Raw genomic sequence first — 72,089 nt, forward strand, 5'->3', positions numbered from 1 at the left:
GGAATGAAGAACTACACAAGGAAAGGTGTAAAAAACACTCAATAGCATAAAAAGTGCATCCACGAACCAACTAGTCTAGGTACACCCAAACATACTGTCTGTGTATCTGCCACAACACAATATATTGACCGAGCAAGATGGGGCTGTGGTTAATACACTGGACTCACATTCAGGAGGACAATGGTTCAAACCCAACCTCTGGCCATCCTGATTTAGGTTTTCCATGATTTCCCTAAATCGTTTCAGGCAAATGCAGATGGTTCCTTTGAAAGGCCATCGCTGACTTCCATCCTCATCCTTCCCTATTTTGATGGGATTGATGACCAAGCTGTTTGGTCCCTTCCCCCAAACCAACTAACCAGCACAATATTGACAATGGTATTGCTTTAGTATGTGTATTACAGATTCTCTGTAATTGATATGAGACGGCTATGAATTTTACTATGTGAAGGGTACCATTCAAGAGTTGTCTTTAGATTATTGACATCTTTTGCGTGAAACCTTCCAGAGATTGATACCATAGGGAAATTCATAGTGTTGATGGCAACAGCATAGCCTTGGTCCCTGTATCAATAACAGACATTCTACAATACATATGCAAAAGATGGACAAGTAATACTGCAAGCTGTACATAAGAAATCTACATATACATCTACATCTAAACTCTGCAAACTACAGTGAGGTGCATGGCAGAGGGTATGTTCCATTGTATCAATTATTAGGGTTTCTTCCCTTTCCATTCACATATGGAGTGTGGGAAGAATGATTGTTTGAATGCCTCTGTCCATGCATTAATTATTCTAATGATATCCTCATGATCCTCATGCGAGCAATACATAGGAGGTTGTCGTATATTCCTAGAGCAATCATTTAAAGACAGCTCTTGAAGCTTTGTTTATAGATTTCCTCAGGATAGTTATTTCAGTATCTCTTTAACACTCTCCCAAGGGTTAAACAAACCTTCTGTCCATCTCATAAATCTGTCAATTGCTGTCAATAGATACTGATAGCCTTCGGATATTGGTAATGGTCCAACAATATCCAGATGCTCATGTTTGAAACGACCAGTTAACCCGTCAACTTTACCCACTGGCTTCTTCACATGGCGTCCCACTTTACATCACTGACAATCCAGACACGCCTGCACCCACTTCTGACAGTCTCTCTTAATTCCTGGCCACACGAAATGCTCAATCATTAATTTTACACTCGCCCGGGGTCCCAGATGAGCCAAACCATGTAACCCTTCGAATACTTCCCAGCGCAAACTCTCCGGCATGAAAGGTGTAGGCCATCCCTGTGAGGTATGGCAATATAACCATATTGTCTGACCTTTCAGACACAGTTTTCTTAACTTCAACCCAGTGGGCGTGCTCTGCCGAAAAACTTGCAGTTGTGCACCATCCTCTTGCTCTCTTGCCATTGTAGCATAGTTCACTGAATGCTTTATTGCCACAACTTGTGAGAAGTAATCTGCCACCATATTCTCTGCCCCATTAATATGTCGTAAATCAGTAGTGAACTAGCTGATATATTCCAGTTGCCTGAATTGTTTAGGTGACAAAGTATCCGTACGCTTGCAGAATGCGAAAGTGAGTGGCTTGTGATCTGTAAACAATGTAAATGGTCTGGCTTCCACGTAAGGCCGGAAATACCTTATGGCTTCCTAAGCAGGCAGCAGCTCTCTATCATATGAACTCCAATTCTGCTGTGGGTCTGTGAGTTTCTTGGAGAAGAATCCTAAAGGCTGCCAGTGACCAGCAGTCCACTGATGCAACGCTGCCCCAATCGCCAACAGACTTGCGTCAACAACAATAGCTAGCTTTGCATCTTTCTGTGGGTGAGCTAGTAAAACTGCTTGTTTTAGCCTTTTCTTGATCTGCTTGAAAGTGCGCTGCATGCTTGCTGTTCATTGTAGCTTCTGATTTTTCCCAGTGTTCGTGCCCACCAAAGCCTCCATGAGTGGTGCTTGTATAGCCGCAGCTCCTGGCAGATGTTTTCGGTAAAAATTTAAAACACCTAGGAATCTCTGCAACTGTTGTAAATCTAACAGGTGAGGCATTTGCTGTATAACCTCGACCTTCTCGTCCACAGGACAGATGCCAGCTGCTGGGACAGTGTAACCCAGTTAAGTCACCCGATCTTTATATAAACTGCATTTGGTGTCATTCACCACTACACCATAAGTACATAGCCTCTCAAAAACTGTCCAGAGGTGCTCTTCGTGGAGGGCTGCTGTCGCTGAGAACACCAGTATATCGTCTAAATAGGCAAAAGTGAAATCTAGCCCTCGCAGCACCTCATTGATGACACGTTGCCATGTCTGTGCAGCGTTTTTTAAACCAAATGGCATGCATAAAAACTCGAAAAGACCGAAAGGTGTAGTGACTGCTGTCTTCGGTATGTCACTGTCAGCCACCGGTATTTGGTGGTATGCTTTTTTACAGTTGACTACACTGAGACATTCAGCTCCAGCCAATTTATTTGGAAAGTCACGAATGTTGGGAACTGGTTACCGATCAGGTATCGTACAGGCATTCAACAACCTATAATTACCGTAATGTCTCCAACTTCCGTCTTTCTTACCCACTAAATCTAAAGGCGAGGCCCATGCACTATCAGATCTTCGTATCACTCCCATTTACAACATCTCTTCAGACTCAGCTTTTTTGTCTGCAAATCTGTCTGTGGCCAACTTTCTTGGTCTGAGGGAGACCGGAGGACCAGTCACGGTGTTTATGTGGTGAATTGTATGATGGGCCACCCTGGCTATTGGCAGCACTGACAGTTCTCTAAGTTGGCATATTTCTGTCACTCCAACCAAACAGTGTACCTTCTCTGTTATTATTCCTACATGACCATGCACCACCTCTTTGCCCCTTCTAAGCTGCGGTAACCAAATGTCCACCGCAATACTGAATGCATATAGAAAATCTGCTCCTAATATGTACTCTGCCACATCTGCAATGACAAAACTGAAATGACAAATAATACTAGGTCCTAAATTCACTTCTTTGACACAACTGCCATATGTCATTATGGGCTGTTTATTTGCAGCCTTGAGGCAAAACGATGTGCTGTCACTGAGGGAAGTACATTTCCCCTTTGGCCCCACGTGCTGACATCAGACACTGTGTCTATCAAATAATAACATGAAGATGTCACATCCCAAACATAAAGTCACTGAGATACTGTTAATAAAGAAACATCTGTACTTACAGTCTCCATGTTGTTTACGTGGCGAGCATGACTGCACGATAGAATGCACTCTGAGGCTCACTCCCCGAATCATTGATGTTACCAACACAACTGTTCCTTTCTGGCATCTCTGCTGTCCTTATATGTCAGCAGGACCTCCAAACCGGTATCTCTCAATGCCTCCATCTGCCTCTGCAGCCCGTCTAGCTGCCCCTTGAGTTTTTGAAGTTGTGTACCAGTAATAGCGCGCCGCTGATTATTTATCACCGCCGCTTCGTATTCTTCTGTCGTCGCCTCCACCTTTGCTATACTAAGAGAATTTGTTGGTTCAACCATCGCATGAACCCTGTTGGCGAGTTGGAGTAGTGCTTGTATATTGTATCCGTCATTCGCTGCCACAGCTGCTCTTACTGCAGACGGAAGCTGTGCTGCCCAAACAGAATGAAGTGTAGTGTTCAAAAACTCATTTTCCGTCACAATTCCAAGGCAAATGCATCCAATATTCAGAGGGAGTTTTGTCACCTACGTTCACCTCACAACACCTGGCAGATTCTTTGATCTAGCGGTTTAGTAAGTCGGCTTATTAAAAAGCCCTTCAGTGTTGTATATTGCTGCGTTTCCAGTGGCCGTCTAATTATCTCTTCAACCAGTATCGCTGCCCTGGCATTCAGACTGTTTGCCACTATCACTACTGGTCGTCAGGTACCCGATTATACATGAATGCCAGTTCTAACATGGAGAACCAAAGTTCCAGTTTATCGGACAGGAATGGTGGCGGGCGTACTTTAATGCATTGTCCCAGCGAACCCTCCTCTCGTATATGTGTTCTGGCTGCAGATTTTGTCCTGGTAATATTCTGTCCCACTGCACTGAATCCATTCCATGGTGTCGAACGTTGTTCCATAACTACCGAACCTGACCACGCAGCATGCCCTGCTGGTGTACTGATCGTGCTGTAGAGCTTCTGCCATTTGGCATATGTTGTAGTGTACCTTTGTTGTCCTTCTCCTCTGCCTCTTGCTGTATGTGTTCTTTTGACTTTGTAGCTCCATCCTATTCATATTCTTAATGTTCAACTTTATTGTGAAGCAATGAGCCAGACATTAACATAGAACATCAATTTAAAAAACAAACAAACAAACAAATAAACAAACCACAAAGCAAAGTGAAGAGTAAATGACACTAGAGTCTTTGCCGCTGCCTTGTACTGTGCACATGCAACTATTCGTCTGTGTGTTCCCATAGATTTATGCCTCTGGTCTACCAGTACATGATCAATTTGATTAATGTTTCCACAGTCAGGTGACTTCCATGTACTCTTGTGTATCTCCTTATGGGGAAACCTGATAGATCCCACTATCATATTACAGGAGGTTGGGAAGAAGATCAATCTTATTCCATTATCATTAGTGGATTCATGTTTACTATGGGCTCAAATTACGGGCCACATGAAATGCTCCATCTTCTCTTCCAAGTTGTGCATTAAAATCACCCATTACGATCTTGATGTCATCGCTTGGACACTTATCATAAGCTTTTTCAAGGGCATCATAGAAATCATCTTTTAGGTCTTCAATACACTCTTCTGTTGGTGCATGTCCATTAATTATGCTATAATTAAAGAATCTTCCTTTAATTCTAATTACTGATAGCCTTGAATTAATGGGTGTAAAATTCATCACCAAATGTTTCAGATCTTTATGAACAAGGAAACCTGTACCAAACCCATCCCTGTTATCATCACAGCTATAGAACAGAAGATTTGTATTAGATTTACTCCCCTAGTGAACCTGGCTTCACTATGCCTCTACAGCCCTCCCTGCCCTTTGTTGTGGGACACACTTCGTCTGGCTCCTCAGTTGAGATCAGTCAGGCTTGGGTGACCCTGCCATTAGCTACACTACCGCCATCACAGCTCTTGACTTCACAGAAGCACGCTAGCCCTCTTGCCTAGCACTGAAGGTGTCTACTACAAGGCAGCAAACCCTCCGCCCAGCACAGAAGGTGCCTACTACAAGGTGGTGTCCCCTGGGAGGGTATATCTATATTCAGTGTCAACAAATTTCTCTTCTTTTCAAACACTTTTCTTGCCATTGTCAGTCTGCATTTTATATCCTCTCTACTTCCATCATTAGCAATTATTCTGTTACTCAAATAGCAAAACTCATGTACTACTTTCAGTGTCTTGTTTCCTCAATATTACGTGATTTAATCAAACCACATTCTATTATCCTTGTTTTGCTTTTGTTGATGTTCATCTTATATCCTCCTTTCAAGACACTGTCAATTCTATTCAACTGCTCTTCAGTCCTTTGCTGCCTACTCCAATTTTTTCTTTCGTATCCTTTACTGCTTGCTAAATGTACAGACTGAATAACCTTTGCTACAAGTTACAACCCTGTACCCTCATTCCTTTCTCAGCCACCAATTCTCTTTCAAGTCCCCCATCTGCTGTCTGGTTACTGGGAGGAGGAGGACATCAATGTTTAACGCCCCTTCAACAATGAGAGCATTAAAGAAGGAGAACAAGCTCAGAGCTGGGAAGGGTGGAGAAGGAAATTGGCCATGCCCTTTCAAAGGAACCATTCCAGAATTTGCCCTAAGCAATTTACGAAATCATGGAAAACCTAACTCTGGATGGCCGGAAGCAGATTTGAACCGTCGTCATCTTGAATCTGTCTGATTACTACACAAGATGTAAACAGCTGTTTGCTCCCTGTATTTTACCCATGTTATCTTCAACATTTCAAAGAGAGTATCCACTCAGCATTGTCAAATGCTATAAACATAGCTTGCTTTTCCTTATCCTATCTTCTAAGACAAGCTGTAGGGTCAGTATTGCCTCACGTGTTCCGACATGTCTATGGAATCTTCTCCAAGATCTGCTTCTACCAGTTTTCCATTCTTCTATAAGGAATTCGTATTAGTATTTTACAACCATGATTTATTAAACTGGTGGTTCAGTAATATTCATCTCTGTCAGTACCTGCTTTCTTTGGAACTGATATTATAACATTTTGCTTGAAATATGAAAGTGTTTCGCCTGTCTCATACATCTTCTGCACCAGATTAAAGAATTTTGTCATTGCTGACTCTCCCAAAGCTGACAGTAGTTCTGACCAAACATCTACTCTGGAGCCTTGTTTTCACTTAGATCTTTCAGTGCTCTGTTAGATTCTTCTTGCAGTATAATGTCTTCCATCTCATCTTCATCTGTGTCCTCTTCCACTTAGATAACATTGCCATCAAGTTCATCTTCCTTGAATAGACCCTCTATATTGTCTTCCACATTTCCATTCTTTGCTTAGGACTGGTATTCCATCTGAGCTCTTCATATTCATATATCTGATTCTCTTTTCTCTAAAGACTTATTTAATTTTCCCACATATGATGTCTCGTTTTCCCCTACTAAAATATGCTTCTAGATGCTTACACTTGTTCTCTAGCCGTTCCTCCTTAGCCATTTTGCTCTTCCTGTCAATCTCATTTTTTAGACGTTTATATTTCCTTTCATCAGTTTCATTTTTATATTTTCTCATTTCATTAATTAAATTCAATATCTCCTCATTACCCAAGCATTTCTAATAGACACTGTCTTTTTACCAATTTGATCCTCTGCTGCTGTCACTATTTCATTTCTCAGAGCTACCCAGTTCATCTTCTGCTGTATTCCTTTCCTCTGATCTATTTAATAATTGCCTAATACTCCCTCTGAAACCCTAAATCTCTGGTTCTTTCAAATTATCTACATCCCATCTCCTTAATTACCAACCAATTTTCAATTTCTTTACTTTTATTCTACTGTTCATAACCAATATATTGTGGTCAAGATTCCACATCTGCCCCCAGAAATACTTCAGAATTTAAAATCTGGGTCTGAAATCACTGTCTTAGCATTATATAATCAGTCTGAAACCTTCCAATGTCTCCAGGTCTCTTCCATGGACACAACCTTTTCTCATGATTCTAAAATAAAGTGTTAGTTGCAATTAAATTATGCTCTGTGCAGAATTCTACCAAGTAGTTTCATCTTTCATTCCATATTCACCTACAATTTTTCTTTCTCTTCCTTTTCTTATTACTGAATTCCAGTCCCACATCACAGTTAAATTTTTGTCTCCCGTAACTACCTTAACAAATTGTTTTATCTGAGCATACATTTCTTCATTCTCTTCACCATCTGAGGAGCTAGTTAGCATATAAATTGGTACTACTGTGACTATGGTGGGTATTGGCTTTTGTGTCTATCTTGGCTACAATAATGCATTCACTATGCTGTTTACAATAGGTTACCTGCATTCCTATTTCCTTTTCATGATTAAATCTACCTCTGCATTACCCCTATTTGATTTTGTATTTGTAACCCTGTATTCACCTGGCCACAAGTCTCGTTCCTCCTGCCACCCAACTTCCCTAATTCTCCACTATATCTAACTTCAACTTGTCCATTTCCCTTTTTAAATTTTCTAACCTACATGTGCACTTAAGGGATCTAACATTCCATGTTCCAGTCTGTAGAAGGCTAGTTTTGTTTGTTCTGATGACATGTTCCTTCTAGCCCCCATCTGGTGATACGAATAGGGGACTATTTTTCCTCTGGAATATTTTATCCAAGAGGATGCCATCATCATTTAACCGTCAACATCTCAACCGGCCACAACCACAGTCTCCAAGGTCCCATCTCCAGCATCACCTGAAGGAGCAGAAAAAGAAGAGATGAACAATGAGACACTTTTTTCAAAGCTTCTACCGTCCACTGAAATGTCTGCTTCCACATATCCAAGAAAAAGCCATAGAAGTAGAAGACATGCTGTTCACAAAGACTGTTTTTTATGGGATCAGTGCTGCATCAAGAAACAGAGGAAAGCACAAGTCAAATCATAAGTAACATTCCCTTAACAGGGAACCGGTCAGTAAATCAAGTATCAAGCCTGATGTATTGAGAGATTCTAATTTAACACCCATAAACTGCAACTTTAAACCTGTGTTGAAAGATAAATTCTGTATATTCCACCAAAATATCATGAGCCTTAGAGGAAAATTGGAGCTTTTGGGTCTGATGTTAAATGAAAACCAACCTCATATATGGTGCTTTACAGAACACCACATAAGGTCTGCCATGCTGATGCCCCATCTGGAAGGTTATGTTTTAGCTTATACTTACTGTAGATCAAACAGAGAGAGAGGTAGATCTGTAATTTATGTCAAAGAAGTTATACCTCATAAATCACTTGACTTCAGTATGTATTGTGAAGATTTTAATTTTGAAGCATGTGGATCTGAAATTTTTGCTGATAATAAGTGTATTATAGTGGTAACAATTTATAGAGCACCTGCAGGGAAAATCTGTATTTTCGTAAAACAGCTTGAATCAGTTTTGGTAAAAATATATTCAAAGGCTAAGCAGTTAGTCATTATGGGTGACTTTAATGTAAACTTCCTTACAGGCAACACCAGTAGATGAGAATTGGAACATTTATTGGAAACCTTTAATTTAACTCCATGTTATAATGTCAAGCTGAACAAATATATTTCAAGGACGACACAATACATGTAAGTCACAGATCAAGTAAACAAAGTAAGATGTGTGTACACTTTAACAGTCAAATCCGAACTGAGTCCGAGTCTAGCGGCCGCTGGCAGGCTGGCCGCTTAGGTGGCACTGCTGCTGCATGGCTGGCAGACAGCATGTAGAGGACGCGCGTAACTGCGCGGCGGCACTTTGAAAGATCGGCGAGTCCCAACACTTTTCCCCCCTTTGAAGTTTTTTGCACATGTCTTGATAGAGATGGCCTGTAGATTGCTAACATCCATAGGTGTTGTTTGACTGGCCATAAAGTCTCGAGGAGGAGGCTTCCTGTACGGACAGAAGTGTCCCTGATGATAACTGGTCGAAATGACAGGAGACGTGGGGGTCGCATTGGCTGGAGCCCTGTGCACCAATCTGCCCGTTGCGACAAGTCCGGTTGTTATAACAGGAGACATGGGCGATGTGTCCTCATCCGTAGGATAAGGAGGCGAGTAAAGTTGTTCTGCCAGATGGTGGTCATCTGGTTCCTGTACGGTCACGTCTCCTGTTGGCGTCAGTTCTTGTGCTGGCACCGAGATGAAGGTGAGAGGACTGCATTGTGAGTAATGAGAGATTCCAGGATCCCGAGCGTCAGGTAGAGCCGAAGGTGGTGTAGCGGCATCCGGAACAGGCGTTGCCGGCACATGAGGCTGAAGCTGGTCCGAATGACGCACTGCAACACCCGTGTCCGTCTGGATTTCATACAGGCGTCGGCCACAGCGTCGTAAGATGCAGCCAGGACTCCATTTTGGCCACTTGCCATATCACCATACCCATACAAGGTCGCCAGCGGTGAACCGGCCAAGCAAAGGCACCCGCGGCCGTGAGGTGGAAGGCCGCAGAAGATGAGGTAGCGTGCGGGGCTGTCGGCCATGTAAGAGCTCAGCCGGGCTGTGGTCGCCCATGGGGGTGAAATGGTAAGAAGCCAGAAATTGGAGAAGCACATCATCAGCAACAGAAGAAGTCAGGAGTTTCCTCATCTGAGCCTTAAATGTGCGGACCAGACGTTCAGCCTCACCGTTTGACTGTGGATGGAACAGAGGGGCAGTGACGTGCATGACGCCATGACGGGCACAAAAATCTGCAAAATCAGAAGAGGCAAATTGCACATCATTATCAGTAACAAGAGTAGAGGGAAAGCCTTCCAAAGAGAAAATGCAAGCTAGAGCATTTGTGGCTGCCACGGTGGAAGGCGACGTGCAACGGACAATGAAAGGAAAGTTAGAGTAGGCGTCAGTAACGAGAAGCCAATAAGTACCTAAAAAAGGTCCCGCAAAGCCAGCATGAATACGCTCCCATGGATTCTCAGGTGAAGGCCACGGTGACAAAGATGACTTCGGGGCGGCGGCCTGTGACGCACAAGGGCCCCAGGCAATGACCATGTGTGCGATTTCAGTCGATGCCGGGCCAGTACACATGACGGCACACAGATACTTTGTGCAAGAGACACCCCAGTGCCCTTGGTGAAGGAGGCGCAAGACCGAAGCACGCAAAGACGCAGGTACAACAACACGCAGTGAAGCATTGTCGGTTGAAAGGAGGATAACACCATCCCTAGCCGTGAGGTGGTAACACAAAGCGTAGTAGTTCCGCAACATATCAGAAATCTTAGCGGACGGACGATCTGGCCAACCCTTCTGAATACAGCGTAAAACCTGGGAGAGGGTAGGATCAGAATCCGTAGCAGCCACCAGCTGGTCCCCGGTGATGGGGAACCCGTCCAAACCCGCTGCTCCGCAAGATCCGGGTGGAAACACAAAAGTTCGTCTCTATCGAATGCCAGATCAGGACCCATGGGAAGGTGAGACAGTGCATCAGCATTCACATGTTGAGCTGAGCCCGTCAGCTGGAAATGACTCTCATAACTGAAACGAGACAAGTAAAGAGCCCAACACTGGAGGTGGTGTGCAGCATTGTCGGGAAGTGACGTTGATGGATGAAACAAGGAAACAAGTGGTTTGTGATCCAAAACAAGATGAAATTTGGATCCATAGAGAAAAACACCAAATTTATGAAGAGCATAAATAATGGACAAAGCTTCTTTTTCAATTTGAGAATACTTTTGTTGGGCGTCAGTGAGCGTTTTGGAGGTATAAGCAATGGGTTGTTCAGAACCGGCAGAAAAACGGTGCGCAAGGACTGCACCGACCCCATATTGAGAGGCTTCCATTGCAAGAACAAGATGTTGGCCAGGTCGATAAGTAGCCAGCCACGGGGCCTGTTTCAGCATAGTCTTCTATTTCTGGAAAGCCGCATCGCATGACACGCACCAATGAAAAGGCACGTTTTTATGCAACAGGTGATGCAACGGCTGAGCCACAGAAGCAGCAGATGGTAAAAACCTGTGATAGTATGCTATTTTCCTCAAGAAGGCCTGCAGTTCCTTAACAGATGCAGGGCGAGGAAGGGCGTCGATTGCAGTGACAGTTTGCTGAAGCGGACGAATACCATTCCGAGAGAGTTGAAACCCCAAGTACATGATAGATGCCTGAAAAAATTGTGATTTCTGAAGATTACACTTAAGATCGGCAGTCTGTAAGACATGAAAAAGTGTGCGGAGATTCTGAAGATGTTCTTCAGTGGTGGAACCAGTGACAACAATGTCGTCCATGTAATTGATACACCCAGGGACAATGAGCAATAATTGTTCCAAGAATCGCTGAAAGAGAGCAGGGATACTGGCAACCCCGAATGGCAATCATTGGTATTGGTAGAGGCCGAAAGGCGTGTTAAGGACCAGAAACTGCCGGGAAGCAGTGTCGACAGGAAGTTGGTGATAAGCCTCTGACAGGTCAAGTTTAGAAAAATACTGGCCTCCAGCAAGTTTAGTGAACAATTCTTCAGGTCGAGGCATAGGGTAAATGTCAATGAGGCATTGAGCATTTACAGTGGCTTTGAAATCGCCACAGAGACAAATATCACCATTGGGCTTAGCAATGACAATGACAGGAGAGGACCACTCAATGGAAGTGACAGGAAGCAAGACCCACAAAGCAGTGAGACAATCCAGCTCCCGTTTCACCCGATCGCAAAGGGCCACAGGAATGGGCCGAGCCCGAAAAATCTTAGGCCGAGCAGTGGGTTTGAGTATGATGTGAGCTTCAAAGTCGTTTGCATGGCCTAACTCAGCAGAAAAAAGCAACGAAAATGTCATCGACAAGGAATCCAATTGAGCATAAGGAATAGCATCAGAGACGATATTGAAAGAGTCATCTATGGAGAACCCAAAAACGTGAAAGGCACTGAAACCAAAAAGATTCTCTGCATTACTATGGTCGACCACAAATATGGGAACAGTGCAAACGACAGATTTGTAAGATACCTCAGCATCAAATTGTCCCAAGAGAGAAATCTTCTGTTTATTGTAAGTCCGTAATTGCCTAGTGACAGGTGACAGGATTGGAGAACCCAACTGAAGATACGTCTGAGAATTGATGATAGTGGCAGCAGAACCAGTATCCACCTGCATGCAAACATCCCGACCAATTATTTGGACAGTGAGGAATAGCTTCCCTGAAAGGGAAGAAGTACAATTGACAGATAACACAGAAGCAGAATCAGCATCATGTGCATGAACATCAGGTATGCGGTTGGGTTTGCCAACTGAAGGGCACATTGCCTAACTTCTTTGTCGGGTGCCGACCAGATAATAGCACCCCATACCATGGAATCGGCGTAGGATTCTTTGTGAACTTCAGTAACAAATTGACACTTTCTACTGAGGCCATGAAGTTCAGCAGCCCAAGCGCGATAGGATTGATTTGGTTGTTTTTGACAACGATAAAAGGCAACACGAGAGGCTACCACATGCGTATGCTTTTGAAAATATTCTGACGGAAGTGAGTACATTTCAGCAAAGGACAAAGACGCAGGATCTGTCAAAGGAGCCAATTGCGACAACAACCGATACATTTGAGGTGAAATCCATGAAAGGAACAGAGACTTACGTTTGGTCGTCCGCGGCACAAAATGCCAAGAAGTGCTGTTGAAGACATTTTTTGTAATCAGACCAGTCTTCCGCTGTCTTGTTGTAAGGAGGAAAAGGAGGGAGAGATGACGACGAGAGATGCTCCGCATTGGATGCCGCGTCGAAACCACAAATCCCATTTGTGAGAAGCGTTTGTTGTTCGATGAGACCTTGCAATAGTTGCTCTAAAGTAGCCATGGAACCTGTGGGTCAATGATGAAAAAGAGAAATTCACTACCTCGTCGCCAATTGTTATAACATCAAGTTGAACAAATATATTTCAAGGACGACACAATACCTGTAGGTCACAGATCAAGTAAACAAAGTAAGACGTTTGTACACTTTAACAGTCAAATCCGAACTGAGTCCGCGTCTAGTGGCCGCTGGCTGGCTGGCTGCTTAGGTGGCACTACTGCTGCGTGGCTGGCAGACAGCGCTGCATGTAGAGGACACGTGTAACTGCACGGTGGCACTTTGAAAGATCAGCAAGTCACACCACTCCATTAGTTCAATTTCCTACCCGAGTGACAGATACCAGTGTAAGCCTTATTGACAACACCTTTATTGATAAGTTTAGCAGTAGTTTTAGTACTGTATGTCTAATTCTTAATGGTCTGTCAGACCATGATGGGCGGTTGCTAACTCTTAATGACTTATGTTCTGGCATTAAAAAATATAAACCAGTTTTTAGGTCCTTCAGAACAATCAATGTGGACACTTTTAAAAATTTCAATCAACTCTTGCAGCAGACTGACTGGAGCCCAATATAAAAAGAAAGAAATGTTAATATTTAATTCAACCTATTCACAGATGAATTCATTTTCCTCTTTGAAGCAGTATTTCACAAGAAAACTATTAAAATTAACCCCCAGAATTGCAAAATCAAACCCTGGGTTACAAAAGGGATAAAAATTTCATGTAATACAAAGAAATGGTTATATATGTCACAAAAATGTTCTGAAGATCCATCAATAAAAGAACACTACAGATTATATTGTAAAATCCTAAAAAGAATTATAAAGTGCTCCAAAACCTTACATATTAAAAGTGAAATAGACAACTCTAACAACAAAATAAAAACCATCTGGGATGTCATCAAAAGGGAGCTGGGAAAAAAAAGAGGAGAGTGTATCCAGCATAAAAATAAGACAGTGCGGTAATTTAATTAAAGAAACAAATGAAGTTGCAACAGTCTTAAAGCAGCACTTTCTAACAGCTTCTGAGAAAACTGGCTGTAGGTGTTCAGTCAACGAGGCTATGGATCTTCTGAAAGGATCTGGTCTGTGCGAAATTAATCAAATGTTCGTAGCCCCAGTTACAGTCAGTGAAGTGAAAGGATCATCACTAAAATGCAAACCAAAATGTCATCTGGCTTTGATAACATCTCCACTAAGGTACTTAAACATTGTCATAATGCCATTTGTCTAATACTTTGCCATATATTTAATGAATCCCTTCGATAAGATATTGTCCCTGATAGAATGAAGTATGCCGATGTGAAACCACTGTTCAGGAAGGGGGAAAAAACTGGTGCTTCTAACTACCGCCCTGTATCCCTTTTAACATGCTTTTCCAAAGTTCTCGAGAAACAGATGCATAGCAAAATTGTAGACCACCTGAATTTCCACAATGCTCTTAGTCAATGCCAATTTGGTTTCCAGTCAGGCCTGTCAACTGATGATGCCATATTCTCCTTTACTAATAATGTTCTAGAAGCACTGAACAATAAATTGGCTTCAGTTGGTATTTTTTGTGACTTAACCAAAGCCTTTGACTGTGTGAGCCATGAAATCCTCCTTTCAAAAGCAGCCTGTTATGGTTTAACTGACACAGTGGGAGTGGCTCAGATCATACCTGACTGACAGAAAGCAGAGGGTATTGCTGAATCATGAAGATGGCTCAATAGCTTCATCTGGCTGGGGAACAGTTAGTGTAGGCGTGCCGCAAAGTTCGGTGCTTGGCCCTTTGCTCTTTTTTATTTTTATTAATGACCTTCCTCACTGTTCTAAGGCTACCATCAAATTTACTCTTTTCGCAGCTGATACATCCCTTAACTGAAAAAAACACTTGAAAATGATATTGCATCATCTGCCATCTTGGTGTTCCATTACCTCCATAAGTGGTTCAGATGCAATGGCCTATCTTCAAATCTAAAAAAAAACAGTTCATACTTTTCCATGGGTCTCGCAAAGTTCAGGATGACATAAGTTTAAGCTATAATGAACAAGATATACATCAAGTTTATTCAACAAAAATTTTAGGCCTCCACATTGACAATAAATTAAATTGGTCTTGCCATATTTTGGACTTGAGAAAAAGACTTAGTTCAGCAGTTTATGCTCTACGTATTATAGCAACAACTGCTAATAGTGATGCTGGTAAGGCTGCTTATTTTGGCTATTTCCATTCATTGTTATCCTATGGCTTGATATTCTGGGGTAACCAACAAATGGCAAATAAAGTATTTGTAACTCAGAAAGAGCAATTCGAATTATAAGTGGAGTTACAGGAATTTTTCATGCAGGAATCTTTTTAAAACACAAAATATTAACAATAACCTCACAATATATCCTATCCCTTATGTGCTTCTCAGATAAGAACCCACACATGTACAAAACCAATACTTCTTATCATGACTATGACACAAGAACAAAACATGACTTTCATGTTGACAGAGAAAACTTGAGTCTGATACAAAAGGGAGTATACTACTCAAGCATAAAGGTGTTTAATGCACTCCCGCCTGACATAAAAAATCTTACCAGTGAAATGCCAAAATTTAAGAGTAAATTGAAGCAATATCTTCTGTAAAAAGCGTTTTACTCTCTTAATCAATTCTTTAATGTAACATTGTAACTTAGATGTAATACTTTGCTTGTAATATTTGCTATTGCCACTTTGTAACTTAAGACATCTTACACCAGTAAGGGAATTCGTGTTCAGGCAATTGGCACTATCAAATTCCTGCTAATGTATGGTTTGTGATACGGAAAATTGTAATTTATTATTTTATCGTTTTATACCTCTGTTTTACCATAGTAAATGCTTAAGCCTGTAACTACTAACATACTTGGTTTCTTATACACCAAATGCAATTTACATTTGTTAGCATATACAAGTAGGCTACGGTATTAATTTATATTGTGACTCGTTCCATATCCATGCAATTCTTTTGTATACCGGATCTACGGAACACGAATAAATAAATAAATGCAGCAGAGCTGCAAGCCCTGCGGAAAAATTACAGCTGTAGTTTCGTCTTGGATTCAGCTGTTCACAGTACCAGCACAGCACAGCCGTTTTGGTTGATGTAACAAGGCCACGTCAGGCCAGCATCCAGACTGTGCCCTTTGCAACTACTGGAGAGGCTGCCGCTCCTCGTCAGGAACCACATGTATGTTTGGCCTTCAACAGATGTCCCTCCATTGTGGCTGCATCTATGGTGCAGATACCTGTATCACTGAGCCATGCAAGCCACCCTACCAATGACAATATCCATGGTTCATGGAGGTTTGTAACAAAACACTTTCAATGAAAACAATATCTAGGGACAGGGTCTTAAAACAATGTAACAGTTTGTACATGAAATTTTGATTTCACTTTTATTTATTCAGCATTTTAGGTTTTTTACCACATGGTAAGTGGTGCAAAGACTGGCAACTTGCTTTAAATATTCAGAAATGTAAATTTGTGCACTTCACAAAATGAAAAAAGAACCATTGTATCATATGACTGTAATATCAATGAGTCACTGAGGGAATCAGCCAACTCATACAGATACATGGGTGTAATACTTAACACGGATATGAAATGGAATGACCACATAGGCTCAGTTGTGGGTAAAGCAGGTGGCAGACTTTGGTTCATTGGTAGAATACCGGGGATGTGCAATCAGTCTAAAAAGAAGACTGCTTACAAATCACTTGTGCAAACGGTCCTAGAGCATTGTTCACATGTGTGGAACCCGTACCAAATAGGACTAACAGGGGTTAGTGAACATATACAGAGAAAGGCAGCACAAATGGTTACAGGTTTGTTTGATTCATGGGAGAGTGTCACAGAGATACTGAACTGAAAGACTCAAGATATATGTAAACAATCCCAAAGAACAAAGTTTCAAGAACCTGCTTTAAATGACAACTCTAGGAATATACTACAGCCTCCTATGTACCACTCACATAGGGAGTGTCAGGATAAGATCAGAATAATTACTGTATACCCTCCACCATGCATGTCGTGGTGGTTTGCAGAGCATACATGTAGTTGTAGATGGCAATCAGTTTCCCGGAAGACTCAATATTTTTATTTACTTAAATGTATCAACTATTTTATGAAAGATATAAATGTGCTTCTAAATACGCCCATAAAATATTTCCTGTTCAACATTTTCTTCAATTTTATTTACAATTTCTCCCAACATTTTCAGTTGTACTCTTGAAATACCAACATAAGTTACATGAGGTATCAAACTGTTGAAGAAACATTTCTTATTTGCAGTAAAACATAAATGCAATTTGCATTTCACACACTTCACTCAGGCAGGCTATTCAATAGCATGATGAAACCTTAGACCATCCTTTCATATTTATAATATAAGTCCTATGCCATCCAATAAGTCCTTTCTTTCTCTTTGTGGTATGGAACTCTCAATAGAACTAGTTCTAGGTCTTCCTTGCCTCACTTTTCCTCTTGGACGACAAACCACTATTTATGACTTTCATGAACTCGTCTATGGTGGGTGTGCTTTTCAAATGCATTCCACTTGACAGTGCCTATACTCTGTCAAGAAACTATGCATTCAGATCAAGTACATGAAAATATATTCTGTGGTACAATTTTTTGAATGAATCTGTACCCCATACAGGGCTTTCACTAAGTCCATAGGACGTACACCTTTTATGAACTGATTACATTGTGTAATTGCCCTGGGGTATGCTATCTTGACAAGTTTCTTTGACTTCTTGCCATATCTTTCTGATTCAGTCATTGGATTTGCTACGATAAAAGTGCTGAGCAATGCCACAAATATTTTGTTATGCTTTTTTTACTGCAGAACAATGTATTTATTTCTCACAGAACATTGTCTTTTGTCCTTTTTAACCCTTCTAGATCTCTTCTTTTCTTGACACACTCAAACATAAATCCATTTACACAGCTGGTTTGAACAGTGAGTCTTAGTAGCACAACATTTCTACTAGCTTGTATGTCAGCAAGATGTTCATTTTGGCTACTCCCAGCAGTATGCAGTTGTGCACTGAGCAATTTTCGTCAAACATTTTATAGTCCCATTTCTTATCGTTGTTTTTTCATTCAGTGATGTCCTTTGAACAGTATAATCTGTTCATCAAGGATGTTTTTGAACGGATAGAATGTTTAACTTGTTGATAATAATGCCAAACATTTCATTTCCAAAACACATGAAAATTGGACGGTGTTTTGGCAAGGATACTTCTTTCCAACATTTCTCATATCTGCATGAAAGTTTACCCTTTATTTGGCTTTGAAGCATTCCTTAGCTGTGTGGTAAGAATGACATTTCAATGTAATACATTGCTTTTGCCTTGTTCTTCTTTGCCACTATCACCAGTAGTCTCAGAAATAGCTACACAAAAAATTCAAATATCAGGCTCAGCCCTCTCATCTTCTTAGTCATTTGCAGATACTTTCTCACTGTCAGTGTCATCCAATTCCAAATCAACACTTTCTCCAGGAATATTCATAATTTATGCAGAACCTCTATCCTCACAGAAGCACGAAGTTGGAATTGATGCTATGTCTACAATTTGAAAGTTACTGTATCTGCCCACATTGGAAAAAAGCTGTGTTCACTGCGGCATTTAATACTGCTGCTATATGGAAGCAAACCAAAAATACTGATTAATTATTTATTGTTTAGTTAAAGAAAAATGAAATCATCATCTCTTCTTCCATAAGCATTATTTCATATGCTTCACAAATGTAATTTCTTTAGACGCGATCTAACTGTCAGAAATAATTTACCCTTTCAGCTGCTTCCATATGCATTTATGTAGAGTCAATCTTCAACACATATTATTGATTTTTTGACTGTTATGTCAAAATAACAATATTATATATAGTCTATTCCCATGGAGGCAGACTGTATGCACTGCCACCGGTAACACCATGATCTACATAAATTTACAGCGTGTTGCCAAGTGGCAACATCCTACAAGCACCAATGTGAATCATCTCTCCAAATGAATATAATAAAAGGAAACAAAAAGCATACTTAAGACAAAGTCATCTGAAAACATTAACCCCAAGTATAAAAAAGTTTGACAGGTAACTAGTCAAAGTAAGCTTGAGTCACTTCTACTATTTCAGACTAGTATCTTCCAAGTTGGAGAAAATGAAGATAGAATGTTTAACCTCAACAATAAATGGCTCCCATATTCCCATGGAACACAGATGGGTTCAGAAAACTCAGAAGCAACTGAAAGGGTGATGCTGTACTTGTGTTTACAGAGAAAAAGTTCTGTTCAGGTAAGTAATAAACATTTTTGCTTGTTCGGTGCAACAGCAAGAACAAAAATGTACACGTCGTCAGTCCGATCATGCCAGAAGTCACCAAAAGAAAAATTATCATTCTATGTCTACAACATGGCTGTGTAATCATCACTGAAGCTTTCCGCAACTATTTATACAGATTCGAGCCTAACTTCTTTTTTCTTTTCTTTTGCAGACTGCTGAAAATTAACTCAGAGGCAACAATGTGTTTTCTTGTGCCCAGGATTTATTCTTAGTGCCTGTCTCAATCTCTCAGAGCTTTGGTAGCTCATACATTGTCCTGAGAACTGAATGTTCTCTGCTTCAAAACAAAAACAACTGCATAGTAGATGTTTATTTATAGCAATATGGTGTTGGGATTGTGAACACTGTAATGCTGAACTGATTACAGAAAACTGCAAGGTACTTTCAGTGTCATCAAGGTTTTCTACTCCTCCCTCTTTGATTACTACTAAAATAATATTTTATCTGTGCACTTGGCATAATTATTCTTGTATTCCATGCATAGTCACTCTAGTACCAGTTAAAAAAATAATGGCATCTATATGAAAGATAAGGAGTATGCAAACAGAGAAACAAATATGAAAACTCAACTGAGACATTTTATTGTATTTCATGCACTTATGGCATATGCCTAGCATATGTAAATTGTAATACATCTTTTTGTGTTTCTTTTAATGTAACAGATTTTAAAATAACCAGTAATAAAAATGTTTTGCCCTTTGTTTTCATTGTATCAGTAATCATGAAGTTGTTATTCTTTTTAAAAAGCTTTTGTGTCAATTTCCTTCCTGAACAGCTATGACACTATAAAAGTACAACATATTTTGGGGAAGGTTCAACAAAAACAAATTTATACTGATTCAACAACAGATATCTTTAAAAGCATTCAGTTTTCCAACACGACAATTTAAATATAACGTATGTTCAAATAAAGATGTCTCAGTTAATTTATTACAATTCAAGAGGAAAACAACAAAATGCTGTTCATTAATGACTTTAGCAATGCATTGCACCTATAAAACATTAATGGCACCAGTAACAAAAGAAAGCAGTTTTCACTACTATTATAATACAACAGACAAATCTCAGTCCAAAGAACAATAAACATCAAAAATGTACCAAAAATTATTTCTTCATTTTACACATAAAAACATCATACAGAGAGTTGGTATATTAAACAGACGTTGCTTCTCAATCTTTATCACCTTGGCCTACAGGAATTAATTTTTATTTACATTCTGCTGGGACCTTCTTGCCATCTGAAGCAACTGCATGGAGTGAAATTTACTGAAACTATGTTCAGGCATCTGGAAATATTGTGAATTTTTTGTGCTCATGATACAACAGCACAAAGCAAAGTATTTAAGAGAGAAGAAACATGTTTATTCATAACAGTGAATACATACACTAAATGAGCATTTGTACTTATCAGCAAATACTTTTCCAAATGTGATGCACACGTTGAAGTGTTAGAAAGTTCTAGAGTGACAAATTATCACATACAAAACAAGAAAATGTTGCTTATGAGTCAAAAGTTTAATAAAATGGTGCCAAAAGGTCTACATAGCACATATACATACATATAAAAAAATTCTTCTTCATATAGAGTTGGAGACTCACTGGTTGTAACAGTATAGTTTTAAAACAGTGAACTTTAATAAAAAGTACTTAATATCTTTTAACAATGCAGCTTCATCACTCAGTTTTAATTTACTGGCAAGATAAGAATACTGACTGGCTTGCAGAAAAGTAGATCTTTTCTGTTAGTGAAATAAGGGAATAAAAGAAAAGACACAGAAGTACCCATTGATAGTGCTTATAAGATTGTCTTGTTCTTATCTACAATGTAAGCCATAAAAATTTCTAAAATGGCAAGTTTGAAAATTTTGCAGAAGCTCTGCAAGAAAACTAGTTCTTCCATCAAATGTGGTGTACATCACATAATCAATTCTGGGAGTAGTTGTGTCCCAGAGGAAAGAAATATATCTGACAGTGGAGAGAAGACATCAGATATAACCTAGTTTATTTTTTGTAACTGTGGACATAAAACATCAGCAGTCTTTCTAAATTTCTTAGTTTTAGATGCATGTTCCTTTTTTTGGCAAGCCTAAAGAGGAGTGAAGAAATGGGGCACCAGTATTATTTTTAAGCTACAATGTAAAGTATCAAACAGCGCTGATGAAGTACACAAATATTACTTCAAGATCAAATCTTTTGAAGAACATTAGAATACTTAGGAGCTTGCAAAGCCTTACAAAAAAAACTGACTGCATCTTCTGTTTCAGTGAAAGCAACATATGGAAGTTTATGTAGAAACTGAAATGAGAAGTGAAAAAGAATTACATGTTTGCTTTAAGCAGAAAAAAAAAATTCCTCAACTGAAAAGAGTGTAAAAAAATGTAAACAAAAGATGTTTTGTCAAATGTGTGCAAAATATCAAAACAAATTTACAAAACGAAATTTATGCTCAGAGTCCACATTTAAAATAACTTACCATCACATAAGCTATTTGTTAACTTGTGACAAAAAACTTTTACTTTAACCAATAGACAGCAAAATATGTATTAATATGGTTGTTACAAATGGAATATTTATGCATTTTTAAATCATATTTGCATAGTTTGCAATCACTGAATACAGAATAAGGGTGAAATAAAGAGAAGATGTTTAACAATGGACAAAAAATTATCAGTCTCAAAAACATACACAATACTCTTTCCTCCAGAAGTTTCTTTTACTAACAGTATAACAAAGTGTATTCTTTGTTAGAGAGACTGTTCACTATACTATTAAAAAAATAGAAATAACAATTTGCACATAGAAAACAGTAAAGTCACATAAACATGGCAAGCTGGATGAGTATACATTGTCTTGGCAGTTTCCAAGTTTGATTATCAGAAATTGATCAGATAAAAATACATTTATTGAATACATCCATTATGCAAGTCAAATATAGAAATATAAAATGCACACAGATTTACAGTGTCCTTCAAATAATTTGGAAATGTGCATGTGTATTCTACAACAATGAATGCACTGGCAAGTTAACTACAAACCACAAACACCATTATGTCAGCTCCAGAACGCTTTCACATCACAAAACTATAAAAGCTGCACCAAATGACATATTATTGTAATACGGCTACAATGTTTCAGCACCAGCACAATTTCCCTTATTTGGGGAAAGAGCACTTATCACAGAGAGCTATCAGTCCGGTTACACTTTGGAAACTGCCTTGACAATAGTATCAATGTCATCACAACTAGAAATGCTAATAAGCAATGGCATATACATGTCCCTGAAATACACAATGTCATATTACTTATCTACAAACATAGTGTTACTGCAAAATCCATCCTAAAATGGCAAATATACAAAAGAGCACAGAGAGCACTTTATGACTTCCAGAAAATGGTGAAATCACTGCATAAAACATCCTTATTTACAACACCATTTTCAAGAAAACTGTAATAAAATATCAAATATGTTGCAAAATAAAAATAAATCTGCTGTACATACAACAGTTTTAAGCCAAAAATGAAATAAATATGTTTGACAGTAACACATTAAGTAGTAAAAAAACCAATTACTACTACTTTGAAAATCCAATGCATTTATGATTTAGTAGCTTTAAAAATATGAAACCTAACTCCACAGCCAATATATTAGAGCACTAACACCTTCACTTTCATGAAGTGAACTTCTTTCAGGTAATTAATCAACAGATGAGAAACTTATTTCAATAAATCTCAACTTCTATGCATATAAGAAAACAAATATTTAATCTGTATTCATGCTTTGTCCATGTTACATTTAACTGCACCAGAGAGAAGATTTACGTATGCATGTAAGAACAACACACTACCTGTTTCATTGGTAAGCCCACTTATATTCTCTTCCAAGCATGCTCCAGATCATCAAACATTCTTTCTCACAAGATGTATGATTGACATGACGGAGCCAAAAACTGTGGTTTATATAAAGGCCTCACTTCATTGAATGAACAAATATTTCCGTTTTATTTGTGCACAGAAACTCTTGCAAAAAGTCATGAAATAAATCAATATTAAACAAAGACTTATGATGTCTCAGTCCAATGAGATCAGAAGTGTTTCATTTATATGTACTAGTAAAAACTAGACAACTACAAGTTGCTTTACAGAAAGATGCAAACCTTAAGGTACATCTAGCAATTAATGTCAAAAGAGTTAAAGTAACACTGTCTCCAAAATCAATGTGTTCACAATTCATACCATCAGCAACATTTTTCCAAAATGCTTAATTATTTAAGAATTCTAGGATGATAATGTATAATTAAAAGAGAAATTCTTGCTTGACTGGGATACCTCATGGTAAAATCCCCACCCCAGTGCTACTAGAACAGCTGAGAAATTTTGCTAGGTTCTTTTTCTCCATTTTTCATGTAAAGGAGCCATTACATTCAGTAACAAGAATATTGCCATTTTGCACAAATAGATGACATATAAGTAGATGAACATACAAATCGATGAACATATAAACAAGGTGTTGAGGATTGCTGTATAGCCATCACATTTTCATTTACCACCAGGATGAATGCGTACATCCTGTGTACACACATGCCCAAGGCCCCCCTCCCCCCACCCTCTTCTAGCTGATAGTTAAGCCAGCCTACCCTCTCATCAGCCCTCCTGCTACACTGCACGTTGTTGTCTTCATGCATACCACTGTTTGTATTCCACAAAGCATTTTCCAGAAGCAATGAATACGTGTCAACTGAAATGCTTCTTCCATGTTCTGCTGTCTCATACAGAAAACAATTTTCAGATAGGCGTTACATAACTAACAATTCAAAAATCTGCATTTCAAATATGGTGCCTGTACAACAAAGGATGGTTTTCATCTTAACTTGATTTCTTGAGCAGGCACAATGTATTACTTACACTATCATTACAGCTGTTAACTCAATTCTTACAGCATTTACTGCTCTAAGGGAACATGGATTCACATGAAATTATGGTACTGCAACTTTTTTCAGTGACTCATTATTATTATATAAACAGTAACTTTGGCCTTCAAAATTCCAGCTTTAATTAAGACATCAATATCTGCACACAGATCAGATTCTTCGTTGGTCTTGAGCGTCTGTCCATGTTAATATTGAGATAGCCCCTAAATCTGCCGTATTTTACTCCACTTGTGAACAACTGTATCAAGCTTTACAATGTTAAGAAATTACTTTTCATTGTGAATTACTGGGAGAATTTTAACAAACCAAATTCAACAAATTAAAACATAAAATTGATTTCCAACCAAATGAAATATATCACAATGTATTATACCACCAGTATACTTGAAAGGTATAAAATTCAGACTAACAGTAGTGATCTCCTCTCTGATAAAATAACACAACTCTGGAATGCTCTAGAATTGGAAATTGGATGCACAAAAAGTTAAATGTTTACATATGCACCCAAAATCTTCTGTTCAGTTATACTACTTGTATTAGAAAATTCAGTTTCTTTACTTAGTACGACAGTTTAATGGCTGTGGAGTCGATTCATTGGAGGAATCCAGATTTCTCTTTTAACTAGCATCCCCCAATTCTTTAACATTCGTTACCAGTTACTGCTGTGGAAAAATATATGTATCTTTATTACAAAGCCAGTGCAACTGAGACTCAAGTAAAAAAACGGGGGCAAAAAGAGTTTATCACGAAGGATACACAAAGATCAATGTCCTAAGTGGACACTTGTAATAAATACACACAAAAGTAAAGGATTGTTCCATGAAGATTTGACAGATATAGAACTGTTTATAAAAATTTATAATTTTAGTTTTAAATGTCAGCAGATCTATATGCAAAGCATTGGTATACACTTATTAAGGACCCTGTTTGTATAACCAAACATATATTTCAGCAAAACTTTAAAAGTTTAAAATTATTCTGTAGTTAGAATAACATTTACATATTTAAGTATGAGTATTATTTTAATATCTCCAGACTAAAATGTGGAGGATTCTGAATTATGCAGAAACATAAACTACATTTTATTCTACCTGTATTTGTCACAATTACAATGAGAAAAAATAACACAGCCCTACTTAGGTGATATTTTATTTTACTGTAGTGACTTCTTTTTTTAAAAAAGTGTACAACTGTCTTCTAGGCTGCAACTACTACATTTAGCCAATGTAAAATGCTCACAGCCATTACAAGAGACAAAAACTGCTGACAACAAATATCCCTAATAACTATTAACAATGTTTTAAAACATACTTCTTCCAAACTATGATCATATGTTTTACAAGAATCGCTTTGCTGCCCTATGTGCAGACTGTTTTGTAAACTTCATTATAGTCTTTGTATCCGAAGAAACATTGTGTTAAGTCATATTACACACCATTAAATACCAGTACAGTATGGACAATAAATGAATGTTGCAACAGTTATCTGTACGGAGGCATGTGATGGCCACAATGTATACACAGCTTGAATCAACGTGAAATTTATGAACATGAAGGGGAGAAAGATTTTATCAAATTTGGATAAGGCATTTACAGAAAATGAGTCTATTCTGCCTACATTGAGTAAAGTTCCTGTTCACACTTAACAGTGATCGTAATTACCAAGAATCTACAATGGAAAGCACAATTTTTTTTTTAACTTTCATGCAAGTCAACAATAACACAGTGTGTCATGGAAGTAGTTTGGCACATTTGTTATGAACAATAACAAGCCAAAGTGAGGATACAGCAATATCTTTCTGCTTGTCATTAAATTTCATTAATTACGGCCACATCTTGACAGTTATACATATTAACTAGCACCCACTTCCATCATTTCTTTCAGGTTTTCTGCCTTAATGATTAACTGACTGTTAATAATTAGCTTTCACAACAGAGTAGGCTGAAGTGCTCAAGACAGTTATTTTGTTAACCACCTGTCTTGCAGTGACAGTTTACAAGTAATTCGCCCCCTCCCCCCCCCTCTTCAAATCCATGTCAGTTTTTTTCTCAATTAAATTATTCAAAAATGTTTATAATGTCATCACTGAATATTCATGATATATCAATGATGAATTTGTTCATCATCACCATCTAATGATGCATAAACAGTGTTCGACCACGCCAATATACAATTTAAGTTAAACTGTCTTAAAACCTTAGATCACATACTTTTTCTGTTTAGCAGTAATACCTTGCTGGTAAGTCCTGTAGTAATTTGTGTTCAACAACACCAGTAAAGTAACTGGAACTAAAATGTACGAATAACAAAGCTCAAAAATTTCATAAATTTCACAGTTAGCCAAGCTGGAATGGTCTCAACTGTGGAGCCAGATGAAGAGTGTCCCACAACATAGGGCAGGGAGGGCTCCAGAAGCATGATAAACCCAACTTTTCCAAGGGAGACAACCCTGACAGAAAATCAGGCAAGTCATGATTTCCATAAATTTCTATCAGCTAAAAATAGAAACAAGCTAGAAGAAACTGCAGATTAAAATTACAGTAGATAAATAATTTAATGACAGAAATGGTGGGGACAGGGTGGATCCTTTCAGAATCATCAGATCTTTCGTACGTTCACTCTTAGTGATGTTAGTTTCAAAATATAATACAAAAACAAGAATTTACTTTCTGAACAAGGATTCACATTTTTCCCAGGGGTATGTTCTCACACTATCTCCATAACTTTTGCCTCCATTATATGGATGACATGGTGTGTAATATGAATATCAGGCACCATTATTTGCATTCCACTCTTTGAGCCTCTGAAGCACAAGGGATAATTAACATTGTACACTGAACATCTAGTTTACCAAGTTAACTCTTCTGAAGAATCATAAAATGATTTAGAATCAACAAAGAACAGCACTAGTGGCAGCAGAAGTTTACCAGTCTGCTAATATCACATACTAGTTTTCTATGGAAAAGCGCCTGATGATCACAAAAAAAGTCAACCAACCCAGAAGACAGTATGAATAACACAACAGATTATAAAACATGTAGAACCACATTTAAAATATCTAGGCCTTAATTTGCATTTATAACAGTGAAAAAGAGAAACATTTCAAGAAAGCTGTTACAAATTCAATACATCACACCAGTCCTGCTAAAGCACATTCGTAACAACTGCATTCATTCTGTATGTACTATAAAACTGTGATACAAACCTACCTGCCCAATACAGTTCTCAGTTATATCAGCACCTTACACAAAACATTTAAAATATATTATCTACATTTATTTCCAATCTCCAACCTCTTTGTATTAAGGAATATTAGTAGAGTATTAATATAAAAGTTATCTATGTATATATTTTTAATATATATATATATATATATTTTATTTATTTATATATGTGTTGTGTTTTTAATATATAGCGGAGCTATTTTCATTTCACTTTGTTAATAAACTACTGTGTCACTATATTTATACAATATTGTTCAAGTGATTATAATTATTTCTCTATCAAGTATGAACAATTTAAAATCTTTTCAAATAATATCTATCACATACTATATCGTCAGTCTAGGACTGGTCAGTAACCGGCATTTATAACGATGTCAATCGAGCTGTCATTTTTTGTACAGTGGGACTAATTGACTCCCAAACACATTTTACTGGTTGTATCACAACCAAAGTTCAGTCAAACAGTTTTTACAGTGAAATGTTCACTGAGCAGTTCATACAGAGTGTATAACTTCATAGTATCCCTGCCCATTCTCAGCACAGGGGGACATTTCCCAACAAGGCTCATGCTTGATGGGTCCGGCAGCACTACCAGCAAAATGTGGCAGCGTGCCGGGTCCCGATGGCTAGAGAAGGGCAGCCGCTAGTCACTGGGCCGGCAGACTGGATGTTTGAGGGGGCACAGACTTGTACTCAGGGGCAGGTGAATTCATCACAGGACTCTGATTATTATTTGTGCTATTGTTGCTGCTACTGGCACCATTAATGCCACCACCATTTAGACTACCGGCAGTGATGCTGCCTCCACTGAGATTGCTCCCACTGAGATTGCTGAGATTACTAGCAGCCCCAATGGTATTACCATTGATGGCATTTGCATTGATCGTAGTACCATTAATACTGTTTCCATTAATAGTGTTACCATTGATTGCAGCACCATTAATGTTCCCACCACTTATGCTACCACCGGCACCCTGTGCTGCGGCAAACTGGGCATTAGGGGGAGGTGGAGGAGGGGGAGGTGGTGGCTGATGATTGAATGTAGGTGCATAACACTGTGGGAAATACAGTTCGGGCTTCACTACAGCCGTGGGCGGAATGCCCCGTGTCAGCAGAGTTGGAGGACCCCTTTCACCTCCCAGTACTGTGGCTCCGGGATGATGTTTTGCTTCCAGGACACCAACACCCGCCGTGTTAGCACGTCTAGATTTCGCAGCATGCGGATTCATGTGGTTGTCTATGTGCTTCTTCACTTCTGGCTCCGTCGCAAAGCGCCGCCTGCAGTTAGGCATCGGACAGCAGAACGGCCTATCACCTTGATGTGTACGAGTGTGCTGATCGAGAATGGCCTTCTGGCGGAAGTCTTTCCCACACTGTCCACATTTATACGGTTTCTCACCTGTGTGAATACGAATATGCTGATTGAGGATCGTCCGCTGCCTGAAATTTCGACCACAGTATACACAGCCGTAAGGCTTCTCATTTGTATGTATTCGAAGATGTTGTGTGAGGTGAGATTGTTGTCGAAACCGCTTACCGCACTCTGGGCATGGATATGGCCTAGACTCTATATGGATGCAACCGTGTTGCAGCAATGTCGATTTCTGCTTGAACTCCTTTTGGCAAATAGGACAGCGCACATAAAGGGGCATCCCTGCACTTCTCCCGTGCTGTATTACATCGGGCAGCAGTCCGCCAGGTTTTACCTGACCCTGTTTTAAGTACTGAAGTGCCCCAAAGTTTCCTGCAGGACCCCCATTTCCAAACACTGAATGGTTCATACCCTTGGCATCCTTGAAATATGCTTGATATTGTTGCACATTGCCAGCACTGTCAGGAGAAAAACACTGCCCATTGCTACGAGCCTGGTCCGGTGGCACACTGCCGTCTTCAGGATTCCCAAATGTAGAAGCTGCATCATCCTTCTCAGCATCAGGTGGGTATGGCACATCTTGAGGCCACAGGGTAGGCGTCATACCATTCTTGAACACCAAATGAGGACTCACATCTGTAAAATAAACAAAATAATGATGTATAAGTGTTTCAGTTATAAATTTTGACTCATGCAATGACATAAGGACAACAAAACCTTGTGTAGCAATTAATTACAAAGTTATGAAGTGGAAAATAATAGCTACTAACAGTTTTACAACATATTTCCCTACAGTAAGCATTCAAGTTATTTCGCTTTCTTGAATCCATAAGAAAATAACAATCTTGTGTGGGTGTTGCACCGCTTGCCAACAGATAGTTGTATCATTCTATGAAAGAAAACCTTTGCTTGATAAATGTTCTTGCATGTTTCAGTTATCTGATGTACACAGATACAAGTGTTTCTAATTAAATGATGATATTCAACTTGCCAACATTCTGGCATCTGACAAATGGCTTGTGAATTTCCTTGAACAAATCCTTTTATGTGACAAGTTTTCATGGATTGGTAAGGGACCCATCTGTCACATGTATTCTACTACTTTAACAAAACAATCATACAGAAAGTATTGATATCTCTCAAAATTAATAATGACAGATACAATAACCACATCCAAAAAACAGATTGGAAATCCTGAGCTGGCCTTAAGAAACATTGACAGGCACAGAGACCTGAGTATTTGGAATCTTTAGCGTTCTGCTGGAGAAAATTTTTAAAAAAAAGATGCAAGAAGAGACGGTCTGGAGATGTAAGTAAAGGCACAGCCAATAAATCTTGATTAACAGAAATGGAAAATTCAGGTTGAAATATCAACAATTGTGGAAAGGATGGCACAATGAGTTACAAACAGGTAAAACAAAAACACAGTTACACATAGAATTATTGGCCAAAGCTTTCATTAGAAAAGAGTAACACATATGTATTCAGACAAGCAAGCACACCTCACACACAGGTCTGCTACCTCTGGCTGCTCAGGCCTTACTGAAACTGATATCAAGATCCAATCCATAGTGAAGCAGGAAAGGGGGAGAGACAATGGGGTACAAGTGGGGGAAGAGGAAACAGTACTGCCTCATGGAGTGGCAGACAAGGCTACCCAGCACAGCATCTCTGTGAGAGATGAAGGGAAGGGGGAAACGGGAGCAGAAAGGAGAGGAGCAGAGAAGGGAAAAAGATTGGTGAGTGCATTGGCAGAGAGCAGTGCACAAGAAGGGTGAGGATGTGAGCTTTGAGGAGGTGATAGGAGAGAATGGGAGGGAACTGTCGGGAGGAGGGTGGGGGACAGTAGGTTACCATAGGTTGAGTCCAGGATGATTTTGGGAGTTGAGAATGTGTTGTAATGATAACTCCCATCTGCACAGTTCAGAAAAGCTGGCAGTAGAGGAGAGCATACAGATGGCCCAGGTTGTGAAGCAGCCACTGAAGTCGAGCACGTTACATTCATCAATAACATGTGCAACAGAGTGGTCCACTTTTCTCTTAGCCTCAGTTTGGTGGTGACCATTCACCCTGGTGGATAGCTTGTTGACCCTTTCCACAGGGATCATATCTCTGTGGAAGAACCAAGAGCAAGTCCTGTCCAATCCAACCATTCAGCACTTCCTATTACAGTCCTGTCACAGCTTATTCTACCTGGGCCACCTGTAAAAGCAGCCATGTCGTGTACCACCTCTCCTGCAATCATTGTTCAGCTTTTGATATTGATATGACTTCCAACCAGACATCAACCAATAAGGATAGCCCCCATCAAACTGTGGCTAAGAGCAAAGTGGACCACACTGTTGCATAACATGCAGCTGAACATAACATGCTTGTTTTCAATGGCTGATTAACAGCCCAGGTCATCTGGATCCTCTCCTCCAACACCAGCTTTTCTGAACTGCACAGATGGGAGTTAACCTTCGGAATTACCTTCCAACATATTCTTCTCTCACAAAATTATCCCAGCATAGGCCTATGGCAACCTACTGTCGCCACACCCTCTACCAAACAGTTTCCGCCCCCTTTGTCCTATCACCTCCTCCCAACTCACGTTCCCATCCTTACTGTGCACTGTTCTCTGCCAATGTACTCACCTATCTTTCCCTCTTCTCTGTTAGTCTCCATTTTTCCCATTCCATCTCTCTCTCACACAGGCACAGTCTCCTAATGCTGCACCAGATAGCCTTGTCTGCCAACTCTAGTCCCAGCACACTCCATCAGACAGCACTGTTTACTCTTCCCCTACTTGTACCCTGCTATTCCTTCCCTTTCCCCACTGCACAATGGAATGGATTTCAGTTTCAGTATGACCTGAACTGCCAGAGATAGTGATCAAGTGTCTAGGGGATGTGCTTGCTTGTGTGAATGCGTGTGTGTTTTGCTTTCCTGACAAAGGCTTTGGCCAAAACCTTAATGTGTAACAGTCTTTTCATTGTGTCTGTCTGCAACTCAATGTGTCAGCTTTACAGTGAGTAGCCATCTATCTTCTATGTAATAGTTAATTAAGAGAAATGTGATAAAGGATTCAATAAAAAAGAGATATGCTGCTGTAGATCCAAAGGCTCAAGACTGAATATGCCTGACTATGTCAGTTAGCCATGACAAGATTTACACCATGTTTGATGAATATAGCTTTTCTGTCAATCATTACAGACACGACAGAAATATGCTTAGGGACCTCTTACACGACACCTAGTACAAATTGGAACTACACTGCTCTGGAAATTCTACTGAGATTCTTCAGCACCATTAAAAAGCAACTAAAAATCAGGGAAAAGTTCCTGAGAAAGTTAACAAGGTTTTGCTGCTTTAAAATACGAAATAAATTTCATATATCCAATTCTGATGAGATATTTGTTTCACTAAAGCAAATTTAAATATCTCTCTTCCAGTCTATGTTAAATGAACTTGTTATCTCAAACAAGAAAGAGAGATCCCACAAAATACTACAAGCTGGAATACAGTTTCCGAGAACGGAATGGACACGCAGCCAAAAATTGAAACGACACAGTACTTCTTATCTCTTATTGTTAATTACATTTAATCGGGCTGTTGGATCTTCAACGAGCCGCCCAGCAAAGGGAGAAGACTCGGTCTACTAAAGAGCTCAAAGAGCGCGGCCAACTTTGCCCTGGCGTTATCGTGAGGAGGACTAGAAGTAGTGGGGCGCTCGCCTTGGTGTGTGCGGACGTGCTGGTTGAGGATGGCCTTCTGGCGGAAGTGCTTGCCGCACTGCGGGCACCGGTAAGGCTTCTCACCCGAATGGATGCGCAGGTGCTGGTTGAGGATGGCACGTTGCCGGAAGGAGCGCTCGCAGTATGCGCAGGCGTAAGGCTTCTCATTGGCGTGGATGCGTAGATGCTGTGTCAGATGGGACTGTTGTCGGAACCGCTTTCCACATTCGGGGCAACCGTAAGGGCGGCTGTCAGTATGGATACGTTCGTGCTGCAACAGTGTCGATTTCTGCTTGAAGTCCTTGCCACACGTAAGACACTTGAAAAGCCTGAGCTCTGAGCCCGAACCGTTGCCTCCCCGCCCCGGTTTTCCTGTTCCCGGACCTTGTGCCTGTTGCTGTTGTGCTTGATGCTGGGCTTGCTGTTGCTGCTGGATGATGTCAGGCAGTGAGCGCACATCTACCTGAACATTTGGGTATGCAACTGCACCGACACCCACACCTGTCCCGTCAGTGATGCTCGTCCCCAGACCTACACCACTTCCATCTCCCATGCCCATTGTACCAAGTGAAGTTAACATCACTCCCGGTTGCTTCAAGTAATGAAGGGCAGTAAAGCCACTTGGTGTGAGCACATGTGGTGGCATTCCTGGTGTGTGACGCTGATCCTTGAAATAATGTTGTGTCGCATATGCCAGATGTTGCTGTTGTTGCTGCTGTTGTTGTTGATGCTGCTGTTGCATATCTGCTGGAGGAAAACATTGAGCAGCTGCTACTGCAGCAGCCACCCTCTGCTGTTGCTCAACATCAACTTGGTGCTGCTGCTGTTGTTGTTGCTGCTGCTGCTGCTGCTGTAACTCTTGTGGGAAACACTGTGCTGCTGTGACAACTCTCTGTTGCTGCTGTTGTTGTTGCTGCTGCTGCTGTTCAACATCAGCTTGATGCTGCTGCTGCTGTTGTGGAGGAGCTGGCTGCTGTGATGCTGGGGGTTGCTGTGGCTGAGGCTGTGTCTGCTGCTGCTGTGGTGTCCCTTGCTGCTGCTGTGTTGGTGAATGTTGCTGAGGATCATCCTCTACAGGTGTCTGTTGCGGTGGTGCTGTAGCATCCTGTGGTGGTGGATATGGGGAGGGGACAGGTGATGTCATTGTGCCTTGCTGCTGCTGTTGTGGGGGCTGTGTTGGTGGTGGTGGAGGTGCCACAGTCTCAGGATCCCCACACGACTGCTGAGGACTTCCTGAAGCTGATGAACCACCTTGTTGCTGTGGATGGTAGCCACCAGTTCCATCTTGCAGTGGACCCGTAGCCCACTGTCCAGCTTGGGCTTGTTGCCTGTCAGTACCATCTTTATATGGGACATACAATGCTCCAGTATCTGCAATTGAGAGAACAGTAAAATGACAGAAATCGTATAAAAATTCCTTGCAACAAAAACACAATAACTAGGTTTACAAACATTTAAAAGCTACATATAAACATTATCTGCTGACAGGCTACATATAAACATTATCTGCTGGATACTGAAAAGAAATGATACAATATTACACACAATATTCTGTGAGAGATTCACTAGTGGAGTGTAATCAACTGCTACTTGTGTTTTTGTGCTACTACACTGTGATTAAAACTATTCATTATTTGACATCTGCCACATGGCACAAGAGTGTTGCCAAATCGGCTGTCAGCTGTGTATGACATAAAGTTCTGTCACCAGGTAGCGTGCTGCATACACTGACAGAACATTATTTTGCCTAGTGTGACTACAGACAGTTAAATAGGCTGTTAGGCAGAGCCAAATAGTGTATTACACATGTACAAATAGTATGTTACACGTGTACATCACACTACTAAAAATCTGGAACTGAAATGACGCATTGACTTGGTCTGTTGGTGACTTCATTGACTTCACTTGTGATGTTCTCTGATGGTCACATTAAGCTCCAATACTGAAGTGTCAACACGTACTTTTGATCAGACTATAGCCGAATTGCAATGGTACAATCAGATGGGAAGGAGGAGGATTATGGACAGGCGAAGGGCAGTTGAGCTGTCACCAGGGACCACCATCTGATGTTAAAAACTGAATGATAGCCCACCATACTGTGACTCTCAATCAGTGTCATCTATGTAGCACTCTACAGCTGTGCATGAAGCTGCTGGCCAACTTTGCTCCATGAATCAAGAGCCACAGTAAGACTTGCTATCTACAGGTTATTAAGCACTGAGATCAATAATATCTGTAAAATTTATTTGTGAATGTGACTGAAAATGAAATTGTCAATGCCCCTCTTTTAACTGGTAACACCGAGCTGCGACAAGACGTAACAACATTTGAAGTCTTTCATACAAATTCACTTTGCACCAAGCTCTAGTATTGAATGGTTGCTTTGTCACTGCAGCAGAAATGGAACTGTGTGTGGGGAAGTTGCCACATTCATTTAAGCAGTAAACTCTTGCAAAGTTTCTTTGTGTTTTTTAAGGGTTTGTTTTGCTGTATGCTTCACTTGCTCATGAATGAACTGTAAGCTCAGAGATATAAAATTTGCTTGCAGCTTTCTTTGTGACAAAACACAAGAATAGGTCTGCCTGCATGACACTGTCACTGAAATGGAATACTTGCACTTTAAGTCACAGGTTTCAAGGATTTCCTATCAAGAAATGATGGAAAAATATGCAGGATGAATTATGAGAGAATATACACATGAATGAATAAAATATCTACGCCCCTGGTTGCATTTTGGTCATGAATTTAGATTATGTATGTACAAAATGTGTTCACCATAAAAATATTGGGATTGTGCAAAAACTTGCCTATTGGGCTATGACAGATCATTACTTCCTGCAGCCCATTAATAGGTAATCTGATAATCTGGCATTGTGAGTTTCCTTGATGTGTAATAAAAGAAACAAAAATGAAGGTGATAAATATGTTTTTAAATCTTGAAAAGTTAACAAGAACAATGAAATAACAACACAGAAAAATAATGTCTACAGCAGTACTCTTGTTCTACCTTGCATACGATTCCATCAATAAGACAAAATAATCAATTCTGAGCTGTCACACAATACCTATTGGACTGTTTCATGTCAAACTGAGATGCCACAAGTCTGTTTTGTGTTCTGCTCTTGAATGACATGTGCTATACAAGACAAATGAAAAGCCTACTGTACAGTTTTAAGAGGATACCACAACAGTAGTCTGAAACATTTCCATTTTAATCACTCACAATGTTCTTGTTGGATTGCAATAAAGAAATAACAATCATGACAATGAAACTAAATACGATATGACTGCATTCTTGGAACAACGTATCACATATGATGTTTATTGGCAGGATTAGTACTGTATTGGCGCTATTGTTTATTTTGTATGTCTCAGTGAATGAGTAGTATGACACCATACAGCATTAAATAAAGCATCATTTTGCATTCTTATTAACATTAACCCTCAAGTGGGTGTGACGATTTTCATAATATGAGTGAGCATATGGTGTACTTCTTACACATCAAGAATAGCTGTCTTTATGTTGTCAAGGTAAAAAACGATGAGCAAAATTACAGTTTAATCATAGTTCAATTGAACAATGATAAAATAAACTTACATTATAAAAGCTAGATCACTGTTTAATTACACAGTAATGAAATTAACTATTGCTGTGCAGAAGTGTTACCGCTCAGTAATGATCCACTCAAAGTGTTAAACAGCACAACAGCTTCAGATCCCAGCCAATTTGCGTATTTGATTGCTAATTATCTCATAGACAGCTGCCTTATTGTGGATTTGTGCTGCTAGCTTAGAATCTGGGTCATTTTCTTCCATGGATCGTAAATTTTTTCTTACCTAGCTCACTGCTAATTTTATATTACTACTCCTCTCATGGACGGACAACAACACAACTTATCACAGTCTTAGCTAATGCAATAACGAAGGAATAGATATGGGCTCACAATTTTAAAACAACAAAATGGAATGGTACAAGACACTGTTATTTGTGGCTGGCGCAGTTTATACACAAGCATGCTCGCACGAGGATTAACATTCCATTACCTGGTGCTGGAGTTGTATCTGTACAAATCAGTGTTTGAGATACCCTCTGCAAGAGTGTCTTGGCAGCCTCAATGTCAGTGAGAATTCTTGGAGACATGTGACATCGCCTGGATTATTCGTCAGATTACAGTCACTGGTACTGGATGGCCACTCTTTTTGTAGTGGGAGGAAAGGAAAGGAAAGAGAAATGTATGTTTACCATTAGGTACAAAGTGATGCAGGAATAAAATCCAGGGTACTAGGTTTGGAACACTATTAATAGTTGTAACAGTTTCTATTTTCTTTAGATCAGGCTGTTCCACCTCAAATGCCTGCATAGAGAGGTGGGCAAAGAGTTCTCATGAGGAGTTGGCCGTATTTGTGACCTTATGCTACAGCCGAGTACATGTGGGCAAGGGTGGACACATATGACAGAACAAAGTGTGAACGAGTTTCAGTATGGGTGCCCGGTGAGTAGCTTATAAACAGGTGAGCTGTCAGGCACTCATGGGCACCTGTGCCTCTGGCCAAGTTGGAACAGCCTGATGCAGATAAAGATGATATGGTGTCACTTATCTGGCTGCATCAACTCTAAGTTACATAATTTTGGACTCCATCAATACAATCACTATTCAAGTCAAACCTCTTCATGGTGGAAGAGTTTGGTGTCTGGAACTCATCCCACAGTTGCCGATTACTGACTCTGTGTTTCTTGAATGGGGTATGAGTTGATATGTTTTTGCAAACTTCCAACACATTTTCCAAGCACCTGGCCTTTACCCGAAATACAAAGGTCTGCTTCCAGCTAGACAGGCAATTAGCCACACATATGCACACAACTTGGTAAAGTTACAGTAATATGTTTTCCCATAATACATCAGTTTTGGCGTGCCACACTTTTTCTTGAAGTGTGCGTTCAAAGGGTGGGTGTAATGCAGACAGTTTCACACAACTGAACAGCTGAAGCAATTTACTAGTGAGAAAATCACTGTAATACCTGGGCAGATGCTGACTAATACTGTTCAGTGTGGCAAGAAACAAACAGTAACATCCCAAAGAGGTAGAATCACATACAAATGGTTCATTTGCAAAAGTTCCAGTATACTCATGTAACTCTCATGAATAAAATATCAATTTTTGTGGAATTCTGTGAAAGTGGTATGTATCCAAAAAGAAAGCCAACAAGGAAATACATATGATATTTCTAAACAAATAGCAATGAAAATAATGGTATCTAGTTTAGTTAAAGCCAGAATGGGGTTCAACTAAAAGATAATTTTTTTTCTTTCAAAAATCTTTCTACTATTTATGCTCTACATGCAAGGAACAGCCATAGACACTGGAGACAAGGATTGAGTCAGTTTCAGAACAATCCAAATGTTGATTCTACATTATGATAGCTTTTGCATACAAAGGTATATTCCATAGCAAACCAAAGAATAAACCCAACATTTTTCCTCTCTCAGTTTCTGTATAGGTGTAGTTTTCTTCGCCGTGGAAAGAATCACAACATAATGATTAAGAAACCTGCCATAATATGCACAAATGAGACTACATTATAACAAAAATGTCTATCTTTTGTAAGACACTTCTAGTCAAAACAAAGTTAGAATTTGAGTGTGATAATGCCTCCTCCCCATGGGTATTCTTGCTTGTGGTGACAGACTGATCTGCGTCATAACCCTAGGTCTACATGCCAACTGGCTGCAAGTTGGTGAAGCGACAATGTCAATATGTTTGGAGCAATTGATTGAGCTCAAAGTCTACTTTCATCATTGGCAAACATTTGTTACAAATTTAATGCATTTTTCTTAATAAATTACCAAAGTAGCAAGGTAAATTTAGGAACATTCCAATATACGTTATGGAAATCATGTGAAACAAAACTCAAACTTTACTCATATGACATATTGAAAGTAATGGCTCGTGGCAGGTAGGAGATACAATATTTCTTTAATTCTGAAACATCTCTGATTCAGTATCACATCTGAGCTCATTATCAAAACTACAGTTCTATGGGGTGTCAAGTCAGTATCACATCTGAGCTTATTATCAAAACTACAATTCTAAGGGGCGTCAAGAAAATTTGCGACTGTATTGCTGATTTTTAGAGAAAGTCATCAACAGATGTATGATAGAAGTAGCTTAAGGTGTGTTCCCAGTGTGGGTGGCTGGGGGTGGGAGGAAACCAGCCCTGAGAATTCAAAGTAAGGGGAGGAAGATATTGACATAAGAAGCTCCTGAAATTGTAGTGGGAGATTCAGGTGGGGGTGGGGGAGGGCAGGCTGAGCATCTCACAACAAATAATTTTCTTTCCTCTTGACTGCAGTTTAATTGCAGTTTTTAAACATTGGTAATTTATGTGGACCAATATGAGGGGGGACCCAAAAGAAACCAGATTGTAGTCATAAAAAATTTATTGATGAACCTTTTTACAAAATTACTTCAGTCACCTTCAAAATACTCTCCATTACATGTGATGCACTTGTCAAGTCTCTTTTCCCACTGTTGGAAGCATGTTTGGAACTCTTCAAGTTTGATATTGCTCAGTGCCCTTTGCGAAGCTGTTTTTACCACCTCCTTTTAGTGTTTTTTTCATTCATGGAAATAGGAAAAAGTCGCGCGGGGCTAGGTCCGGTGAATACGGAGTGTGGGGAACGATAGACCACCTCTGAGATGCCAAATAGTGGGTCACTCGTGAGGCCGTGTTTGCTGGAGCATTGTCGTGATTCAGAAACCAGTCACCTGATCGCCAAAGTTCTGGGCATTTCCTCCTCACATCCTCTCACAGAAGACATCCAAGTGAAAGTGCTGGTTAACAGTCTGGCCAGGGGGTACGAATTCCCGATGCACAATTCCATGAACATCAAAACAGACAATGATCATAGTCTTCGCATTTGACCTCACTTGCCTTGCTTTTTTTGGTGTGGGAGAACCGGGAGTCCTCCACTGGCTTGACACTTGCTTGGTTTCTGGGTCATACCCGTGACACCAACTCTGATCCCCTGTAATGACTTTGTTCAAGAAGATTGGATCACGTGCAATCTCTGTTTTCAGGTCCTGACACACATTCATGCAGATGGTTGTTTGCTCCTGTGTGAGAAGGCGCAGAACAAATTTAGCAGCAACACGTTTCATGTGCAAATCCTCACTCAAAATCCACCGGCACAAGCTCCAACTGATTCCTGTCTCTGCTGAAATTTGGTCGATCGTTTGGCGGACCTTTTCAATGTTCTCCTCATTTCGCAATGTTGAAGGGCGTCCAGAACGAGCTTGGTCTTCAACACACATCTCACCACGTTTAAAGCGCCCAAACCACTCGAAAACCTGTGTGCGGCTCAAGGCGTCCTCCTGGAAAGCTTCCTAAAGCATTTGGTGTGTCTCCGTTGCAGTTTTTTTTAAGCAGGAATCAAAATTTCACACATGCTCTTTGTTCTTTTAAAGTTGCCATAACGACTTCACAGACGTAACCCGCCAACAGTCAGAGAAACACAATACCACACTTGCACGTTCAGCTCTACACTGACGCCGTCTGCACCGCTGTTTCATGAAGGTCTCTACTAACACTATCTAGTGTGGGAACCCTGCACTACTTCTACGAGTGGCAGCGCCCTCCGAGTCCAGTTTCTTTCGGGTCCCTCCCTCGTATTCAAACAGTAAATGCACTATCAAATAGTAAGTATCATAAAATTTGTGAATTATGGAATGGAAAAAAAGCCATAATAACTGACACAATAGGGGGGTACTCTGTTTCGTGCACTTCTTAGTGGTTTGCAGACGTAGACAGTATTTTGGTGCATACTATATACATATAAAATACATCAAATACGAAAATATGTCGATGAATCTCTTACCCCAATTAGGTGTATCTCAAGAAGTCTTTCAGCTTAAATTTCACAACTTATGGAAAATACAACCCACACTACTGAGTATAAATTTCTGCTCTATGTGCAATGCTCTAGTGTTCAGTGACTAAATGCTGTGCTTCTTTTCTGTGATTCCTTGTTATTGGCTACAAATCTCATGATGGGGATTATGTACTGGAAGGGCACTCTTAGTAATCACACTGAACAGTGCCCTACAAGAACAGTGTAAAATGACATTGCAAAATAGTCTAATAGTTCTTTTATGTGAGAAAAACAGACCAAGTTGCCTACTAATTCAAAATAAATGAAATCCAAAGCATTCAGGGATTGATTGTTCCAAAGAACACCCCTACCTTTTCTCTTGTCTACTGTATCACTTACACTGAATAAAGCACCTTTTGATGACAGATATTTTGGTTTTCACTTATACTGAATTCTAAATGTACCTGTAGCCAGATTGTTACAGCAACATATAAAGAATCATTTACAAATAAATAAACAAGATTTCAATAAGAAATCCAGTTCCAAATTGCTGAGTCAGTATAACATCCAAGTTGATGTTACTATGACTTACAACTTGTTGAGCCTTAATGTGAGTATGGCACAAGTTCCACAACAGTGGTGAGGACAGTCTAACTTTATTGTCATGCAACTATTGAAACATCTGAAAGCAAGTTGGCTGCCATGACAGAATAACAAACAATGGACAGCAGCACAGCTAAATAAATAAAAACTACCACACTGGTGAGAAAAGTAACAACAAATGTAAAAAGAAAGGTCATTCACTCTGTAAATGGATTTTGTATGCCACCTGCTCTTTTTTTTTTTTTCTTACTCAAACTCCAGTTTCTTTCCACCACATGCATCCATTTCTTATGTAAGAAATGTAATAGTAAGCACCATTCCATTAAAATGTATGAACATATTACCTTTGCTTGACATTTCTGGTAACATTTACTTTGAACTCATTTAACAACAGAACAACCTGTAGTCAAATGCATGTGTGCCACATAACATACTGCCAACTTACATAAAGATGTTGCAGATGGAAATGGCTTTTCGATCAAAGTTGAAATCATTTCTTGTTGAAATGTGTTTACAAAGAAATAAACAATGTTTCAATAAGAAATCCAACTCCAAATTGCTGAGTTGGTATAACAACGAAAGTTGATGTTATCATGACCTACAACTTGTTGATCCTTAATGTGAGTATGGAGCATGTTCCACAACAGTGGTGAAGACAATCTAAATTTATCATAATATATTATCACATATAATGATTCAATATCGTAACTGAATTTATTTACTTATGTGATTACTGGGCCATCAGTTATTGTTGAGTTCCTTTAATTCTGTTAACTGATGAACCATCTATGCTGTGTTAGTCTTTGCAAAGAATATCTTCCGCTGTTGGGTTCCTGTTTCCTGAATTTAACATGCAGTGTAACACACCTCCACTGGGAGGGAGCCTAATTATGATGTTTTTAGTGTCAGCAGTTTTTTGTGTGTTCATGTATTACACTGTATCAGCAGTGGTGAAGACAATCTAAATTTATCATAATATATTATCACATATAATGATTCAATAACGTAACTGAATTTATTTACTTATGTGATTACTGGGCCATAAGTTATTGTTGAGTTCCTTTAATTCTGTTAACTGATGAACCATCTATGCTGTGTTAGTCTTTGCAAAGAATATCTTCTGCTGTTGGGTTCCTGTTTCCTGAATTTAACATGCCGTGTAACACACCTCCACTGGGAAGAAGCCTAATTATGATGGTTTTAGTGTCAGCAGTTTTTTGTGTGTTCATGTATTAAACTGTATCATGTACTAGCAGTGACACATAACACGCTTGTGTGGTTTATTTTTTGAGGATGTTTTGTATCAGTGTTTCATGATTTATCTACAGCATGTTGCTCTTTTTTGCAGTGCAATTAGTTCGTGAGCTTTCACTTTTCTGGAAAAGTTTTTTTTTCCTTTTTTACCCAAAATTTCTTGTTCATATGTGTATGGTGCAGTCACAGTGTCATCAATGTATTTTGTGATTCCCCTTCGAAAGATGTACCGAGCAAGGTAGCCACTCCAAGCTTAATGTACTGCACCCACACTAGTGAGGACTGGCATTTATTCCTTGTCTGGCCATTCTGATTTGGGTTTTCCATGCTTTCCCTCATTATGGTAATGTTGGGAAGGTTCCATCCTTTAATTAGATCATGGCTGACTTCCTGCCCTATCTTCACCTTATACTATCCTCCTTCATTAATGTTTTTATGTGCATATTATTTCTGTTGTGTTTCTGACATCTCTGCTACAATTGCACTAAATGGTCCATGGACAAATAAGTAAATAAATTAAGAAGACACAAACAAACCTGTGTGGTTACAATGTCCAAGCTGACTTCTTGTGTCATTGACACTGAAGCTCTTACGCCAGACGAGTTGCAATGCCCATGCAATGTAAGGGTGTGTGTGTGTGTGTGTGTGTGTGTGTGTGTGTGTGTGTGTGAGAGAGAGAGAGAGAGAGAGAGAGAGAGAGAGAGAGAGAGAGAGAGAGAGAGAGAGAGAGAAGAGCCGGGGGGGGGGGGGGGGGGGGGGGTTCTACGTAAGGATTTGTCCATAAGCTAGCAGAATTATTATGTCTTGTCTATGATTTATCTTTTTACATAAACAGTTAAAATGATAATAATATTATAGAGGAGACACTAAGTTGCAGACAGGAACAATGAAAAGACTTTTCGTTGTGCCTGTCTGCAACGTAAGATCTCCTCTATATGGTGAGTAGCAACCCATCCTTTTCATAATGTTATTGTTATTCCTTGTTTAAAATAATAAAAATAATTATTAAATTTGATGAAAGGACGAAAAGAACAGAATCACAAGAAAAGTATCTAAGACAAAAATTCAGGCAGTGGAAAAACAAAGTGGGCAAAGGAAATTGGATGTGATGTCAAGCAACTATGCACAATAACAGAAAACATAAAAGATTGGGTCAGTTGAGGAATACTTACAAAAAACATAAATTTGAAACCTCCAGATTGAAGTAAATGACAAAGCAACAGAGGACACATGCAGAGAAATTATTACGAAGGAACTCAAGTTCAATGCTCTCTTTAAGAGGGAATGATTATAAATAACAATTACTAATTTCAAATTTGCCTCCCATAAAGTAACAAGGAAAGTTTTCTCCGCAACTTTAGAAATGCCTGCCTATATGTAGTCATTTTGATGTAATCACATAGTTTACTAATTGCAAAGCCATACAATAGAAAAGCTGAAGTATATATGAACACTGGGATAACAGTTCAGATAACATGACAAGTTACACACATCCACTAGTAAACAGATCAGAAAATGAAATTTACCCTACATTATAATGAAGACTTAAGACACTCTTAACAACACACACAGCTGTATTTCAATACAATGATATCATTCATAAATTAAATTTTTGCAGTTTGGAGGTTACAACATTTTTTGAAGTTCATGTTATTAAGTAAGGAATAAAGCTGCTAGTTAGTCAATCAGTTTCATGTTTCATGGATCATTTGCATGATAAATCATAATGATGGAACAAGTCAGTTTACCTTCATACTGAAAATTAATTTGAAAATATGGCTACATGCAGCAAAGAGAAACACAGCATTGAGTTGCGTGGTGTTGAACTGCTGGGTTACTGAGAACTTAAGAAACTCCGTAAAAGGTGGAATTTAAGAGAAGATTTAAGACATCAACAACTACACAACATGGACAGAACTTCCCTGGGCTCAGACAACAAACTAAAAAAAAAAAAAAAAAATGTAACTCAAGTCTGAAAACTATACATCCAAATTCAAAGATAACATCACACCTTCAATGATTCACTATGGTCATTAAGAAATCATACTTCTGACAGGTATTTTCTGAGCTTCAGGCTTTTCTGTTAATAACAGCTACTGGCCTTTGGTACTATAAACTTTCAAAACACAAGTTTTGGTTTTTTACTGACTGGTCTAAGGTGAAGTCAACATTTCATATCTGCAGAAAAGTATTGAATGAGTATATTATGACTATGCAAAATTATAAGTCATGACTATCATAACTTATTAAGAAAAAAACAACAAAATGTTTCTAAATTTTGTGCTGTGATAGCATGGATCATTTGGTCCTGTGAATCTGATATGTACTGTGACCATGATCAGAGATAATTACTGCAGAAATACACTATTCTGCCCACTGCCAAATAACAGACGAACACCAAGAAGGATATCATCAGAACAGTTTTGTTCTCTTTGTTGAGTAAACATTAGGTGCTGGCAAATGACACAGGATGATGTAAGGATTTGTTTCACACATACGATATGTGAAACACTTGCTGATGTTGTACAACATTTTTACTACATGTTTCCAATGACTGCACTCTGGAATCAGAAAAGTCATAGAGACTTGGAACTTCCTGCACCACTTCCACAAACTAGCATTTTAAAACAGATTGTGGACACGTCTACTACCACAGTAAACAACCTATCAATCACTGCCAGTTAATATCAAAAGTACAAGATGTTGTCATGCATTTAATTTTTATTTAGATTAGTATAATAGAAATGTGACAAATAAAATCTAACCCACTAGTTATGATTAAATAAGAATTTGGTTAGGCCTAGTACTATTGTGTCAGGAGCCAATCCAACTAACTACCAGTATGTCTACAAATAGTCCTTTGTGCAAATTAGGTGTTGAAAGACAATGCAGTTATGATGGTTTGTATTGAAGCATTTACATAACTGAAAGATTTTGACATGTAAATCTATTCCAGTAAACACAATTTTGACCTGCAGAAAAAGTTTCTCAATGTTCACCTCTTTTACTGGCTGAACACTTACTGGCCTAGCAGTGTAAACACTGATACACATTAAATGTGTTCAGCCATATTCTAAGCAACCATAACTCTGACTTTTATGAGTTTTACATAAAAACTGTTTATGAAAACCAATGCAGTCAATTTGGCCTATTCAGTTTTCCAAAATTAATGGGAGTATTACAGAGTTTTGATTTTAATCACTGCAGTACATGAAACGCTGTCATTAATATACTCAGAAGGAAGAAAAGAACGCTTTTGGTTTGTTAAGGCAGGAATAAAGAAACGATTACACTACATGGTGGGAAAATTAATTTTGATATGAAAATGTGCTGATACAGGGTCACTACACATAAGAGAAAAACGAAGACTGTTCAAATAAAACAAAAGAGCTGGTAAAGTAAACAGAACATGTGAACAGGCAATGATGAGATGCGAAATTTTCTCTGCTTTAGCAATCAACACTGAAGCACATTCTGCATTTTGTATTACAGAAGAGAAACGACCATGTTTACAAATAATATCAGCACTTGCAACTAGATAATTTCGAGGACTTTTGTATCGGCGAGACTGCCCAATAAATAAGAGAAAATGAGACCTATCACAAATTGGTTTTGACAAGATGTAATAGGCAGTGACCGCTCGTTGTGGTCAACTGACGCGATGCTACATTTATTCTTCTCCAGCTCATTTTACAGTGTGTAGTTGTGGATTTGATGGTCCAAAACTTAATGCATTAAAGTTTGTTTGGATCCCTGATGCAAAGCGCACTGACGAAGGGCAACAATAGATTTGCAAAGTGTGTTGTTACAAGAGTTTCTCAAACTCCAAAGGAAACTGCAATACATTGTTCAACCGCTATGTTAAGATCATCACACAAAGATAATTTGCGGATATTTCTATGTTCTTACCTTGAGCAATACAGTACATAAACTGTCTGGGAACCTTCAGTCCTGCTGCTAAGTAAGCAGCAAATGATGCCGAGAAATTTATTGCCATATCTGCTCTTCATCACCAGCAAACATTAACAATCCATGGTTGCTATAGAACCCATCTGTCGATGCATATTAATTTTCCTGAAAAACACAAATATGTTGAAGTACACTGCCTTTCCTACGCACGCAAATCGAGAAACTATTTTCGATTACTACAGGATATGAGGTGAAACAGGGGAAGATTTCAAAGTAAATTTTCAAATTATGAAAGTAAATAAGCGACAGTAACACATTTTCTTAGGCTTGTCGGGAATCAGGAAGCGACACAAAACTCGCACACCAGTGTGACAAAGGTTAAAAATTATTGACAGACCACCTCCAGCGCTGCGGTAAAAAAAATAGCTCAAAAGAAAATTAATCTTGTGACATACACTTAGGACGTGCACTTTTCACCATTCTGTCATTTCAACAATCACACAAATGCACTGAAAGCTCTGTTAACTTGATAAAAGCACGAAGAACGAGCTTAAAACCCGATGTTTCTGTACATCCACCGGTGTTCGAAAGACGAAGAAAACCACTTCGGAAAATACGATATGGCGAAGAAACACGAAAGTGAACGCATCAGTGAGAAGCAGTGGCATTCGGCGCAAAAACTCCAGAGTGTAACGCGTTACAGCCGGAGCTGTCACATAAAATTTGTAAACACCAACAAAGCATTGCGCTCGGGTGTACGCCGAGTGCGTATGCCTTCACGCTTAGGCTTTCCCCCCCCTCTACCCGGGCCAGACAGGGATGCGAGAGCTGACACCCGAAAGAATCTCCTCTCCCGCAAACAGAAATAACTCACCCGACGTGCAGTTTTCCTTAAAATACCGGGCACTGTTTGTCGCACTACAAAATAATAACACAGGTGAACAGGCGGTGCTGCCGACGAGGACGCAATCGCCATCTATGCGGTGGCAGTACGGCTTCCCGCGGCCACGAATTTGTTGAAGCAGCAGAGCACTTTTTGCAGCACAGGCGCGCGCCGGACCAGCTCGGTGCTCCCGAGTCGGCAGCAGGAGACGGCCGACCTCATGTTCCGCGCTACAGACTCGCTCCCGCAGCCCGCCGCGCCGCGCCGTTGCCACGTCGCCGTCTCACGTGCCTGCATGGCCAGCTCGCGGCGCAGGCGACAGACAAGCGCGCCCTAAATCAATATCACACACACATACATATACACACACACATACGCACTCACACACACTAGTAGCGACGGAAGAGAGACGGGGGGGGAAAAAAATCGCGGGCTGCTCTGTACTTTAACGACTGCGAACTGTGCACTTGGTTGCGTCCCCGGAGCTGCAGCCTGAGGCGCCCCGTGCTAGATGCGAGCGCGCACCGGTGCATTTCGCAGCACAGACGCAATTTATGGCCAACACAAAACAAAAATTTGAAAGGGACAAAAAGAGCCTGACGTGTTAGCGACAGTTCTACAAGGGAAGCACAACGCTTATGCACCGTCCAGCGCTTTGTACTTTGTGCGCGTTAAACTAGTCGTTTGTCTTCTTCCTGTTGTGATTTGTTGTCCCTGACCTAACATACGCTTCATTAGAGCTTTCTATCAACTGCTCGTCACCACGTTATGCACTTTAGTGTGAAGGTAAGTTGATCGATTGTTAGCCTACTAATACAAAGGTATAATGGGATACATCGGAATGTCCTTGATTTGCGAGTGCGAAAAAAAATGGACTCTCTTGTAGAGCTTTTTTTCAGTATTTCTCATTCCCATGAGGGACGATAGGCTTTTTCAGGTTTGGGGCATCCTCTTTTCAATCAAAGTCAATGCTGTGAGAGGTGCAAAGCGTGACCGGTTTGTAGGATCCATAAAAACACATTCCGAACATGTTGGAAAGTCTGGAATGGAAATCAGAAACCGAGGGCAAAACAAGAAAATGAAAAATGTCAGATAAGGAAGAACAGAGTAGTATTTTAATGTCAATATTCAATTTTCGAGAAAAAAAGTGTGGAGAGGCGCAGTTGGAGCGCAAGTGCAGCTTCTTTAATATCCTGCGTTCCATAGGCGAACTGCCGCTGCCAGAGGATCGAAATATGTCCCATTAGTCTCGTCGAGTGATTAGCGATACACAAACAAACAGGTTCGTAAGTTGCGGCTACGTGAGTGGGGGGCGAATGATCACACGTCACCTTCTGCGCGGCACACGCAGCTACCAGAGGAGCGCAGCGCCTTCGCCGCGACTTGGCCACTGGCGCCGCTGGTGTCTGCGCGAGGTAACGAAAATGCACCATCCGGCGGCGGCAGTAGCTTGGGCAGCCGAAACCGCGGGCTGGCGGTGGCGGCAGTGCGTCTGGCAACAGCGACCACTTTTTGTTTATGTTAGCCAGCGAGCCTTTCCGCGCCATCCCGGCGGCCCTCCCCTCCCCTGTACCCCACCAGGCGGCTACGGAGGGACGCGGCGTTGCCACATAAAATCGAACCGATTTATTCGGTGGACCAGCGCACGCCGCGCCAGCGTCCCTGCTGCTCCCGCGGCCGATGATAAAAATCGTCGGACGCGTTAAATATGTGATGCTTACAGGGAGGCTCGCAGCCGCTGGCGGCGGGAGTGGGAAGGGGGGGGGGGGGAGACCAGAAGCAGCACAGAGGAGAGGGGCCGAGGGCGGCAAGCACTGATTGAGTCGGCGGGAGTCGCACTCCAAGCGTTCCGACGACGCGTTGGACTGCAGTGAGGTCGACAACTTTTTTTATCTTTGTAGTCAACACTTAACAGTTACTTACCGCTAGCAGTTCTTTGATTCCCACTTTCTGAGGTGTCGAGTTCCAAGACTGTAGCTTTTTGATGTGTTACGAGGGGAATATCTGTTATGGCACTCAATGCATTTTCGAAGGTGTCATAAAACAGGTGATGTTGACAATCAATCGATATAATTTAGAAATCATAAATAAATTGCATTCTTTCCTTCTTATACAAAAAGGAATGCTACAAATTCTTGAAGTTGGTGGAAATATCAAATTTCTGGGTACATTTGCAAATTAGTGTCATAATCTCTAATTTCTTGGTCATAGTACCGTACATAAACATTGAAACTTACTTTCTCACAAAATTATTTTTCACAGTTGAACTACTTGACGAAAGATGATAGTTGCGCGAAGGCACAAAGTTTTACATTATTACGTGTACCCTTATATATGATTTTACTATTATTGCTTTCGCACATGATGCATCGTGCACAAATGCAATACTGTCAAAATTTGTCTTTTTGCCAGTGATTTCTGCTTGTTACACATCAATGTATACACTTGCTCACTGTAAAAACTACTATTTTGTTGTACCGGTATGTAATCTTCCAGACCCGAAAGAAGGATTGTGGCAGTAACAAGCACATATCTGAAATTTTCCTTTTTCCATTATAACTTATTTATTATCACAAAAGCAAATGCAATACGGTCGTTCCTTTAGAATCTATACGTTACGGCGTGGCTAAGGATAGTACAGATAAACTGAAACTATTTGATCACGTGCTGCCGGCATCCGTGGCCGAGCGGTTCTAGGCGCTTCAGTCCGGAACCGCGCTGCTGCTGCGGTCGCAGGCTCAAATCCTGCCTCGGGCATGGATGTGTGTGACGTCCTTAGGTTAGTTAGGTTTACGTCGTTCTAAGTCCAGGGGACTGATAATCTCAGATGTTAAGTCGCATAATGCTTAGAGCTATTTGAACCATCACGTGAAGTCCCAAGTTGTTCTCCGAAACGTGTTATGATAAGTATGAGAATCAAATCAATAACTTGTTACTGTGCTTTCCATAGTACGTTGACCACGTTTAGTCCGGTTTGTCGCTATTCTCGCCAATAACTTTCTCGTCGCCCATCGAATTACTCTCCACAAACATCTTTCAGTACTGGAGCTGTCTTGGTTACTCCTGTTATTTCGATGGCCGGCAGGCAATAGCTCAGCGGTGTCAGTCATGAAACAACATCTGTTGAAACACCAGAAATGAAATGTAGGTCTGTAGTTCTAAAACATAACTTTCTTTTCGCTTTGCATACCTGAGTCATTCTCAAATAATTGTTATGATTCCACCCGACATTTTCCTCTCCTCTTCTGCTTTCTTCGTAGTATACAGTTTGACAGCTCCCAACGAAAAAATATAGAGAGTGTTCCAGACCTTTGTGGCCAAGGTTATACAGACAGTAGAGGATTCTAAATGAAACTGTGGGATTTGCAATCAATGGTGTGGAAAGAAGGAGCCTGCCTTCAAGTTTTTACAGATACGTCAGACACTTCGCATTTTTAATGAATAATTGGTACTGTTACAATAGATACCGTTGAATGAGTAATAGTTTCTTTTTTTTACTAGCCGCACACTGTTTTGCGGAGTACGCTACGGACACAAGCACTTTGTGTGTCTGAGACAAGCCCCGCCTCCTTATCCCATGGCAGCCAACTTATACAACAATCATGTAATGGGTTAATGTGTCACAGAAGTGAGACGAATGTTGATGTGAAGCCGCCAGAAGGACCAGGCCTAGCGTTTTCTCTCATTTTACTCAATAATAAAATAAACATTGCGCACAACGACACAGTCGAATCCACGGTATTTCCGTAATGGCCACTTTATGCTACGGCGCGCGATATTGTCACACATTTACTGTTGGCAACGAGCGTAAACAATCCGTAGCAGCTCGAAGTCAGCCGAATTTCACCGACCAGGAATTAGTACCCGTGCCCCGTGGTCGCACTTGTATTTTCTTCGTCTGTCGCATTACATCACATCGCAGCACAAATTGCCAGGCAGAGAAGTGCACGATAGCAGCTTGCCTTCAACTTTTTTTTCAAAAACAAAGAAAGAAAAATTTGTTTTGGCACAAATCATTTATTGTTTCTCAAAATATTTCCTGTAAAATTTACATATCTTTTCCTGCGCTCAAACAAATCCTGCGGACATCTTTTTTCTGCACTAATGTGTATAGTACAAAACATTATTTTGGAACCACTTAGCAGCTCTTTTAGGTAATGAAAACCGCTGTCTATAAATTTCTTGTTTATCATAAGAGAACAAAAGAAGTCGCTGGTCTATAAAATCAGGTGTATACAGGCATTGAGATTTTCATTCTATGTTTTTCTCCGTCAAATAATCAGTTGTTTGACGACTTATTTGACAGATGACATTGTCATAATGAAGTACGATGCGACGTTTGGAGAGTTTCCTGACCTTATTGATTAATTGTGGCAAATTATTGTGTGCCAAGAAACAAGTGAAAGAATCGCATTTGTTGGTTTCGGTTAATATTGGAGCACACACGAAATGCTGTTACTAACTTCCGGCCCTTACACCAATTAAGACGAGTCTATTTGTGAGCTTTGGTGGAATTGTACGGAACCCATCGGGAACACATCGTTTTCACAGGTAAATCTGCATGCAAATTCGATTGTACATCTGTCTTCGATATGCCTAGATACGTCCACACGATGCCTTTTTTCTGTGGAAATGAATGATCGTACGGCATTATTTGGTAGGGAGACCCCGCATGGGGCAAGTCTTTCCATTTGGCGCCACTTCAGCGACTTCAGCGCCTTTGTGATGAATATGAGATGAAGTGATTAGGACAACACAAAGGATACACTCTCCGAACGAAGACTCCTCTTAAGGGGTCGGGTATTGCAACCGGGACCCCGCGATCTAGAGGCAAGGACTCTAACGGTTAGACCAGGAGTTACTGATTTTTTTTCTCTTCAACTTTTCGCATACGCTTACATTTCCAAAAGCACGAACACGCATTTACGCACATGTAATTTATTCGAAATGGAGGGCGTGAGCCGCAACTCATTACTTCCCGAATTTGGTGCAAATCTATTGCGCTGACTAGCAGGCGACAGTCAGCTGGTGCCATGTTTTCATTGTGCAGTGTATCGATGTTATACTTTAGGGCGATTTATGTGCAATGATGTCTGTTGACTCCAAAGAAAGTACGCTGAAATTACATGTGAGACGCCGCTTGTAAAGATCATGTGAATAAAAACTTGAGAAATAGAGCTCTGAGCGCCAAGTGTAGATAAAAAGCCCTCGATCAAATTACTGTTAAGAACAAGATAAGCCGGCCACTGTGGCCCAGCGGTTCCAGGCGCCTCGGGCATGGATGTGTGTGATGTCCTTAGGTTAGTTAGGTATAAGTAGTTCTAAGTTCTAGGGGACTGATGACGTCAGCTGTTCAGTCCCATAGTGCTCAGAACCATTTGAACAAGATAAGTCTCGAAGTTGGAAAGCGGAGAAGAAGCAGTCCAGAAACTCACGAAATGTGCATGTTAAAACCGTGGTCGAGTAAACATACTATGACGTCTTAATAGCACAACAAATGTAGCATCTGGCATCTGAACAAAAGAAAACGATGCGATTGGAGAAGCTCCTCAACAGGCATCTAGAAATTGAAATGAACATTGAGGACCTCTGTTCTAATGGATTCTGCGGTCTGCTATATTTCCGAAATTGTGGAATCTGAGGAAGTTAATCTGTAATTTTTTTGAGTCAAGGTGTGGAAACAACTTTCTTAAACAATAAAATACAAATGATGTAATGAGAGACAACTAAGAACTTGCCGTAAGTATTTCTCAGTTATGGGAATAATAACCTAAATCATTTGTTTTGAAACGCTAGATAAGTAACTCAAACTGGCATATAAATCGCTGGTGCCGGCCGGGGTGGCCGAGCGGTTCTAGGCGCTAAAGTCTGGAACCGCGCGACCGCTACGGTCGCAGGTTCGAATCCTACCTCGGGCATGGATGTGTGTGATGTCCTTTGGTTAGTTAGGTATAAGTAGTTCTAAGTTCTAGGGGACTGATGACGTCAGCTGTTCAGTCCCATAGTGCTCAGAGCCATTTGAACCATTTTTTGAAATCGCTGGTAAGCAGCTAACGAAATGTTATTGCCAGTATTATAGCTGCAGAAATTAGTTTACGAATAAAAGTACCTTGCCTATACATACGGCTACCCAGATTTCAACGCAGAAAATAAAATCTTGCTGTGACCTCTGCAAAAAAAAAAAAAAAAAAAAAAAAATAGTGTTCCTTATTCCTCGTATATAGTACCTCTGTCATTTACATACTGCTTTACTCATAGTCGACGACTTCGTGTTTTCTTTGTCTGTCGCATCTCATCATAACGCTGCACAAACTGCCGGATAAAGAAGTGGAAGCAGTTTGCTTGAACATGAAGCCATTGGATACGTTAGCGCGCATGTGTACAGTACGTTTTCTCCACGGACTTCTGGGCATAGGCTTTTGTTCCCATGCGCTAGCGCAAGAGGAAAGATGCTTCGCGTGGACACCCCCCCCTCCCCCCTCCCCCCCCCCCCCCTTTGGCTACGGTCACAGTGGTTCCGATTTCGGTGGATTCCGCTGACGATAGACATCGGCCGATCTTTTCAAATGAGTGCTCCGCTACGTGCGCCCTACACTGCAGCCGATCCTATCTTCCGAACATAATCAGTTTGCCTCCTTCGGTCAAATCGACCGACGTTCTCGCACATGAAATACGGAGCATGAAAAACTGATAAGTTTAGTCCAAGAAAGAGTGACTTTGTGGCATCCTGAGGATGAAAATATCATAATCGGGATATGGTTCGAAATCTGTGAACTTGAAATCGCAGGTTTATTCGAAACCTCAAATAGACAAAACCTTTATTGGAAATTTTAGGCACGTAATATAATCTCAAATATTTATTTGTCCAAGTAAAGAGAGCGGCGTCTCTTATATGCTTATAGCTACTGTACTGTATCTTTTTTTGTGGCAGGTTGTCATTAGTTGTCTACAAATTATTATTACTGCTTACCGGCGTTTTATGCCAGTAGGGTAGTGATACCATTAATGTGATGTGGTTTGTAAATGTGGTGTACGGTATGTATTTCCACTTTTAAGTGCTTTAGGTTTTCAGAGTGCCTTATGCTACGCTTTATGCTTGTCTTTCCTCGTGTTCTAACTGACAGGCACTGAAGGTTAATTGACGTACGTCAGCACAACTTTAAATACACACAGAGAAACCGTGTTTATAACTTGCATTTCTAGTCATCACGAATTATCTCGTAAAAAAACGTTTCGCCCGTCATCTCATATATTCGAATATTTATCTGTTTATTCCTATAAGAGAGGACAATGTGTATTGGACTCGTAATGTTCTTTATGAGACAGGAAAGCTTTTTTAGGCGTGGCATTACAACTTGGAAAAATAATTTGTTCAAATGACAAGGATGGCTTGTTTTTGGGTCAAAGTTACTGCAATGGATCTTTTTGGGTCGTGGTAGGTGTACATCACCTGTCTACAAATTATTATCACTGCTAACTGGCGCTGTTTTTATGGCAGCAGGGTGGTGATTCTGTTACGTGAAGCGGTTTGCAAATGTGATGTACTTATGTGTTTCCTCTTTTCGGTGCTTTGTTATTCAGAGTATCTTACACTAAACTTTATGTTTATTTTTCATACGTATACTGAATGCTGGCCGCTGTGGCCGTGCGGTTCTAGGCGCTTCAGAGTGGAACTGCGTGACCGCTACGGTCGCAGTTTCGAATCCTGCCTCAGGCATGGATGTGTGTGATGTTCTTAGGTTAGTTAGGTTTAAGTAGTTCAACGTTCCAGGGGATTGATGACCACAGATGGTAAGTCCATTGCGCTCAGAGCCATTTGAACCATTTTTTTAATACTGAATGACAGTCATTGAAGGTTATTCGAGGTACGCGTGCACAACGTTAAATAAATTCAGCAAAACAGATTTCGAGTAGACATACATTTGTAGAGGTGTGATTCGATATCAATCAAGAAATTCAATTTTCACATTAAAGATGCAGTTCTGGTTCAGATAAAACGGGAAGTGGCACTTTGATATTTGACATCTGTCAATTACATCTCTATAATAACTGGGACTATACCACGTTCTGAAAAGTACAGTTTCAAAGTTTTTGTGTGATATGTTAGATGTTATTTACAATGCTCTAAATATAATTTAAAATCTAATATTTTCAGTCTCGCACCTCAAATGCCTGTTCTAAGAAATTTTTAATTTTCTCTAAAGCAAATTTTGGAGCTTTGTGTGCTGAAGGACAATGTAATATTGATTTTCTTTGTTAGAAGCAGCACTCTATCTGAAATAATACTGCCACCAGGAATATTGTACTTGCTTTCTTAGATCCAGTGGTTAAGTGTTTACAGAACGGTGAAGTGTACTAGAATCTGATTATCCGAATATCCAGCCAGTATTGCACCAGTTTTCACCATTTTTTGAATGAAGTGAGCAGCTGTGAAACCACAAATCTATATCCCATTAATTAAGTAATACTTGCTTCCTTACATTCAAATTTTATCCATGCATGATATAATACAAACATATACTTCCACCACGTAAATTAAGCATTATGTGCTCATAACTTCATGGGCAAAAACTTCACAGACCGAAGTCGCACTGCCTGCCACTGTAGCATAGTAAACCACATTCTGAACAAAGTGTTTTGGAGAGAAATTAGTTCAAAAATGGTTCAAATGGCTCTGAGCACTATGGGACTCAACATCTTAGGTCATAAGTCCCCTAGAACTTAGAACTACTTAAACCTAACTAACCTAAGGACATCACACACACCCATGCCCGAGGCAGGATTCGAACCTGCGACCGTAGCAGCCCCGCGGTTCCGGACTGCAGCGCCAGAACCGGACGGCCACCGCGGCCGGCAGATCATTAGTGCAGTGTTTCACTGAAACTACATATTTTCGTAATATATGCGTATAAATATGAAGAACATCAACTACGGCGTCTTAGTTTCTAAGAGCTTCTGTTTCTAGTTTCTGTCGCTAATCGTTGGTGGGAGGAGGAAAGTGATGTTACAAAGTTAAAGCGTTTTTAACTTTTGTGGCGTGGTGTTTTTCCCACATCTCGTATAATCGTAAACCTTGTCTGGTAATTCCAGTAGCTGAGGACAGAGTTCGCTCCGAGACAGATACAGCTCATTTACATGCTTGTTGTTGTTGTTGTTGTTGTTGTGGTCTTCAGTCCTGAGACTGGTCTGATGCAGCTCTCCATGCTACTCTATCCTTTGCAAGCCTCTTCATCTCCCAGTACCTACTGCAGGCTACATCCTTCTGAATCTGCTTAGTGTATTCATCTCTTGGTCTCCTTCTACGATTTTTACCCTCCACGCTGCCCTCCAATACTAAATTGGTGATCCCTTGATGTCTCAGAATATGTCCTACCAAGTGATCCCTTCTTCTAGTCAAGTTAAGCCACAAATTTCTCTTCTCCCCAATTCTGTTCAATACCTCCTCATTAGTTATGTGATCTATCCATCTAATCTTCAGCATTCTTCTGTAGCACCACATTTTAAAAGCTTCTATTCTCTTCTTGTCCAAACTATTTATCGTTCATGTTTCACTTGCATACATGGCTACACTCCATACAAACACTTTCAGAAACTACTTCAAATGGTTCAAATGGCTGTGAGCACTATGGGACTTAACATCTATGGTCATCAGTCCCCTATAACTGAGAACTACTTAAACCTAACTAACCTAAGGACAACACACAACAACCAGCCATCACGAGGCAGAGAAAATCCCTGACCCCGCCGGGAATCGAACCCGGGAACCCGGGCGCGGGAAGCGAGAACGCTACCGCACGACCACGAGATGCGGGCCCAGTAACTACTTCCTGGCACTTAAATCTATACTCGATGTTAACAAATTTCTCTTCTTCAGAAACGCTTTCCTTGCCATTGCCAGTCTACATTTGATATCCTCTCTACTTCGACCATCACCAGTTATTTTGCTCCCCAAATAGCAAAACTCCTTTACTACTTTAAGTGTCTCATTTCCTAATCTAATTCCGTCAGCATCACCCGACTTAATTCGACTACATTCCATTATCCTCGTTTTGCTTTTGCCGATGTTTATCTTATATCCTCCTTTCAAGACACTATCCATTCCGTACAACTGCTCTTCCAAGTCCTTTGCTGTCTCTGACAGAATTACAATGTCATCGGCGAACCTCAAAGCTTTTATTTCTTCTCCATGGAGTTTTGTTTCCTTCGCTGCTTGCTCAATATACAGATTGAATAACATCGGGTAGGGGCTACAACCCTGTCTCACTCCCTTCCCAATCACTGCTTCCCTTTCGTGTCCCTCGACTCTTATAACTGCCCTCTGGTTTCTGTACAAATTGTAAATAGCCTTTCGCTCCCTGTATTTTACACGTGCCACCTTCAGAATTTGAAAGAGAGTATCCCAGTCAACATTGTCAAAAGCTTTCTCTAAGTCTACAAATGCTAGAAACACGCTTCTTATAATAGCAGAATACGGACTGCAGCACTCGTCTCCAAGCACAGAGGCGTCGTGGTATCCGTCTCGTCCTTGCAGGTTGAAATGTAACCTACTTCATACATAAAACAGATTCTAACCTGACCTAACCTCCTCGATCCCGTCAAAAACCGACGAATGACATCGGACGCACTCTGACCGAGCTGCCGGCCGATGTTAGCGTGCGACCTCTTGCAACAGCCTCTGACGAACGTTGTCGGAGCCGCGCGGGATTACCCGAGTGGTCCAGGGCGCTGCAGTCATGGACTGTGTGGCTGACCCCAGCGGAGGTTCGAATCCTTCCTCGGGCATGGGTGTGTATGTTTGTCCTTAGAATAATTTAGGTTAAGTAGTGTGTAAGCTTAAGGACTGATGACCTTAGCAGTTAAGTCCCATAAGATTTCACACACATTTCAACATATGAACGTTGTCGGAGCAACTCTGACCCCAGCCTTAAAATTACGTTTACACCTGAGCGCGTTTCGACTAGTCACCTTGCGGCTGTGCTTGCTCCACACCGCAAGCAGAGACATGCGTGTAAGCGCATGCTTCTTTCTCAGCTTATGCGCATGAGTGATGCCTTTTACATCTAGATTCTTTGCCAAAGTCGGCGCGTAACTCGGCTACCATACTGTCTTTCTCAAACAATATTACGGAACGTACTGGATGAAAAAGTTATATTCTTCTGCTATTTATAGCCTCTTACATCAGCTTCAAGATGAACTTCCTGTTTTACGTTAATGGTCATAGTTCTTGCTGTTGTTGTTGTTGTTGTTGTGGTCTTCAGTCCTGAGACTGATTTGATGCAGCTCTCCATGCTACTCTATCCTGTGCAAGCTTCTTCATCTCCCAGTACCTACTGCAACCTACATCCTTCTGAATCTGCTTAGTGTACTCATCTCTCGGTCTCCCTCTACGATTTTTACCCTCCACACTGCCCTCCAATGCTAAATTTGTGATCCCTTGATGCATCAAAACATGTCCTACCAACCGATCCCTTCTTCTAGTCAAGTTGTGCCACAAACTTCTCTTCTCCCCAATCCTATTCAATACCTCCTCATTAGTTACATGATCTATCCACCTTATCTTCAGTATTCTTCTGCAGCACCACATTTCGAAAGCTTCTATTCTCTTCTTGTCCAAACTATTTATCGTCCATGTTTCACTTCCATACATGGCTACACTCCAAACAAATATTTTCAGAAATGACTTCCTGACACTTAAATCTATATTCGATGTTAACAAATTTCTCTTCTTCAGAAACGCTTTCCTTGCCATTGCCAGTCTGCATTTTATATCCTCTCTACTTCGACCATCATCAGTTATTTTACTTCCTAAATAGCAAAACTCCTTTACTACTTTAAGTGTCTCATTTCCTAATCTAATTCCCTCAGCATCACCCGATTTAATTGGACTACATTCCATTATCCTCGTTTTGCTTTTGTTGATATTCATCTTATATCCTCCTTTCAAGACACTGTCCATTCCGTTCAACTGCTCTTCCAAGTCCTTTGCCGTCTCTGACAGAATTACGATGTCATCGGCGAACCTCAAAGTTTTTACTTCGTCTCCATGAATTTTAATACCTACTCCAAATTTTTCTTTTGTTTCCTTTACTGCTTGCTCAATATACAGATTGAATAACATCGGGGAGAGGCTACAACCCTGTCTCACTCCTTTCCCAACCACTGCTTCCCTTTCATGCCCATCGACTCTTATGACTGCCATCTGGTTTCTGTACAAATTGTAAATAGCCTTTCGCTCCCTGTATTTTACCCCCTCCACCTTTAGAATTTTTAAAAAAGAGTATTCCAGTCAACATTGTCAAAAGCTTTCTCTAAGTCTACAAATGCTAGAAACGTAGGTTTGCCTTTTCTTAATCTTTCTTCTAAGATAAGTCGTAAGGTCAGTATTGCCTCACGTGTTCCAACATTTCGACGGAATCAAAACTGATCCTCCCCGAGGTCCGCATCTACCAGTTTTTCAATTCGTCTGTAAAGAATTCGCGTTAGTATTTTGCAGCTATGACTTATTAAACTGATAGTTCGCTAATTTTCACATCTGTCAGCACCTGCTTTCTTTGGGATTGGAATTATTATATTCTTCTTGAAGTCTGAGGGTATTTCGCCTGTCTCATACATCTTGCTCACCAGCTGGTAGAGTTTTGTCATGACTGGCTCTCCCAAGGCCGTCAGTAGTTCTAATGGAATGTTGTCTACTCCGGGGGCCTTGTTTCGACTCAGGTCTTTCAGTGCTCTGTCAAACTCTTCACGCAGTATCGTATCACCCATTTCGTCTTCATCTACATCCTCTTCCATTTCCATAATATTGTCCTCAAGTACATCACCCTTGTATAAACCTTCTATATACTCCTTCCACCTTTCTGCCTTCCCTTCTTTGCTTAGAACTGGGTTGCCATCTGAGCTCTTGATATTCATACACGTGGTTCTCTTCTCTCCAAAGGTCTCTTTAATTTTCCTGTAGGCAGTATCTATCTTACCCCTAGTGAGATAAGCTTCTACATCCTTACATTTGTCCTCTAGCCATCCCTGTTTAGCCATTTTGCAATTCCTGTCGATCTCATTTTTGAGACGTCTGTATTCCTTTTTGCCTGCTCCATTTACTGAATTTTTATATTTTCTCCTTTCATCAATTAAATTCAATATTTCTTCTGTTACCCAAGGATTTCTAGCAGCCCTCGTCTTTTTACCTACTTTATCCTCTGCTGCCTTCACTACTTCATCCCTCAGAGCTACCCATTCTTCTTCTACTGTATTTCTTTCCCCTATTCCTGTCAATTGTTCCCTTATGCTCTCCCTGAAACTCTGTACAACCTCTGGTTCTTTCAGTTTATCCAGGTCCCATCTCCTTAATTTCCCACATTTTTGCAGTTTCTTCAGTTTTAATCTACAGGTCATAACCAATAGATTGTGGTCAGAGTCCACATCTGCCCCTGGAAATGTCTTACAACTTAAAACCTGGTTCCTAAATCTCTGTCTTACCATTATATAATCTATCTGATACCTTTTAGTGTCTCCAGGGTTCTTCCACGTATACAATCTTCTTTCATGATTCTTAAACCAAGTGTTACCTATGACTAAGTTGTGCTCTGTACAAAATTCTACTAGGCGGCTTCCTCTTTCATTTCTTAGCCCCAATCCATATTCACCTACTATGTTTCCTTCTCTCCCTTTTCCTACACTCGAATTCCAGTCACCCATTACTATTAAATTTTCGTCTCCCTTCACTATCCGAATAATTTCTTTTATTTCATCGTACATTTCTTCAATTTCTTCGTCATCTGCAGAGCTAGTTGGCATATAAACTTGTACTACTGTAGTAGGTGTGGGCTTCGTATCTATCTTGGCCACAATAATGCGTTCACTATGCTGTTTGTAGTAGCTTACCCGCATTCCTATTTTCCTATTCATTATTAAACCTACTCCTGCATTACCCCTATTTGATTTTGTGTTTATAACCCTGTAATCACCTGACCAGAAGTCTTGTTCCTCCTGCCACCGAACTTCACTAATTCCCACTATATCTAACTTTAACCTATCCATTTCCCTTTTTAAATTTTCTAACCTACCTGCCCGATTAAGGGATCTGAGATTCCACGCTCCGATCCGTAGAACGCCAGTTTTCTTTCTCCTGATAACGACATCCTCCTGAGTAGTCCCCGCCCGGAGATCCGAATGGGGGACTATTTTACCTCCGGAATATTTTACCCAAGAGGATGCCATCATCATTTAATCATACAGTAAAGCTGCATGTCCTCGGGAAAAATTACGGCTGTAGTTTCCCCTTGCTTTCAGCCGTTAGCAGTACCAGCACAGCAAGGCCGTTTTGGTTAATGTTGCAAGGCCAGATCAGTCAATCATCCAGACTGTTGCCCCTGCAACTACTGAAAAGGCTGCTGCCCCTCTTCAGGAACCACACGTTTGTCTGGCCTCTCAACAGATATCCCTCCGTTGTGGTTGCACCTACGGTACGGCCATCTGTATCGCTGAGGCACGCAAGCCTCCCCACCAACGGCAAGGTCCATGGTTCATGGGGGGGCAGTTCTTGCTATACTGAAAAATTACGAAATTCAAGTAGTCTGTATCGAAAAATAGGGGTTACTATGAGCTTGCATTTGGTGCATGTAAGGTCTTACATTGCTGCGTACGTAATGCAGCTAACGTGTTGAATTTTTCTGTAGGCTGTAGAGGAAGTCTATATCTGTTCCTCATTTAGAGAAAATTGATTTTTTTGTATCACATTCACTTCCACCTTCATCCACAATGATACGGCTATAATATGTAGCATCAGAATTAACTACAAATTTTCTTCGGTGGGATATTTTCTTTCATTTCGAATACCTACATCATTTTATACAATTTTTCATCAAATTCTTCAAGTACATACTAATTGACACACGTCTAATCATTATTTTTATGAAAAATTCATGTCTTCTGGTTTCTAATCACGTATCACATGCAAAATTCTAGATTTAATTATAAACATAGATTCTTAATTATCGATATTATATAAAAGATGATAATGAACATTTTTAAATTAAAAAGCATATAATTTTACTAACCATTTCTTTTTAAATATCAGTAATTAGGAAGTTGTCTTTGCAATGAATTCTAGAAAAAAGACTTTGGGCAATATTCGAACCAGCGATCCATCGATTACCTGTTTACCATTCTCTAATCTACCAAGTGAGCTCCACTGTCTATCACACAATTCACTTTCATCGTTTGCATGTCATAGTTATTTGTCAGGAACTGTAGACAATCAGGCCTCTTAATTTTGTCTATAATCTGCAGAACTGATGAACCACAAGCAAGGAAAGGAACGATCATCCTCCACAAATTATGTTTGTTTCCCGTTATCCCAATCAGCCATGGTGCTAACGCAAACGCTTGCAAGAAACAGTATCTTTCAACTATCAGTTACAGTGAAACAAACCAATAAATGGAGAGAGCCGCAGACATGCGCACGACTGTCCCCCCCCCCCCCTCCTTCCCGCAATTGCGCGCATCATAAGCATGCGTAACTTTGCGCCGCAGCATGCGTCTTCTTGCCTTTACGTGGAAAGGCCGCATGCGCATACTGGCCTACTGTGTGTGGAAAATCGCACAGGTGTAAACGCACCGCCGGCCAGATGAGCCGACCCACCGGCACGGTAGCTCAGCGTGTTAGGTCAGAGAGCTGGTTGGCTTCTGTAATAAAAAAAAACTGAGTGTAACGATCAGCAACCGAGCTGTAACGGATGTCATGTAACGTCCGTAACGACAAAAAAAAAGAGCGGTTCTAGGCGAAAAAAAAGAGCGGTTCTAGGCGCTCAGTCTGGAACCGCGCGACCGCTACGGTCGCAGGTTCGAATCCTGCCTCAGGCATGGAAGTGTGTGATGTCCTTTGGTTAGTTAGGATTAAGTAGTTCTAGGGGACTGATGACCTCAGATGTTAAGTTCCACAGTGCTCAAAGCCTTTATTTATTATTATTATTATTATTTTTTTGTGTGTAAACGCACCTGAAGGACGCGCCTATCTCACGGCAAGTCATATGTCAATCGTCTTCAATCATGTTGCGCACATCATCGATGTGTTTTTGGAAGAGTAACCAATTTCGGTTGACCTTAACAACATCAGTCGCCACGGCAACGAAATTTTTCAAACCAATTTGAGACATTATTGTTGAGTTAGGCCTTCATGGAAAAAAAAAAATCCCAGAAGTAGTTCATGTTATATTTCCAATTTTCCACAACACTTTCTTGAAACGCTCACTGAAAACAAAACTATTCGATCAGTTTCTGCACACCCGTTGCATTAACAATCACAATAGTAATGCTACACCTCAGTTGTGACATATGGTGGACGCTTGTAAAAATTGAGTTAAAACGCCCAATGGAAACAACTAATCGACCAGTTTATGCACACATTGCATTAACAATCACAACAGCAATGTCACATCTCAGTTGTTGTATGACCACTTATAAAGAGTTAAAAAGGCCCGCCTCGAACATGAGAGGCACGTGTTTGTGAACTGCTGTTTATGGCATTTACACGTGTCGTGACGAGATATTACCTTTTAAATAAAAATAAGTTAAACATTTTTTTGATATATTCCCCACCCATGAGGACAATTTCAATTGAGATCTGAGGGAGGCATATTAGTATATTCGTTTTTCTTTGTAAAGGTTTATTGTGTAACCTTGTTTTTCTGACTATTCTAGATCATGGAGGATCTCGTCACTATGGATCTATTGGAACGAACAGTACATCTAAAGTACTCAAATAACGAACATCAAACTGTCACCATAGACAGTTGTCTCTGTGTCTGTGGTAGATTTTAGTACTGTTTACAATTCACGAAGACGGGGCATTACTCGTTGCAGGAACTTGCAAACAGGCAATTAGTGCAAATGCAACAGCATCTTTACCTTTATCTGAAAAAAAACGTGTGAGGAAAGATTTGCAACAGGCGTCACCCTAATTGGAAGAAATTTGTCGTCATCGATATAAACCGAAGAGAATCTCGTGTTCAGTCATGTGGAAGAACATTTGGCCCTAAGAACTCTTTAATTTGCTTGTTAATTGCACGATTCGAAGAATGGTGTCGAGAGAGTAGTGGCGGAGAAATATTACGACCCTATCATAAAATACGTGCGCAAGTAATAGTGTCAAATGGTTGGGATCCAGCGTAGGGATGTTCAGTGTGTTGCATTGAAATGCAGTATACGCTTTGTGACTGGCAAACGTCATACAGAAGTTACTTTGACCTTAAGATGATGCTATTAATGTTGTGGTAGTTGTACGGTGGGGGTACGATATAAGTGAGATAAGACACGGCACAGAAGATAATAATGCTTTATTGCACGAATATTTATACAGTAAAGTGTATACCTATTCTGCTTGTAAGCTAAGAACGCACTTAAATCTGTGGTCAAGTCACAGGTATCCTACTTACCGTATGCCAGCGATCTACATATATAGCAGTGGATGTTCCCACAAGGTAAAAGTTGCGTGTGCCAATAACAACGTAAATATTCATTACCAATCGTTAATCTCTTACCTTATTTAATCTCTTACCCTATTTAACTAAAACGACACATTGTGTGGCGCTACGAGACCTACGAAGTGTGGACTGATGACCACAGATGTTAAGTCCCATAGTGCTCAGAGCCATTTGAACCATTTTGAACCTATGAAGTGTTCACAACGAAATATCATCTTCAGACTGTGGAATAATCAGCACAAATACACAACAGAGATCGCTACTGGATCCGCTGTCGTTTTTGTGAAGTATGGGCTCCCCCTAAATAATTCGTCACATGTTCAAGAAGCAGAAATAGTTCTCTGTGTTGGAGATGCAAATATGATAATGAAGCCTAATGGAGAAACCTGAATACTTGAAAAAGTAATTAAAATTTACTTGAAAATTAATAACTGATTCTCTGCAGATGAATTGTCACTGAGGATAGATAAAACGCAATACCGTAGTGTACAAGCCTTGACAATGTCAACTGAAATAATGCGCCGGGGCAGGTCAATAAATAAGTTCGTTGGTGTTTATACTGACAAAAACCTGAACTGAAAGTCACTTGTTGTAAATCTTCTTTAACGTCTACGATCTGCAACATTTGCATTATGTATAACATCAGAATTTCAAGACGGAAATGTCAAAAAGGTGATATCTTTCTCCTATTTTCATCACCAATGTCTTTTAGCGTTATATTCACGGTTAATTCGTCATTAAAGAATAAAGTGATTTTTGCACAGAAGCGCTTAGTAATGATAATAAGTGGTGACAATTCTAGAAAGTCTTGTAGACAGCTCTTTTAACAGCTGGGCATACGGGCAGCAGCCTCCCAGCGCATTGACTACCTTATAAAATTCGTTGGCAACAATCACCACAATCTGAAAACAGTAGTAGTATTCATAAATATAAGGAGAAATTCCTCGCGTTGTCCTCTACGCAGCTATAGTGTGGTACTGGGAGGAGCGAGATATTCAGCCACATGTGTGTGTGTGTGTGTGAGTGTGTGTCTAGAAGTTCACATCTATGTCACATATTATAAAAAGTTATTAATATATAATTCTAATTTAGATCTCAAATGGCGGGTGTGAGGGTAACGCACCGTAACGCACAGCGCGTAAATACCCAGAATCTAGTCATCCAAGTCATCCAGATTTTGGGAATGAGAGCAATTAGCACTTAAACAACATCACACATAATTTCAAATCTTTACCAAACTTTTTATAGTTGAAACTTCCCACAAAACTACTAAAGGAGAAAGACTGATAGCTTAATATATTTTCGCTGTCCATGCTATAAAATTGTCGCATCAAGCATGACGTTTTAATTTATTATTTCTTTACTACACACTCTGCTCGCAACACATTTGGCAGCAGTATCAACGTATCACACTAAATGTGCGTGCAAAAGTCAATCATTGTATAACACGTAGTTCAGGAGATACGAAGTGTGTGTGTGTGTTTAGAAGTTCACATCCATGCCACATATTATAAAAATAACCACCTAGACCTCACTCAAATATACTTGTATAGATATGGTGTCTGTTCTTTCGGAGATGTCCGAAAGAACAGACACCATATCCATATAAGTATATAGTTCTGGCAATACCGGCCATGACCTTCTTCTTCTGTGCGGATGCACACATATTACCTGAACTCTTACGGGACTTGGTAAGAATGTTTTCCACGAGTAATAAGTGTGTTGGGTAGGGACACTACGAATGTAGTGTGTGGACATACAAGGTGAGAATGTGGGTCTCGCGGGAGGCGTGCGCGAGATGTCCCTGCAGTCGCACTCTCCTCTGTGCCCTCGGTGGCTCAGATGGACAGCCGGCACGGTAGCTCAGCGTGTTCGGTCAGAGGGTTAGCTGTAATAAAAAGACTGAGTGAACGGATCAACGAACAACATGAACGGGTGTCATGGTGCCGGCGCGAACTTAAACGGGTGTCTTACGACGTCCGCCCCGAGCAGATGCAACGAACGAAAGCGAACAAAATGAGATTTCAACGCCCGTCAGCAGCTGAAGTTATTAATATATAATTCTAATTTAGATCTCAAATTGGGGTGTGAGGGTGAAAAACAACCGTGACGCAAAGCGCGTAAATACCCAGAATCTAGTCATCCAAGTCATACAGATTTTGCGAATGAGAGCAATTAGGATTTAAAACAACATCACACATAATTTCAAACCTTTACGAAACTTTTTATGGTTGAAACCTCCCACAAAATTACTAAAGGAGAAATACTGATAGCTTAATATATTTTCGCTGTCCATGGTATAAAATTGACGTATCAAGCATGACGTTTTAATTTATTATTTCTTTACTACACACTCTGCTTGCAACACATTTTGCAGCATTATCAACGTATCACACTAAATGTACGTGCAAAAATCAACCATTGTATAACACATATTTCAGGAGATATGAAGTCATGAACACTGAGACGTGTGAAAATCTGCAGCACCAGCCGTGACGTTTTATTTATTGTTATTTACTGTTAACTCTGTTCGTAACGTGCTCCGCGTAGGGTATCCGTGCGTATCACTGAATCTACCTGGCCGACCGTTGTGGCGGAGCGGTTCTAGGCGCTGCAGTCTGGAACCGCGCGACCGCTACGCTCGGAGGTTCGAATCCTGCCTCGGGCATGGATGTGTGTGATATTCTTAGGTTAGTTAGGTTTAAGTAGTTCTAAGTTCTAGGGGACTGATGACCTCAGATGTTAAGTCCCATATTGCTCAGAGCCATTTGAACCATTTTTGAATCTACCTGCAGAATTATGTCATTGTACGACTCATGGTTTGGGAGATATGATGTCATGAGCAATGAGATGAGAGAAAAACTAGGCTTTCTTAAAACGGAGCCTAGATTACCGAGACTATACTCACCAGTGTTTGATAATTACATCACTTAGCGACCTCCAATAAATTTTAAACATAATTTCTAAACTTTTCTCACATATATTGTTAATATGAAATACCTAATACATTACCTCCTTTGTAAAGTAATCAGAGGTTTGAAGCTCATTTATGCAGAGGAGTTCGCTTCTTTCATGAATAGATGTTTACTGGTTAGTTACAATGTAGAAAGAACCACTATGGGGTTAAGAACCACCTACATCCAATACGGGTGGAAATGAGGAAAGGGATCCCTTGAAGTAACTCAGGAACACCTGAAGCAATTTCAACAAAAATTTTTGGGTAAATGACTTACTATTTGTGGGAGTAAGATTCTCTACTACGAATACGGATGTGGGTGCCGATTAGAAGGAGTGTCTAATGTATTTAATTGACTTGGAATACTTTTATTTATGCTGTTCAGTGTGTCAACCAGGTCGAGAGAATGAACATTGCAGCGAACCAATAATTTTGTCACAGTGTTTCGGATTCTACGATCAAGCCACATGGGTGAATACCACAGATATATTTAACATCTCTCTGGGGTCGTTTAGTGTAAAACAGCAGACATACAGAAATTTATTGTGCAATAAATGTCACAGATGCGAATTTTCAACTGAACTTGGTACATATGTTACTATCTCTATAGAAGTCCGCGGCTCGTGGTCTTGCTGTAGCGTTCTCGCTTCCCGCGCACGGGGTCCCGGGTTCGATTCCCGGCGGGGTCAGGGATTTTCTCTGCTCCGAGATGACTGGGTGTTATGTGTCTTTCACCATCATTTCATGCTGATTCACTCGCAAGTCGCCGTAGTGGCGTTGAAGAACCCCACGAGGAATCTCCTGGCCCCCAATGCCATACGCTCATTATTATTATTATCTCTATAGCTCCCACTGGAGTAGGGGTGATAAGGGGGTGGTGGAGGAGGAGGTGGGCAGAGACAAAGGGGTTTGACAGAAGAGGAAGGAAGATGTACAGAAAGAGCAGGGAGGAGGAGATGGGTAGAAACGAAGAGGATTGATAAGGGGAGGAGTGAGGGGGAGGTGGATGGAGAGGGGGAGGTGAGGGACAGAGAGAGGGGAAGCAGGGGATGGACAGAGAGGGGGGGGGAGAAGTTGGACAGAGGTGGTAGGAGGAGATGGACAAAGAGAGGGGAGGAGAAGCACGTGCATAGAGAGGGGGGTGATGGACAGAGACAGTGGGGATGGATAGAAGGAGGCGAGAGGAAGAGGTGGACAGAGGGGAAGGGGCAGGAGGAGATGGACTAATAGTAGAATGGAACTAATAGTCGAATGGAATAAATAAATACCCACACAATGTTAGGTTTGTCAGTTAGTAAAATCAGCTTCAAACACAAACTGAGCTCCTCCTACTCCAGAGGAGAATTTCGAAATATGTGATAATATGCTGTGTGTTTGTGTGTGTGTTTTCGGAAAGAAGAAGACGGAGTGAGTGACAGAGAGAGAGAGAGAGAGAGAGAATGGCTTTGAGCACTACGGGATAATTTAGGTTAAGTAGTGTGTAAGCTTAGGGGCTGGTGTCCATAGCAGTTAAGTCCCATAAGATTTCACACACATTTGAACATTTTTTTTATGGGCAAGAAATCATGCAGAATGAATGCCCAAAAATTGGCGTCAGGTGTTGTTTATGGACGAAATTAGGATCTGTTTGTACTCTGACAATCGCACGCAACGTGCTTAGAGACAACCTGGTAATATCGAACGCCTCCAGCACGGTGTCCCACATGTGCAAGAGCGTGGTGGTGGAGTGTTGTTCTGGGGTGGCATTACATTGGGCCAACGTACACGTCTAGTGATTGTTGAGGGTAATGCACCCTGGCCAAGGGGTTGGTAAGGAGTTCGTGTGATAGAGCGCTCCATTCTTCCACCAGCATGGCTGACAACTATGGACGTGCTACAACACACCCCTCAGGTTCACGACGGGATTTAGGTTGGGTAAATGAGAAAGCCAGTCCATTCACCGAATATCCTCTCGTTCCAAGGGCTCCTCGACCTTCGCAGTTCGATCTGGTCGCCCTCTGTCGTTCATAAACATGAAATCAACCGAACGAACCCCTAAAAAGCACAACACGGGGAAGAAGTACAGTGCCTCAGTGACGACGATGGTGAGTGTACCTTGTTCAAAGATTTTGAGGACAGTACGCCCATGCAACATTATGCTTGCCCCCACAACATAACACGCGGACCACCGAAACGATCATGTTCGACAAAGTTCATGGGTATTATGCGTGTTCCTCCCCCTGTATATGTGACCGCACATTTATTTCGATACTCTGTATTTTTTATTTTCTTTCTTGTGAAATAATCTGAATTCTCAAATTAGAGGAATAATTTCATTTTATCTTGGTCAGAAACTGAAATTAACGAGCCACACTTCTATAAGTGTCCAGAAGTCATATTATAAGTTCTTCTGACAAACGAAACTACCTGTCTTCATTTTTTCCTTCAGCATATTTGCGCCTTTTTCTTGCCTGGTCTCGAGCTGTGAACACGTAAATGACATTCTCGTTTTACTGGGCCAAAGTAGATTATACTGTAATCTTCATGCCGATTGTATTTATTTCAAAACACATTACCTTTCTCGTTTCCTGTGTTATGTCTACAATTTCGTATGTATTTCTTTCCTTTTTCAGTGGCCGCATCGAAAAGATGGCGGGGTGGATTGTTCGGTGGTATAACGACCAGACATTTTAAGGTCCTTTTGTTGTTTATTCCATTTTACAAGCGCAACCACCCTGAGATTTATTTGCCGATCGTTTCCTCATTTTCGCGTAGATTTTTATGTAGGAATTTCGTCGAACTGATCGGTCATCTATCACCGAACAATGACGTTGTCAATCGCCTCAATGGTCCAACGTCTACAGCCCAACAACTTAATTTTGGCGATGAATTGTTTCATAGGTGCATGCTGACTGATTCAGGATTTTACAGCATTTTGTCTAAAAAAAATCGTCGTTGGAGGTTTCTCTTTCTCATCGCGGTTTTCTAGTTACGGAAAAATTTATTGGTAGTCATAGTGCCTTCATATCGTGACTTAATGACCATTTTTTTTATTGAATCATCTGTCTTTAGAGAGAGAAGGAATGCTGCAAATGGCGCCCAACGTGGGGGAAAATTAAAATTTCATTGCATGCGACTTTTTTGCTTTGTTTAATGTTTGTTTAGCGAGTGTGGAGTAAAGCAAGAAATAATAATCTGAAACCATACTATGAAAGGAACCATAAAAAATAAAAAAATCAGCTGTTTTACCTCAAACTTTGTCGACAAAGGAAGCCACAACGCATCACAGTATGGTAAGGACGTCATCGTTAAATGCTTGCATTTTGTTACGATTTTTCGGACAGTGTTTTAATCGGACCAAGACCCACTTATATAGCTGTCTCAGATTTTTTATTTACAAAAATTCACTATTTATAGATCTCATAATTGTGAAAAGTCGTATGCAACATGGCCGGCATTAAGCTGCATGCAAATAAGATGGATGGAAACTGTCTGATGTTTCATGTGGTAACAAACACCTTGTTATTTTGTATTAAGTTAATTCTGCTGCATGCTGTTATACTGAATTATTTTTTATGCTGTGTGACAAATGATTTTAATTATCCTTGTTATTCTGTAATATGACTAAATGTGGAAAGCTAATAAACATGGTTAATAAGACAATATAGTAACTGATTTTAATGTCAACATGATTAATTCGACAATATACGTAACTGATTTTAATGTCGACATGGTTAATACGACAATATACATAACTGATTTTAATGTAGACATGGTTAATACGACAATATACGTAACTGATTTTAATGTCAACATGGTTAATACGACAATATAGTAACTGATTTTAATGTCGACATGGTTAATACGACAATATACGTAACTGATTTTAATGTCGACATGGTTAATACGACAATATACGTAACTGATTTTAATGTCAACATGGTTAATACGACAATATACGTAACTGATTTTAATGTCGACATGGTTAATACGACAATATACGTAACTGATTTTAATGTCGACATGGTTAATACGACAATATACGTAACTGATTTTAATGTCGACATGGTTAATACGACAATATAGTAACTGTTTTTAATGTCGACATGGTTAATACGACAATATACGTAACTGATTTTAATGTTGACATGGTTAATACGACACTATAGTAACTGATTTTAATGTCGACATGGTTAATACGACAATATACGTAACTGATTTTAATGTCGACATGGTTAATATGACAATATAGTAACTGATTTTAATGTCGACATGGTTAATACGACAATATACATAACTGATTTTAATGTCGACATGGTTAATACGACAATATACGTAACTGATTTTAATGTCAACATGGTTAATACGACAATATACGTAACTGATTTTAATGTCGACATGGTTAATACGACAATATACGTAACTGATTTTAATGTCGACATGGTTAATACGACAATATAGTAACTGATTTTAATGTTGACATGGTTAATACGACAATATACGTAACTGATTTTAATGTCGACATGGTTAATACGACAATATAGTAACTGTTTTTAATGTCGACATGGTTAATATGACAATATAGTAACTGATTTTAATGTCGACATGGTTAATACGACAATATACATAAC

The 72,089-nt window shown here is 40.2% G+C and overlaps 1 protein-coding gene across 4 annotated transcripts; it reads right to left on the minus strand.

Annotated features, from left to right (window-relative positions):
• Window positions 1-19,844: 19,844 nt before the first annotated feature.
• LOC126354262 (zinc finger protein 628) lies at window positions 19,845-47,288 on the minus strand. Of its 4 annotated transcripts, none has more exons than XM_050003784.1 (4): window positions 47,038-47,288; window positions 46,164-46,328; window positions 32,611-33,897; window positions 19,845-29,446 (listed from the first exon to the last, which is right to left on the minus strand). In XM_050003784.1, exons 2-4 carry the CDS (start codon window positions 46,249-46,251, stop codon window positions 28,086-28,088), a joined length of 2,736 nt encoding a protein of 911 aa, XP_049859741.1. In that variant the 5' UTR covers window positions 46,252-46,328; window positions 47,038-47,288; the 3' UTR covers window positions 19,845-28,085. The 4 variants fall into 4 exon arrangements, with proteins under 4 accessions (XP_049859741.1, XP_049859739.1, XP_049859740.1 ...); XM_050003782.1 differs by having other exon boundaries at window positions 32,527-33,897; XM_050003783.1 differs by lacking the exon at window positions 47,038-47,288 and adding an exon at window positions 46,619-46,924 and having other exon boundaries at window positions 32,527-33,897.
• Between the last annotated feature and the right edge of the window lie 24,801 nt (window positions 47,289-72,089).

This window comes from Schistocerca gregaria, chromosome 3 (genome assembly GCF_023897955.1).
Source record: "Schistocerca gregaria isolate iqSchGreg1 chromosome 3, iqSchGreg1.2, whole genome shotgun sequence".
Taxonomy (NCBI): Eukaryota; Metazoa; Arthropoda; class Insecta; order Orthoptera; family Acrididae; genus Schistocerca; species Schistocerca gregaria.

What these genes read in the sequence shown, in the direction of transcription:
- LOC126354262 (XM_050003782.1), bottom strand. Translation starts at nt 46,251, where the DNA reads ATGGCAATAAATTTCTCGGCATCATTTGCTGCTTACTTAGCAGCAGGA. An exon ending in TATGTACTGTATTGCTCAAG is followed by an intron (nt 33,898 to 46,163) that starts GTAAGAACATAG and finishes TCTCAATTGCAG; the next exon opens with ATACTGGAGCATTGTATGTC. An exon ending in GCACGTCCGCACACACCAAG is followed by an intron (nt 29,447 to 32,526) that starts GCGAGCGCCCCA and finishes TTTATTTTACAG; the next exon opens with ATGTGAGTCCTCATTTGGTG.